At 38.0% G+C, this 62,915-nt stretch overlaps 1 protein-coding gene across 1 annotated transcript; it reads right to left on the minus strand.

The window, feature by feature from the left end:
• Positions 1-17,001: 17,001 nt before the first annotated feature.
• Positions 17,002-49,673, minus strand: TNFSF13B (TNF superfamily member 13b). Its single transcript, XM_080660717.1, has 6 exons — positions 49,302-49,673; positions 49,107-49,194; positions 33,728-33,784; positions 22,375-22,487; positions 22,137-22,287; positions 17,002-18,604 (listed from the first exon to the last, which is right to left on the minus strand). The coding sequence occupies exons 1-6, from the start codon at positions 49,650-49,652 to the stop codon at positions 18,492-18,494; spliced, it is 873 nt and encodes a 290-aa protein (XP_080516843.1). The 5' UTR covers positions 49,653-49,673; the 3' UTR covers positions 17,002-18,491.
• Positions 49,674-62,915: the final 13,242 nt, after the last annotated feature.

The following is a 62,915-nucleotide window of genomic DNA, read 5'->3' on the forward strand; positions in this document are numbered from 1 at the left end:
GTTTATGCAGTTCCTGGGAAGAAAAGCTTTCTATTATTAGCCTCCAAAGAAATTGAGAAGCAGGTATTATCATTGTACCCCCTCTAGTGGTAATAATTACAGGAAATGAAGCAGTCTTTTGTGTTAAAAATTAAGGACCAGGATTCTATTGAAGCCACATTTTCCCATACCTTCAACTGTTCCCTGTTATAAATTAAGCCTTCTGTCTTTGAATATTTTCATCAAATTTTCAGATATTTATCAATACTCTCAATTTCTTTTTTTATATTTTTCTAATTAATTTATCACTGTTTAATAGATTAAAAGAGAAAAAGAAAATGATACCCCCTCTAAAGAACACATCACAATATTAACTACCCAGAGATGATTACTATAAAGACTTCACAATTCTCAGTGTGTAGGCATCTGAGGTTTTCTATATTTTTGTTATTGCAAAGAGAGCAAAGTAAGAATGAGGGAATGTAAATTTTAAAAAAGGTAAGTTAGGAAGGAGTAAAGTAGAAATCCCTCCCCCAAGTCCTTAATAGCACTTAGACATTTTAAGAAATAATTTTAAGAAGCCCTATACTTAAAAAACAAACACCCTTGAAAGAATATTCATTTTCATTATTCTGTTGCTCATCTTACTTTCAATCCCATCACACAGTAAGCTGGATTGCTTTGGCTAAATTGCTTTCAGCCTAATCAAAAGCTATTTCTTAACACAGTGCTCTGTGTAGCTCCTACCAATTAATTGGAGTGATCTTCAAGGTTCTTTTTCATCAGAGAGATTGTCTTTAGGCATAAATCAATCATTTGCTTGGAGTAAGTTTGAGAGAAAAAAATCAGGATTAAGAAAGAGTTACCAAACTGCAGGATATTCCCAGTGTTCTGCTGCTTGTTTAGAAAGTATAAGCCTTTATCAGAACCGAAACAAACAGTAAACCACTTAATACAGAGACTAGTAATAATGAAATGTTACTGACCCCAAATCTAACTTCCAATATTAGAAAATTATATCAAAGACATCCTCCACTGAGATGAGGGAAGGGGCTCAATAAAAGGAAAGTGATGATTTATTTAAGCTAATGATGAGCTATAATGACTGAAAATTATTTCTCCTTGGGTTTTTTTCCCCCCTGGGACTTTGTGTAGTAAAGACTTAGTCTACTTTAGTAGAGGCAAAACAGAGACTTCTGCAAGCTAGGTTCTCCCACTCTCATTCTACCAGTCAACTCCCATCATTATCTGAAATCTCCAAAGGAGATGATACATGAGCAGAAGAGGGAAAAATAACCCAAGTTATTTTTATCCTAAACTTCTTCATTTAAACAAGTACACAGTTATGTTACTTTACCTATTAGCCTTTTTCTATGACATTTGAACTCAAGAACGGAGATAGAAGAAACAACTGTCATTATTAAATTTATATGATCATGATATTAGAAAATGAATAACATTTTTTTAAATTGAAGTTACAATCTCTCACAATCTCTCACAAAGATTATTTATCCCTAAGGAATAAAAAACAATGTGACCTTTACCTTAAGTATTTCTTATCTGAATTATGACTTACCCAGAGTCAATGAATTATTAGCTTATTGATAAGAAGTGCTACTGAACTGCTGTGTTGACAGTGGGGATTGTGTATGCAGGGAACAAATGGTACTACTTCAATTCTTTGTGAACATTTCAATTCTATTTACTTGAGATGTAAAAAAATGTTTTATTTCTCTCAATAAAACCTTACTTAATGCATAATGAAAGAGCCCCCATCTCTTTACAAACTGGCACAATATAGCGAAAGAAGTTGATATAGGGCAGGAAAGTCAAAATTACACAGCTTTCCATATTTTCTTAAGTTGGGGTTTATGAGAGCTTCATTCCTTTAATAATTAATTTCCTCAATCAAGAAACAAAAGTGTATACCTTTTATGAGCAAAACACTGTGCTAAAGCAATGGAGATAGAATGGTGAGTAAGATGGAGACAGACTTTGCCCTGATCAGCATCAACAGAGTCACACACAGGATGTAGATAATTATCAGACCACCATGGGCAGGAACAGATCTACATGTTTTATAAACTCATTTCTGATTCTTACATCAACTCTGTACAGATTACTGCCCCTGTTCTACAGATCAAGAGACAGACTTATGAGAGCCTATTTAGATGTGCTCAGGAACGCATACCTGATACTGACACAGTTGGCATTCCAACCAGTCCTATTGGACTCCAGGCCTCCTACTCCTGTCATAATACCAGCCTGCTTTTCTAGGTAGTGCGATAAGATACATAAAATCTGTAAAAATAAAGTTCGGAGTCATTTCAGAAGAAGGCTTAAGCAACTCCAAATGGAGAGAAAGATGCAAAAGCTTCACGGCAAAAAACCATGAATTTCTAGGTAAATAGACATTCTTATATTCAACTTTTAATTAAACAGAGCAAAATAGCAGTGATTCCATCCTGATTGCCCTTTTAGATACATATGCGCACTGCTCCACAATTATTAGTTCATAGCTTGTAAGTTCAAAGTAGAGAGCGTGGGTGAAGATTTACAATAGGTTTTTCTCAGTGTAAAATGTGTGTGGTCTCAGAAATACTAAAGATGCCCTGGGTTGTCTCATTGTTTTGATCTGGTGCATTAATTTAAAAGAAAGTTTATAATTTGGAGCTCCAAGATAAATATGAATAACTCAATTATTAAAATTATGATATATCTTAAATATTAGTAGCACAGTCATTAAAAGTCTAGTGTTTTATGGTATATTTTAATACAATTCACAATACAGATAAATTCATTTATTCCTATTGATGTGTGCCTAGTCCAGTTCAAACAAAAGTAAGAGAAATTCAACGAGGCTGCCTCTAGTTCAAGGTCTATTAAACTTAATTCATTATTAAACTCAAAAGCTAATTAGAAATAAAAAGGAAGAGGGACATAGATGCATTCTCTACCATGAATTGAATTCGTTTGGTTCAAGAAACAAATGTGAAGGTTATGACCATTGCAGCCTGAATGGAGTTTCATATCAGGAGCTTCAACAGTAGTTGCAAGTATTCAATTTAAAGAAAACATTTTGTCAAAGGGAAGACAATGAGGCTGCGGGCAGCTGAGTGCCTCCCAGACTCCTGTGCGGCTCCCAGGCCAGAGAGTGAGGGTGTTTGATGTGCGGTGGGGGTGTCAGGGCTGGTGGAGGAAGGACCAACCTGCCCTCCCACAACTTCTACACGGTGAATAATGCTATAAATGGTCATTAAATCATTTATTAAAACCAATCTTATTGCTTTTATTAAACTATTTGAAAATAGAAACACTAAGTCCTTTAACAAAGAGGGTCATTGGGACTCTAAATTTTTACACTGAGTTGATGAGAGAAGATGATTGAAAAAGCAATGGAATCCATACCCTCCCTCACCTGTGTTGCACGAGGAAGGGTGGAGAGTGAGAGTGAAGGAGAGAGAAAGAGAAAAGACCCACTGCTAGCAATAGAAATCAGGTAGTGCCTGGGGCAGGCTGCTTTTAGACAGCAAAACATATCTGAGCACAGACTGAGGAAAGGGCCAAGGAGGATGAGACCCTTTAGCCATGAATGGGGCACACTCTTCGTGCAGTCAGTAAACACTTCTATCCTACAAGAAAATAAAGCCTCTCAGGCACAAGGTCCCTTTTCCTCTCTCTTCTTGCCTTCTGCATCCTCTATCTTTATATTATTCTCGCCTGCCATCTGATGAAGGCTATCTAAAGCCATCTCCTTGCATTCATACTGGATCCCCAACTTCCCAGGGTCTCCAGTTTCCACCATCACTTGCCTCTTCTTCAAACCTACCCAGGGTATTGGCTGGTGTGCCTGCCCCGGGTGCCCCTCCAGCTACTGTCCTCCTTCCCTGTCATCACCAAATTGCTTGAAAAACCGTACTTTGTCATTAAACTGCTTACATAATATGCCTTATGGGGATGTAAAAAACATCCAAACCTGTAGAGAATTTTTATGAATTTAAGCCAAATTGACAAACAAATGCCACAGCACAAGAGCGTGAATGCTCCCCAGAATAAGTTTTGCAGTTTCTTTTATGTGTTTCCATTTAAGGAGAGATGTAAGGAGGTACACGGAGGTGGGAGAGCCAAATTGGGGATTGGATTACAGGATGGTTAAGAAGTTTATGTGTTCTCTTGAGGGTATTTTCACTTCTGAAAAGAAACACTTCCAAGGTGTATTAACCTAGATGCATGGAAACAATAGACAGGGCTTGACAAAGTTTCCAGGTTTGTAAACCATTTAGTTCAACTCATCAGGCATCAACTTCCATCCATTGGAACAGAGTAGAAATTGTGATATTGCAAAAACTTCCTTTAGAAATTGAATAAGGTTTGAAGAAACACTAAAAGTGCCTGGTTGGTCTTTTCACATTCTTCTGGTTCTTGGTTTTATCATTTTTAGTATTTCTCTATCCATGTAATTGCATTTAAGAGTAGTGTAAAAAAAAAAAAAAAAAAAAAAAAAAAGAGTAGTGTAGCCATTCACTTTAGTTGTTCTCGTGCTTCCCTCTAGTGGTTATAGATATGCACAACATCTCAGCAAGACAAAGGTGGGACATTGATTGCTACATTGTTCACGCTGAACATTTTGTGTGTTTGCTTCCACATTAATATAGCATATGCAGTTAAGTAATATAATTAATAGAAAAACATATGATTTGGAAATGCATTAATTGGGAACTTGGAAAACACAACCATTTCAGATGATCATGTATCTCTGGTTTGATGTGATGAGAAGGGCACTCCATTTCTTTGCTGTTCTTCCCAGAGGCATAATAACTCCATTCTGGCCATGAGAAAAGTACCAGGCAAACCCAGGCTGGGGGCATTTTACAAATCACCTGCTCAATTCTCCTCAGAAATGCCAGGGCCATAGAAACAAGAAACTGTCATAGAAAAGAGGAGGAGACGTGACAACTAAATGCAATGAGGTAGCCTGAATTGGATCCTAGAAAACAAAAAGAAGTAGTGGGAAATCCTACAAAATCCTAATACGGTATAGAGTTCAGTCAATAATAGTGTACCAGTTTTCTCTGTGGGGTTGTGACAATGTAACGTAAGTAATGTAGGATGTTAACAACAAGGGAAGCTGGATGAGGGATACACAGAACTCTGATCTTTGTAACCTATTGTAAATCTAAGTCTATTCTAAAATAAAAAGAGCCCTTGAAATATTTTCTCAGAAACAGAGGGATTTTTTTTTTCTTCTTTTTCATCTTCCTCTAAGCCTCTCCCTTTCCTTCTTGGGAATATAATTTCAAGTTTCTAATGATTCAAATTAAATTCTGTAACTTTCTGCACAAATCTTCAAAATGTATTTTCTTAAAAACATTCCATTTGGAACAACCAAGATGGCAGCATAGGTAAACACCTGTACTTGCTGCCTCTCACAACCACATCAAAACTACAACTAAAAGACAAAACAAATATCATCCAGAACTGCGGGAAAGCTGGCTGAGTGGAAGTTCTACAACTAGAAGGAAAGAAAAAAGAGCATTGAGACAGGTAGGAGGTGCGGAGGTGCAGAGGCGTGCGCAAAATGGGCTGGCAACTGGGTGCGCTTGTATCGGATACAAGCTCCCGATTGCGCTGAACTCCAGTTCCAGGTGAGACTCCAGGGACCCAGGCTCATACAGGGAGAAACTGGACTCTCTGGCATCGAGCCGGAACGCAAGGGCGGCTTTCACTTAGCAGTGCTCGCAGCGATCATTGTTTCTGCATGGGGGCGAGGGACACGGAGACACGGGGACCTCCCTGGTACAGGGCTTATTGGCAGTCATTGCTGTTTGCTCTGCCCTGGTGATTCCTTGAGACCCGCCCCCCTCAATTTACAACCCCACCCAAGCTGTGCGCAGTGGCTTTTGCATATGAATGGCCTGTCCTTTTGCAACCTAAAACCTAACAAACTGCAGCTGGGTGAGAGAGCTCCAAAGCTTCCAAAAGAAGGCCTGGCAGCAGCAGCCTGCCTTGCTTCACATCTGGGCACTTCCAAACCCCATACAAAGAGGAGGAATCTGCAGATCTCCCTGTAGCTCCTGCTGGGTGGCCTCAGGCAGTGACTGACTTTGCACCTCCTTGGAGATCCAAGAGCCAATGTACCCAGTGGTCAGTGTGAGACCATACCAGATGACAACTCTTCACATCCATAAGCTACACACTCAAGGGGCAGACTCAGTGAGCACCAAAGCCCCACTGAAGCAAGTCCTGCCCCATAAGGGTGTCTCCTGCACAGCAGCTCTTCCATTGTAGACACAGCTGGTCCTCACAGCCAATTGGCCTGGAGGTCAATTTCTCCCAGTGATACCAACAGCAATCAAGGCTTAACTATAACAAGACTGTGCACACAGCCCACAAAGGGGTACACCAAGAGTGTCCACCTCCAGTAACTGGGGAGGCTGAGCCACTGGGCCCTATAGGACACCTAGCAACAAAGCCAGTCTATCAACATAGGGAAGCAACCAAAATGCAGAGACAAAGAAACAGGTCACAAATGAAAGAAGTGGAGGAAAGCAAACTACTGGACATAGAGTTCAAAACCATGGTTAAAAGGTTACTCAAGAATCTTCTAGAAACCTCCAAGGAACTTAGTGAGACCTTCAAGGATCTTAGTGAGAATGCCAACAAAATGGAAAAGGGCCCGTCAGAAATTAAGCATACGCTGACTGAAATAAAGAATAATATACAGAGATCTAACAGCAGACTAGAGGATCCCAAGAATAAAGTCAAAGATTTGAAATATGAGGAAGCAAAAAACACCCAACTGGAAGAGCAAAAAGAAAAAAGAATCCAAAAATATGAAGATAGTGTAAGGAGCCTCTGGGACAACTTCAAACGTACCAACATCCGAATTATGGGGGTGCCAGAAGAAGAGAGAGAGAGCAAAGATATTGAAAAGCTATGTGAAGAAATAATGACAGAAAACTTCCCCCACCTGGTGAAAGAAATAGACTTACAAGTCAAGGAAGAGCACAGAACCCCATACAAGAGGAATCCTAAGAGGACCACACCAAGGCACATCATAATTAAAATGCCAAGGGCAAAAGACAAAGAGAGAATCTTAAAAGCAGCAAGAGAAAAACAGTTAGTTACCTACAAGGGAGTACCCATACGACTGTCAGCTGATTTCTCAACAGAAACTATGCAGGCCAGACGGGAGTGGCAAGCAATATTTAAAGTAATGAATAGCAAGAACCTACCCAGCAAAGCTATCATTCAGAATTGAAGGTCAGATAAAGAGCTTCACAGATAATAAAAAGCTAAAGGAGTTCATCACCACCAAACCAGTATTATATGAAATGCTGAAAGGTATTCTTTAAGAAGAAGAAGAGGAGGAGGAGGAGGAGGAAGAAGAAGAAGAGGAAGAAGAAGAAGAAGAAGAAGAAGAAGAAGAAGAAGAAGAAGAAGAAGAAGAAGAAGAAGAAGAAGAAAAAGGTAAAGATAAAAATTATGAACAACAAAGTGACAACAAATACATATCTATCAACAAGTGAATCTAAAAATCAAGTGAATAAAAAATCTGATGAACAGAATAAACTGGTGAATTTAATAGAATCAGGGGCATAGAAAGAGAGTGGACTGACAATTCTCCGGGGGAAGGGGGTGTGGGGGATGTGGGAAGAGATTGGGCAAAAACCTTACACCTATGGACAAGGACAGTCGGCGGGGGGGGGGGGGGGGGGGGGAGGGCAGGGGTAAGGGCATGGGGTGGGGTGGGAACCGGGTGGAGGACAGCTATGGCGGGGGCGGGGGGGAGAAGAGCAACTGTAATAATCTGAACACTAAAGATTTATATTTTTAAAAAAAACATTCAATTTTACATTTTAAATGGGTGATTTGTACCTTAATAAGGCTATTAAAAAGGAAAAAAAAGAAAATCTGTAATCTCTATCCATTGATTCTAATTTTATCCTCCAACATGTTATAGCTCTTTAAATATTGAAAATATCAATCCCTTCTTGCCTTCTTCTTCCTCTTCCTCTCTATTGTTAAAATTTATTTGGGGGAGGAGGCGTCTTTCTTTTTTAATTTATTCCACTTGTATAGAAACTTCTAGTTTCTTTACACTTCATTATTTGGCAGTTTCCTTATTTTTCACTCTCAGGTCATGTATTGGGAAACTCAGTCTCTCACCACAGGCGGGTGAACAACCTTTTCTCCTTCAAATTGTAAGAGAAAGTTTATTTGGAAAGTTGCAGAGTAACTTACTCAGAAGTGAGCCAGCTGGTCTGTGAGGACTCAGGCAATGAGTTACAGAGGCAGAGGAAGGGCCCTTGGAGCTTAGGAAAGGGAAAGGCAAAGGTACCCTGCCTGTGGGGGGGGGGGGGGCATAGAGGGGCGGTGGGGGGGGGAGGCACCTTAGTGCTCCCAAGAGGGAGAGCCTGCTGCGACCAACCCTTCTTGAGACAGATGTGGACTCCTCGCTCCCCGAGTTAACACTCAGGCAACAGCTAGAAATCCAATGACTTATGAGTTCCATAAATGAAAATGAGCTGCCCCAACTCATTCAAATGGCTGAACATAACCTCCCGGTGATGCATCCACTCTGCTAATGTGGGTTAAAGGGAATGTACGCTAAGTGCTAAATTTCCTCTCTTGACTTGTGTGAAGACAGATCCCTCAATGCACAGACCACATCCTCACTCCCTACGAACCCTGATTTCAACACTGAAGCAGCCTGTCTTCTCTGGAGAGCTTCCCTCCCAGGCTGGATGGCAACCTTTCAAGGTGATAGAGGCGATTTCTCAGCAGGCAGGATGCTGTTTAGAAATGTCTAGTTCATTTAAACTGCGGTTTTGGACTCTAATCTGGCAGCCCTGTCAACTCTGAGGTTTACACTTAAGAAAATAAATTAATCAATTTGTCTTAACATCCAAGGGAGCCAGACTGCCATGTATTATGCAATAGACTTATCTGAAATGCAAATAAAAATGTGGCTGTGGTTTTGTTCCCAAGTGACTCTCCCCACACAGTTCTGTTCATACTGAGTGTGGCTCCTATTCCACTAGGTGATCAGGGACCCCGGCTCTATGCTCTCTCCCTTGAAACTCCTCAGGAGGATGAATTGTTTCTCAGCACTTGCAGTGGTTCTCAACCTTTCTAATGCCACGACCCACAGGTTGAGAACCGCTGCTGTAGAGCCTAAAACCATCGGAAAACACAGATATTTACATTACGATTCATAACAGTCGCAAAATTACAGTTATGAAGAAGTAACGAAAATAATTTTATGGTTGGGGGTCACCGCAACATGAGGAACTGTACTAAAGGGTCGCGGCATTAAAAAGGTTGAGAACCACTGACTTAGAGGGAGGCTGGGCAAAACCCTTCCCCCCTTCTACCCTCCTTGCTCCCAGCTTAGCCCTGCAGGCAGGTCTTATATGGAAACCCCTTGGCCCAGGAAAGAGTCTTCCCTGTGGACATTTTCTTTCTCATCAAATTCCCTCTTATGTGGTTCTCTTGCTACCGCCATCTGATCTCCTGAATCTGGTTCCCTCTCACTACTATCTGGTTAAATTTAGGATGACCTTCTGTTTCCATACTGAAGTTTTTGGCCCACCTGTCTCCTAAGTCTTGGAAATACTTAGCTTCCAGGGTGGGGTGTAATAAGAGATGTTTGTTTTCTTTTTCATTTGCATTGCTGAGTAGAGGGAAGGACCTGAAGAAGGGCCAGAAATGTTCCTAAACCCAAGAGGCCACTTCCTTTTCTCTTCTCTTTTCTCTTCTTTCTCTTCTCTTCTCTCTTCTCTTCCTCTCTCTCTCTCTCTCTCTCTCTCTCTCTCTCTCTCTCTCTCTCTCTCTCTCTCTCTTCTGATCTATTAAAGATATCTTAAAACTAAACAACCAAACCAGGTATTCCTTAGTTTCCTGACAATTTAGCTTTCATTTCCTTTGCAAAAATAAAACCAAAGAGTGCATGTCTCTTTCCTTCTCTTGAATTCCAATTCAAATCCCCATTCTGATGTGTGTGCCCTGAGGATGTGGGTACACATGTCTTTTAAGCAAAAACATTTAGCACTTAGAATGTGCCAGGCACTATATCCGTTCATTTATTTCTCATAGCAACTCCATGAGTTTACCAGTACTGTTACCTTCATCCCCCAAATCATAAAACTAGTGCTAGTAAACAACTGAACTGGGATTTGAATTCCAGGGGTGTGGCCCTAGAGATGTGCTCTTAACTACCATTCTCCACATCTTCTCTCTAATATCTTCAAGCAGGGACACTTCATCATTTGTGGGGCCCAGTGCAAAATAAAAATGCAGGAACCCTTGTTGGAAAACTATTATGAACTTCAAGATGGCAATAGCAGGGGATTAAACTAAAAATGGGGCCTTCCAGAGAGTGTGTGGGGCCCTATGCTACTACTTAGGTGGCATATCCAAGAGGCCAGTTCTGTCTCCAAATACTCCTTTCTAATAATGTGTGTGTGTGTGTGCGTGTGTGTGTCTGGCTATAATGGCTATCAAGGACAGGGGGTAATGGGCAATTATTATTCACATTCAAGACCATGTTGTATCAAAGGTACCGTCCTAATTTTGATTTTAGTTCTGTAAAATGCTAACATTTGGGGGATAAAAGTAAAGGGTATAAGCGATGTCCTTGTACTCCTTCTTCCCTATATTTTTATAAGCTTTAAATTATTTCAATATGAAAAGTCAGAAGTTCAAAAACATGTAAAGCAGGGTGAATCTGTCACTTCAATGGAAAAGAATTCCCTCCCTTCTCTTGTACCTATTTCTTCCTGTTGTTTGTCCATTCGTCACCATCATCTAATGTTGAATGATGACAGTAAACAAGCTGAATCTCTTCTATGGCCTCTGATAACCAGAGAGTGGGGTCAGGGCCTCAATGTGACAGAAGATCACTGACAATGAGCTTGCACTCAGTGCTCACATCATGGTCATCGCAGAATCCTGTCCAGATGGAATTTTGCCACTTCATAATCAGCGCCAGGGGAGAATATTTGGCCTGCTATTGGTTTTTATAACCTTTAAAAGCACACACAATAGAATTAGTTTTATAAAAACATTCTCATAAAATATATCTACCACTATCTGCCCTGACCGGTTTGGCTCAGTGGATAGAGCGTCAGCCTGCGGACTGGAGGGTCCCAGGTTCGGTTCCAGTCAAGGGCATGTACTTTGGTTGCGGGCACATCCCTAGTAGTGGGTATGCAGGAGGCAGCTGATCGATGTTCCTCTCTCATCGATGTTTCTAACTTTCTATCCCTCTCCCTTCCTCTCTGTAAAAAATCAATAAAATATATTTAAAAATATATATGTATATATATCTACCACTATCAATACCAGCCTAAAGGTAACGTTGTTACCATCATAACCAGCTAGCTAATATTAAAATTAGAAAAGGAGCAAAAGGGAGGCCAGACATTAGAAGCATGGTCATCAGGGCAGCTTCACCAGGAAGCTGCAACTTCACGCCCCACAGGGAACCATCGGTCCATTCGCTGCAAATCACCGGGGAAGGGACCCAACAAAGGGGATGATGGGCACATGCGTAGAGAAGGGGCGGTGAGATAGGGAAGGTATCTGCCTGTCAGTCTAACCTGGGAAAAATATAATTAGCCACAGGGGTGGAGCCACTGCAAGCATGTGAAATCCTGAAGGATTCATTGGATAAGCCCCCACTTAAAATCCCCCAAACAAAGAATTCTCTCTCTTGCCACTTACACTCCGGTTTCTCTTTGCTCCATGACCTGCACTTGCTGTGTGCCTCCATAGCCATGTAACCTTAGAAGCCATATGGCCCATGGCCATGCGGACTGCAGCTGGGAACATATGGAACAAAAACTCTGGGCAATGGCTTTGATCCTAGCTCTGCTGAAGACAAATGGATCTTTTTCCATGGCAGGATGGAGCGAGACAGGACCTTGGAAACTAAGGGGTTTAATTCCACAGAAAGATAACTTTCCACAGCACCTCATTCTCCCATGGGGGGCTCAGGAAATATTTATTCCCAAGACACTCCAAGGAGCCCACTTCCATCAGTAACAGGTGGGGACACAGAGAGACCCCACCAAAAACAATGATACTACCAATGTTTTCCTCTAAATGGTCTAAAATGGATTTCATTATTTTATTCATTTATTTGTGAAAAATTGCTACTTTTGTGGAGCTGGAAATGTTAAACAAAGAATTTAATCAACTTGCCCTGCAGCATACCAGATAGATCATTGTTTCTATATTGTTGATCTCATTTGTTTAGTCCTTGAAAATGACAAATTAATCGGCCACTGGGTGATCCAAATTGACAGGTCAGTGTCATAACACCATCTCAAACATTTCTTCATCACACAGAGCTACTCACTCAATCTCAGCACATTAGTTCCTATCTTTGTGATTAGTTTTAAATACACTGCACAGTTGCAGTAGGACCTACAAAAACATACAAGATAAAACAAAAAACAAATGCCTAAAATATTTTCACATGCCCAAAATTGTAGAGAAAAAAGTATCATATATTCTAAATATATAATTCTAAGTATTGGTAAGGGCCATAAGATCCTACATAATAAAAAGCTAATATGCAAATTGACCAAACGGTGGAATGACTGGTCGCTATGATGCGCACTGACCACCAGAGGGAGTACCGCTCAGCCAGAAGCCAGCCTTACAGCTGGTGAGCACAGCAGTGGTGGTGGGGGCCTCTCCCGCCTCCGTGGCAGTGCTAAGGATGTCTGACTGCTGGCGTAGGCCCTCTCCCCAGGGAAGCAGGCCTAGGCCGGCAGTTAGACATCCCCCAAGGGCTCCTGGACTGCGAGAGGGCACAGGCCAGGCTCAGGGGATACTCCCCTCCCCCGAGTGCACAAATTTTGTGCACCAGGCCTCTAGTTGTAAAATAAATCTAAATAATCAACAATTTTTTTCTCATACTGTATTGTTAATATATTTCTATAATTTTATTATGTTTATTTTTAAAATAATCTTAAACACAATGTCATTTAATTATTTTTTAAATAACAAAAGGCTTAGTCAACTTGGAAAATGCCAATGGTGAAGATGAGAAAATCAAAGACAACCTCAAACGAAGCTTAAAAGAAAATTGCACTCCCTTCTGATGGTCTGGACATGGCTTCACAGGGACAGCCCATGTTTGGAGGTGTTCCGGCCCCATGCCAGCCCTTCACTCCTGTGCCTGGCCCAAAGAAGAGGAACCTGGAGAAGCTACTCTGACGTGAGCAAGGCTAGAGATCTTAGATTCCCTTTTAATCATAATTAATTTGTAAAAGTTAATCAAATTTATTTTATATAGTTTTTATTGTTGATTTATTACAGATGTCCCTCATTTTCCCTCACTTTAGCCCCCTCCGCCCAGCCCCTATCCCCCTTCCCCAGGCCTTCACCACTCTTTTGTTCGTGTCCATGGGTTATGCATATTCTATATAATAAAAGAGTAATATGCAAATTAACCATCACTCCTCTACACCCACAAGCCACGCCCACCAGCCATGCCCACCAGCCAATCAGGAGCGAATATGCAAATAAACCCAACCAAGATGGCTACGGCCACAGAGAGCAGGAGGGAGGCTTGGGTTTCCCTGGCAATGGAGGAAGCCAAGCTTTCCGCCTGCCCTTGCCGGCCTAGGCCTCCACTCAAGGCTACAAAGTTTCAATGATAGAAGATACATAAACCCAAACAGAAATGGCAGCAGCCACGGAGCTGGAAAGAGCAGGAGGCTAGGGTTGCCCCCGGCGATGGAGGAAGCCAAGCTTTCCGCACACCCTGGCCGGCCCAGGCCTCCACTTAAGGCTACAAAGTTTCAATTATAGAAGATACATAAATCCCCCCAAAAATGGCTGCCGCCACAGAGTAAGCAGAAGGCTTGGCTCCACTCCAGGCTACAAAGTTTCAATTGTAGAAAATAAATAAACCCCAGATACCAGGGGCTCCGCTTGGATCGCCAGGGGGTGTGGCCGGCCTGCAAACCACCACAGGCCCCTCGCCCAGGCCGCCCCACACCCCAAGGGAACCCCCACCCTGATCCAGGACACCCTTCAGGGCAAACCAGCTGGCTCCCACCCATGCACCAGGCCTCTATCCTATCTAATAAAAGAGTAATATGCAGATTGACCATCACTCCAACACACAAGATGGCTGCCCCCATGTGGTCAAAGATCCGGCTCCCATGTGGACACAAGATGGCCACCACAAAATGGCCAGTAAGGAAGGGCAGTTGGGATGGACCAAGCCTGTAAGGGAGGGCAGTTGTGGGTGATCAAGTCTGCAGGGGAGGGCAGTTAGGGGTGACCAAGCTGGCAGAGGAGGGAAGTTGGGGGCGACCACGCCTGCAGGGAAAGGCAGTTGGGAGGGACCCAGGCCTGCAGGGGAGAGCAGTTGGGGGGGACTAGGTCTGCAGGGGAGGGCAGTTAGGGGTGACCAGGCCTGCAGCGGAGGGCAGTTGGGGGGGACCAGGCCTGCAGGGGAGGGCAGTTAGGGGTGACCAGGCCTGCAGGGGAGGGCAGTTAGGGGCAAACAGGCTGGCAGGGGAGCAGTTAGGCATCAATCAGGCTGGCAGGGGAGTGGTTAGGGGGTGATCAGGCTGGCAGGCAGAAGCGGTTAGGGGCAATCAGGAAGGCAGGCAGGTGAGCAGTTGGGAGCCAGCAGTCCTGGATTGTGAGAGGGATGTCCGACTACCCATTCCTGGGATCGGGCCTAAACAGGCAGTCAGACATTCCTCGAAGGGTCCCAGATTGGAGAGGGTGCAGGCTGGGCTGAGGGACATCCCCCTCCCCCGTGCACGAATTTCGTGCACTGGGCCTCTAGTGGGTATATAACTTCTTTGGTTTATGTCTTCTCACCCCCATGCCCACATTGAGGTATGTCAGTCTGTTCCATGCCATGCTTCAGGTTTTATTTTGTTGGTCAATTCATTTTGTTCATTAGATTCCACAAAGAAGTGAGATCATGTGATATTTGTCTTTCTCTGATTGGCTTATTTCACTTAGCATAATAGTCTTCAGGTCTATCCATAATGTCCCAAAGAGTAAGAGATCCTTCTTTTTCATAGGTGCATAGTATTCCATTGTGTAAATGTACCAAAGCTTTTTTATCCATTCATCTACTGATGGCACTTGGGCTGTTTCCCAATCTTAGTTATTGCAGAAAACAAAAAGAGAGAGAGAGAGAGAGAGAGAGAGAGCGAGCCCACCTGGCCAATTAATGAGAGTGTCAATAAAGACAGATCCTGTGGTGAAACTCTCCTTCTAGTAACAGTTCAAGAAGTGAGAAGTATTCCATCATTAAAGCAGCTCATACTTATTGTAGAACACTTAGAGAAGGCAGAGAAAGGAAATTAAAACTGTTCCATCACTCTAAGATAACCCCTGCACTCAAAGATGATCACCATTCCTTTCGTGTTTGCTTTTCTTTAGTCCTTTATTTTTATGCTGATATATTTTTGTTTTACCAAAAATGGGATCATACTCTACATGCTGTTATAACCTACTTTTTCCACTTGACTCTCTTGATCATCTTCCAGGTCTTGGAATAGAGTTCTAGGACATAATTTTAATGGCTGCATAGCATTGCATTATGTAGGCATACCTTAATCTACACAGCCAGACACTTACTGAAGTTGTTTCTCTTTTTTGTTAGGGTGTGAGGGGCTACTTTTAAAATCATGTTGTGACAAATATCCTCAAAAAGGTGGGGGGGAGTAAATAAAATTTATACAAATTTACAAGATTAATTTTACAAAGTGAATGTGCATGCAGTTAATCTGGAGTAAGCAATATTTTATAACTCCCAGGCTCTTAGCATAGGGCCAGACAGATAACAGGCACTATTTTATAATTCATAATTCAAATCACAAAAGAATTTATGAAATTTTATCAATAAATTGCTGCATCCATAACAAACCACACTGGGAGGGAGGACCTTCTCTTACACAATGACTTAGAGGGTGGAGCTGATTTCTCCAGAGGCCACTGAGGGCTGCACATTATTTCCCTCTGGGTGCTGTGCTAACTGGCTTAGTTCCCACACAAGGGAACAATTTAATACCCTTAAGTAGTTGTTCATCGTCACAACTCCTGATTTCAGATTTTAGACATGAGTGTCTGGACTGGACCCATACACTTAAACCTTAGAAATGTTCTGTTGTAGGTAATCCTAGTATCACATCTTTTTTTTTTTTTTTTTTTTCCTAAAATATGTTGGGGGAAGGGTAGAGCAGTGGGAACTCTGGCAGCTGCTGCTGTGGTGGGAGCCCCGAACACCCCTGATCTTAATTCTATTTCCTGACATCTAAATAAACTTTCACTCAACCAAAGTCTAATATTCCTCACATGTCACATACGAGGAAGACAGGGTTCATATTTTAACAACGGTTTAAACCGAAAGTAAAATAAGATTTAAGAATATTTTATGTGGCTGAATTTACACCTGCAGACAAAATATGCTTGGTCATTTATAAAGAATAATGGTGCAAGGTGCAGATTTTAATAGCTTAGTGTGCAAGCTTATTATAATGCAGGATTATCTTTTCAAGCTTATTCTTGAAGAAATATGTAATTTATATCCTTTCTTTATATAATACTAATGTGTACAAATCCTTTTTTAATTTAAATATATTTTATTGATTTTTTACAGAGAGGAAGGGAGAGGGATAGAGAGTTAGAAACATCGATGAGAGAAACATTGATCAGCTGCCTCCTGCACACCTCCTAGTGGGGATGTGCCTGCAACCAAGGTACATACCCTTGACCAGAATCGAACCTGGGATCCTTCAGTCTGCAGGCTGACACTCTATCCACTGAGCCAAACTGACTAGTGCTACAAATCCTTTTGGAAATATGTAAAATATTCATGATTTCAAATACTTTATTGTCATGCCCTAACACATGTTACTTTATAATGTTTTACAAGTATGTACCTAATTTTAAAAATGGCATTTAGTAGTTATATGGAAAGTAACTAAAAGAGGAGTGGTATTAGACAAACTCAATCAAAAAGTGAGGCAAAAGACTTGGAACGTTTTTATTTGGCAATCCAAGGTAGCAGCAACACTAAGAAAATTCCTAACCTCCTCCAGGTATCAAAACTCCTACCCTACCTATCCCTTCCTTTTAATTATTACATTGTAAAACAAAATAATTGCAAAATAGATTTTGTTTTAACCAAAAAGTCAAAATTATATTTAAACAAAGTTTAAGTTTATATACAAAAATACAAATCATTCCTTTTGTTTTGAAAATTATACCTTTAAAATTGTTTTCATACGGACAGGAAAATTTAGTGCTGACCAGGGTCTATTCTTCCAGCTACTGATTAAACTAATGAAAGAAACTGTTTAATGAAGTGAAAGCTCTTTAAACTGATGACATTTAAAAAACAACAACAAGCAAAACAAAGGAGAAATACTAGTAGATGTAATAAATGTAAGTATTATAGCATTCTCAAATGTGATTCTTTATAAAATGAAAATCAGGTGATATCTTCTGGCATATGGTAACTTTATAAACAGCATATAGCACACAGCATACTTCAGGATGCCAAGAAGTTGAATTAAACCTCACCTTCAGTAAAGCTAATAACATGACTGTTTTTAAAGGCTGGGACATGTGAACGACAATAGCAGTGGTTTAAAACAGAATAGGAAATAAAAGAAATTTATATTACATTATTACAAATGTATTCATTAATTTCTAGTGAAGATTTTGTTTTTATATAAGAACAATTATAGTTATTTTTTAATTAATGATTATATGCATGAATTAAAATTATCCTACATTAAGTTTCTGAATATTAGCTACAAACAACATACATAAGTGCAGACACATGAGTTATTCCCCTTCTATGAAACCTGTTGGGGAGTGTTCCATTGGGTAATATATAATATCAGAGAGAAAAACTGCAAACTTGAAATAAGCCAAAAAGGACTTAAATAGTACTATATCTTCACTTGTTTAATATAATGTTTAAATTTAGGCTTTAATTACTTTTACATAGGAAATGCAAAATTTCTGTGTATTTTTTCTTTTTACTTTCTCCGAGGTTAACTGAAAAGGAGAGGGGTGTATTTTACATAAAAATAGAGGATGAATTCTGAGATTTCCCCCAAATGTCTTACTGTCCTATGGAAATGGGCACTTGTTTCATAGTAAAAAAATGGAATACCATTTTTGAACAAATCATTACGGCCCTTTCAAACCCTGAGCTTCCTCTAAGACAAGAGCTATGACTAAATTGTTTGACATGGCATTATAGTGAAAAAGTCTTTCTAATTCTATCTTTCCTTAAATGAGCTCTACTTCTTGTAATTCACATGACACTCTTTGGCTGTGGTTGTCTGTTAAATTTCCTGTCCGGTCTAGTTTCAGCAAACCAAAACAAATAGCTCACAGAAAAGGCTATGGTAACTATTTTTTTTCCTTTTGGTATTTCCAGTTAAGTGCTTTCTCCTTAGAGATACACAGAAAGGGAGGAAATTAGCCACAAACAAGGTGTAAGTAGGTCACAGAAGTTTCAATGCACCAAAAAAAGTGCCATCTCCATCCTGTGATATTTTAGCATCTCCGCGTGGTATTGCAAGTAGAAGTTCATCTCCTTCTTCCAGCTTTGCAATGCCTGGAAAAGAATGGTTTACAAGACCTTTAAGTGGTTGTCCAATGGGAAAGAAAATAAAAGGAATATCAAATAAAACAATTTTGTTTTGGAAAAAGGTTAATGTAGGCATTTACACTTCAAATTACAACAATGGACTTCTAAACCAGTTACTATTCTACTAGCCTAAAGAAAGTTAAAAGAAATGAACAGAAGGAGTTCTAGCAGATGTAAATGTATTTACGACTTACTGTTTATAAAATGGAGAATCTAAACAGGAACCAAATGTTAAAGTTTAAGAAAAAAAAATGTTAAGTAAATCATAGCACATCCATTGATGGAATATTATATAGTTAAAAAATGTTTTTGCTTTATTTTATTGAAATGATAAACTTTTTATAATAATTTTAAATAAAAATACACAACTGTATTTACTTTTAAATGTACATATAAAATATATAGATCATTAAAAAGTATAAAACAAAATACTATTCATTAGCAAAGCACATATATTACATAGTTTTTCTCTAGAGGAAAGATTATGGGATAAGGAGTAATTTGGATTACTTTTTATAGCCTTTTATTTTTTATGTTTCCTTTAATAACCGTATCTGTCTTTATAACCAAAAACAACAAAATAATTACCCTCTTAAAACTAACCACTAAATCTGTATGTGCCTAATTACAAAGACATATTTTGTGATTCAGGAATAAAAAACACAATTCAGGAACTACACTCAGTATTTCAGGTAATTTCTGACCCCATTAAAAAATATCTATATGGCCATAACCAGCTTGGCTCAGTGGATAGAGCGTCAGCCTGCAGACTGAAGGGTCCCGGGTTCTATTCTAGTCAAGGGCACAAGCCCGGGTTTTGGGCTCACCCCCAGTAGGAGGCAGTCAATCAGTGATTCTCTCTCATCATTGATGTTTCTATTTCTCCCTTCCTCTCTGAAATCAATAAAAATACATTAAAAAATATCTCTATGAAAGAAAAGAAAGAGGAGAGCAAGAGAAGAAAAAGAAGCTAACAAAATAGTATCTGAATTGTCAATACTTTCAATTAACATTTTAAAAAGTAATTGCATCATTTCATTAACATACAGTGAAAATGTACTCTCATGAACATATCTGTGTTAACATCTCTTATGGAACCCAAAGTATCCAATTTCTTTGGGCAACAGTTAATCGGTGTTTATATACTGAACACTCATGATGTACCAGACACTTTTCTAGACATACATAGTATGTGTGACAAATTTTTTTGTTTTTTGTCTCCAAAGAACTTATGTTTTTTAATGGACCAAGACAGACAACAAACAAAAAAACATAGTTTTAGGTACCGTTAGGGTAATGTGTATATTTTCTAAGACTGGCAAAGCATTTAATGACTAAATAGTTTTAAAAAGACTGGAACTTTTTGTTGAGGAGATTAGTCATTATCATAGAGATTAAAGATAATCTAATATTTTGACAAAGGCTATAGATCACAAAGCATTAAGTAATATTAACTCTTAAATAAAATGGGAATGACCCTCCCCCACCAAAACGTTTTGTTTTTTATTTTTCTGTAGGAAATTGTCAAAAGTTTTCTAAAGTAGAGAGAATAATATAAACTCCATGTACTCAGTATTTAGTTTCAATGATTGTTAACCCATTCTCAATCTTGTTTCATCTATAATTTGAAGCAAATTCTAGACATCATATCATTTGAATGCTTCTGCATGCATCTACACAACTTATCCATAAAAACTGACTACTTTTAAGGTAGAATCTATTTAAAATTCTGACACTAAGTTATTGGCTATTTCAATTCTTTGCACTTACAGCAATCTAACCTTTTCTACAATAAACATATTTAATTTATAAATGGAATAATGAATAAGAATCTGCTTTGTGTACAAAAGAGGTTCTTTGGTATTATGTTGGGTCCCTCAAAAGGACCAGTTTAACTTTTTTTCAGGTTACTATGGAAGCACTTTGGACATTTACACAGTTATGTATAGTTTTTAATGTTTCGGAACACAGGTGCCCTAGAACAGATAAATATTACAAACCTGAATTTTCCTACAGAATGGTTTTATTTAATACTAAGCTATTAGCATGGAGAAATATCTTCAGGGTCAAGTTATTTATTCTTAAAAAGCAAGGCACCTAGGAAATCTGTCAAGAAAGTAAATATGAGATCAGCAGCTTATTAGAAAATCTGAAAGTTTGCTGTAAAGCTGTAACTACTAATGGATATAAATAAATAGCAGGATGGCATAGCCTCATTTAATAGAATTTTGCAACACCAAAATACTCGTCACTGCTGGGTGCAGGGAAGCTTTCCTTTTTTTTTTTTTTCTTTTAATGAAAATTAGGGGTTTCCAATGTAACAAATTTCCTCATCGCCCTGTTAAAGCTGTTTGTGGCTGCAGACCCAGTGACATCATCCCTGTTATCACATGCTGTTTCCCTTTCTTTCTGATTCATTGTGCATTTGTTAGGAAAGGCCTTTGAAATATGCCACTTCAAGTTGAGCAGCCAGTCTCCAACCCTGTGTTTCCTACTGCTATGCATGGCAACTGCTACTGAAGACATTCCTCAGGGTTCCAAACGGATTTGTCAAACTCACCAGAGAAGAATGAATGAGTAAGGCAGATATTCTTTTTTTCTAATACCAGCCTTGATTCATTTAGAATTACCTCCCCAAACAAAATAAAGGCCATGTTGTCAATACAGCCCCAACAGACCTAAAATGAACAAAGCCTACGCTTTCTCTTTTCTCTCCGTATCTTTACTGCCCTGAGTTGAGATGCAGGCTCACTGCCACGCTTTCACATCCCCAAGTCACCTGTCTGGGATCTGTTACACCAGATGTCACCTGTATGAAAGTGAGAGAAGCCACTGGGCACCTTGACCTGGTGCTCACATCAGCCAAGGGGGATGTCTTCCATAGCAAGTAAAGAAGAGTTTCTGGTAGCTCACACTCTGCAATCAACCTGGCTGGTTTAAACCAAGTTCTGGAACTTGGTCGCTGTGCAACCTAAGACAATGTGGGTCTTAGATTCCACCTCCCTGAAACAGGAGGGTTAAGTGAACAACCATAAAGTGCAGACCAGGGTGCCTGGCACATGGTAATCATTCTCTTATTCTTCTACTAGAGGCCCGATCCACGAAATTCGAGCAAGAGTAGGCCTTCCTTCTCCCGGCTGCCAGCACCAGTTTCCCTCTGGCACCCAGGACCCAGACTTCCCTCACAGCCCCCACTTCGTCTGGAAGGTCATCCGGTCTAATTAGCATATTACACTTTCATTATTACAGATTATTATCACTGTTGTTATTACAGGGTGAAGAAAATACAGCTTAGAATGGTTCTCAGTGTTGATTGCTATGAAGTTACTGCCCTTTTTATATGTATATGAAATTATTATGTGTATAAAAATGATAAAACTATTAGTAATGATTTTATCTGCCTCAATTAAAACAGTCCAGCTTATCACTCAAGATAATCAAAACCACACAGTATATCGAGGAGCGTCTTTCTGTCTATTTACAGAGAACTATTATTTACCAGCTGAATAACAGGAATTATTGGGTAGTGTTTCAGGCATGTTTTGAATACATCTGAACAAAGTCACCAGACTCAATTCATCCCCAAAGACATGGACTTTTTTCCTCTGTATTAGGTGTCCCATGGCAAACGTGCTATCGGTGTATAAAACCTGAGAAACAAACCAAAGAGCTTTGTCAGAGGTGAGCACAAAATGGGAGGCATTGTACAGCAACAGCAGAATGAGGGTGGAACCTACCTGACCATATATAAAAAAGTAACCAGTTTCTTTAACTAATATTTTATTTTCTCTTTCTTCAAGGGCTCTTCCTCTTTTAAAGCTGAGAAGCCAGGGAACAAATGTGTAATCTCCTACAATGAAGAGAACAATTTATAAGACAGGAAATGGAGAAAAGCAGTTCTTCACCTCTGCCTAATTACTAAACTAAGTCTGAGACATAGAGGAGAATTTTATCTTAAAAAAAAAAAAAGAAGAAGACAAATCACAGTACTCCACTGGTTTCTCCGCTGTTATTTACATATTAACCCAGACAACTACCAGATACAGGAACTTGAGACCAAACCCTTCATTTGTAATGTCTGCTTTTTTTCTCATTCTTCTGAATTCCAGCAATTTTTCCTAATAAAGGCTGGATGGGAAAGGTTGAGGCAAAGGGTGCACAAAGTGTCTCCGAATAACACACTAAGATAGATAGTTCTCAGTTTTCCTTCCGTTCCCAGAGCAGACACAGTAAGTTTGTGAGAGTTTAGCAAAGGTTATCAGGAGAAAGCAAACCCCTCTTTTCAGTGAAATAATGTTAGATCCACTGTGTAAATGGATTGGTTCCTTTCAAGGTGAAGAATGCAGATGGTCTGGTCACCATGATGAAGAGGAAGTGAAGTCCGTAGATGTCCATGTAGCAATCATGGATCCAGAATTTTTGTTGTTCGACTTTGCGTTGAGTTTAGCACCAGGTCAGCGACTTAACAACAGTTCTAAGAACTGAGACACCGGATGTGCACAGGCCCCATCTACTCAGTGGCCTCCCTACTCCATTTTAAGTGACTCTGAGCAATGCTTATTGCATTTTATTTTTCCATTACCACTTACTGGAAATATTCCTATTAAAGAGAGTACATGTTTATTTGTTTTTATGTGCTGTCTGTATTTCTCCCCACTGCACACACATGCATATACATCCACATACACACATGGATTCTACTCCATAAGGCCAAGGCTATGGTTCTGCTATGGTCATAGCTTTAAACCCAAATGTTAAGAGTAAAGCTTAGCACATAGTATGCACTCAGTAAATATGTGCTGTTGAATAAATATCAAATCCTTAAAGAAAACAGACTAAACAGTAAATTAAAAGCTAGAATATACACTTAAGCATAAATATTATAACGTGTTTCTACATCTTAAAACTTAGATTTTTAGCATGCTAGTTAGACTAAGTACTGTGATTTAAAGTAAATTTCATCACTGCCTTTGTGAATTATGTTGGTATAAAATAAATAAGAGACTTCCACTATCAACATGAGTCTGAAAATACATCTCTCCTTCTTTACCTCCTGTAAATCATATGAAAGAAACAGATCTGTGTTCTACAAAATAACTGCAAGCAATGCCAAAAGCAAATGAGATCACACTGAGGGATGAGTGTAGAAGTAAAGAGAAGAAGAATAAAAAATGGTGAGAGGGTCTGGGAGTGCAAACCTCACAAAGAGCCAACAAAAATCAACTCCCTAAAGGTGAACAACCCCTCATTTACATACAGAAATCTCTTACAGACAGACAACCCAGGAAATTTCAATGTCAGCTAAAACACTTGGGAAATTAGGAAGGGGCAAAGCTCATTTAAATGAAAGGGAAAAAAAGTTTCTGAAGGGGGAAAAGAAGGTTTTGCACAAAACAAAATAAGATGGATATTAAAAAAAAAAAGGTTAAGAAAAATGTACAACAATAGAATATAGAAAAGAGGTAGGAATTACCAGCTTTTATTTAATTGGAACCTTGGAATTTTGACAAAACAAACAACAAAATGTCAAACAGGGGAACCATCTAGACTAGAGCTACTACAGACTGAAAGGGAACATCATGTGCCAGGAAAAATTGGTTCCAAATAGTTTTATTAGTTTATTATTGCTGCTGTACCAAATTATCACAAATATACTGACTTGCAACAACACACATTTATTATCTCGCAATTCTAAACATCAGAAGTCTCACTGGGCAAAATCAAGGTGTTGGCAAGTCTGTGTTTTTTTTTCAGGATTTTGGAAAACACATCCTTGCCTTTCGAGCTCTGCAGTCTGCCTGTGTTCTTTGGCTCATGGTCTCTTCCATCTTTCCAGGCAGCAAGTACCTCAATCTGAAATCTGCTTTCATTACGACATTGCTTTCTCTGGACTCTGACCCTGCTAATCCCTTTTTTAAAAGGATCTTTGTATTTGCTCTGGGCCTATGCCAATAAACCAGACTAATCTCTCCTAATTCCTTTTCTTAATCACACTTCCAAAGATCCCTTTGACCTGTAAGGTAATATACTCACAAGTTTTGGGGATTAGGATGTGAATATTTACTCTATCTACCACAATAGGCAATTCTGTGATATATATTAAAATAAGTATTACATTTTTAAGGTAAGTAAGTAATTCTTTGTATAACCAGACGGGAAAGTCAAACCACTTATGAGAACAAAAATTTCTCTTACTATAGTTTTCTTCAAAGTACAAAAGACAGTTCAGAAATTTCTACAAGACACTCAAGTAAAGAAAGGTTAAACTGAGAATGTTATATCTAGCCATCTGTCCTAAAAGTATAAAAACGAAAAAGAAACAGCTTTATCAATGCAAATACTTAGTGACCATTGTTCTCATGAGCTCATTTTGAGTAAAATAGAAGAGAATTACATTCAGTAAACAAGACATGAATGAGGAGACCACAGCAAAAGGACTTGCAATAAGTATTGAATATATTAATTTGTAAAACAAAGACAAAAACACATAAAGAGAACTGTTTGACAAAAAGGAATAAAATAGTTTAATGTCATGACAATATAGAAATTAAATAATTAACAAATTTAGAGAAGTGGAAGAGGAAAAATATTGGTAGTGAAATTATCAATTGTCTCATTTGTACCAGCTGGGGTTTAAAGAATATAAATTAAAGTTGACAGATAAAGTAATAATAACATAAAACTTTAATAGTAAATAGATAAAAATTAAGAAATATAATATTGCTATCCAAAAAATGTATGGTGAACAGGAGGATAGAGAAATAAAGAGGAATCATATTAATTTGATCATAGACAATCAACAGATATTGTCTAAAAATATAATTATAGATGTCAGAATGATGTCATGAAAAATGGCAGAGTAGAAAGCTCAGAAAATAAGTGTCTTTACTGAAGCAGCAATTAAGCTGACAAAAACTCATAAAATCAACATTTTTGGATGTATGAAATATGTATGTAAAATCTGTATGTATGCAAAAATCTTAATAGTACCAAGGGCATTAATGAAGAGGGAGGGAAAAGCCATTAAGTTTCAGTAAGAAAGTATTGTAGTATTTTTTGCTTACTCATTTACCATCTTCCAGCTTGGCAACAATATGGAAATAGGGGCCTGAGTCCCAGGTGGCACCTTGCTGGTTCCAGGAAGTGAAATACTTACTTTATTCTCAAAACATTAAGGATATACATTTTGACCCATCTTGGGGCTTCCTTCAGATGGATGCAGCTCCTCAGGCTGTTGTCAATTAAAAACTTTGAAGACATATACTACCTGTAGCTACCTGGAGCAAGAGACAGCAGATTGGACAGTCAGCAGACTGACAAAAAGCCTGAGAAGGAGGAAGATACTTAAAGGAATAAGGGTTTTCACACCCTATCCCATATGTCAAAGAATGCAATGTGCATGCCCAGAGCCAGATCCATGCTCAGAAAAGACGTGAAAAAAATCCTAAGCCACCTTAGTTGATCTTCAGTCTCTACACAGTGGAAGGGGAAGTCTAAGGCAGAGTTGCTGGCAGCTGGACTACATGCTAAAGGAGTGCCCCAGCTCAGAGCCAATCTGCTAAGAAAAGGGGAATGTTTTTTATTATTGTTGCTGTTCCTGGTATTTAAGTGAACCTCTGTCAGGATTAGGATTAGAGATTTAAAAAATAAATCTCTGACATATTTTTTTGGGATAAGGGAAACAAAAAAAAATAAACAAATGAAACCACATCACATCAAAATGTTTTTGCACAGCAAGGAAAACCACCGACAAAACAAAAAGACAGCCTACTGAATGGGAGAAGATATTCACTAATGATACATAAGATAAGGGATTAATATCCAAAATTTATGAAGAACTCAGACAACTTAACACCAGAAAAACAAACAACCCAAGTGAAAATTGGGCAGAAGACATGAACAGACCTTTTCCAAAGAATACATACAGATGTCCAATAGATAAATGAAAAGTTGTTCAAAATCATTAACCATCAGAGAAATTCACATCAAAACCAAAATGAGATACCACCTCATACCTGTCATCAATAAATCAACAAACATCAGTGTTCATGAGAATGTGGAGAAAAGGGAACCCTAGTGCACTATTGATGGGAAAGCAGATTGGTACAACTACTATGGAAAACAGTGTGGAGGTTCTTTAAAAAATTAAAAATGGAACTGCCTTATATCTGAATATATCTGAATATATTAAGATATAGTATATCTGAAGATATATATATATCTGAAGAAACCCAAAATACTAATTTGAAAGAATATATGCATCCCCATGTTCATTGCAGCATTATTTACAATAGCCAAGAGATGGAAGCAACCCTGATGCCCATCAATAGATGAGCGGATAAAAATGTGGATACATATACACAACGGAATACTACTTGGCAATAAAGAAGAAGGAAATTTTGCAAGACCTAGAGGGCATTATGCTAAGTGAAATAAGTCAGACAGAGAAAGAAAAATACCATATGATTTCACTTATATGTGGAATCTAATGAACAAAATAAACAAACAATAAAAACAGACTCACAGGTACAGAGAACAGACTGATGGCTGAAAGAGGGGAAGTGGGTTGCAGGGCTGGGTGAAAACGGCAAAGGGGTTAAGAAGTAGAAATTGATAGTTACAGAATAGTCACAGATATGTAAATTACATAGGAAATATAGTCAATTAAATAGTGCTAACTATGCATAGTACCAAGTGGGTTCTTGAAATATTCGGGGACCACTCTATAAAGCACATGATTGTCTAACCACTATGCTGTACATCTAAAATTAATATAGAATAATATTGAATGTAATAGAAAAGTTAAAAACTTGTAAAAATTTTATGATTTTAAGTAAAAAATTCAAATAAATTTCATGCTTTTTAACTTAGATACTTCTATACAAATATTTAAAAGAAATATATTGTTTCACATATCTGCCCTGGCCACTGTTTATCAGTGGTTAGAGCATTGGCCCATGCACTGAAGGGTTGTGGATTTGATGTCTGGTCAAGGGCATGTACCTCAGTCACAGGTTTGACCCCTAGCCCTGGTTAGTAATGTCTCTCTCACATTGATGTTTCTCTCTCTCTCTTTCCCTCCCTCTCCATCCCTCCCACTCTCCCTAAAAAGAAATGGTGAAAATATCCTCGGGTAAGGATTAACAAAAAACACAAACAAAAAAAATGTACATATCATACTAACCTTTTTAAAATATATTTTATTGATTTTTTACAGAGAGGAAGGGAGAGGGATAGAAAGTTAGAAACATCAATGAGAGAGAAACATCGATCAGCTGCCTCCTGCACACCCCCCACTGGGGATATGCCCACAACCAAGGTACATGCCCTTGACCGGGATCGAACCTGGGACCTTCAGTCCGCAAGCCAACGCTCTATCCACCGAGGCAAACCAGTTTCAGCCATACTAATCTTTTTAAATGTGCTTTTCGATCAATATTAAAATATATGTTGATATATGCCCTAATTAGTCTTCACTAATAAATAATATTCTATGGGGAAAAAAATTAGGCTGACCACAGAGGTAACAAAACAAAACAAAACAAAAGACTTCAGTGACCACACAGAATAAGAAATATAGTCTTGGCAAAAATATTTTTGAAAAATCAATAAACCAATGGACAACGGCAGCCCACAACAATCAACAGCAAACCTGTGGGATGGGAAAACATATAATTTCTAGACTTACTACATTATAATATTTAAATTGTTCAATCTTCAAAGAAAAATACAAAACATATAAACAAACAGAAAATTACGGATCACTCACAGGAAAAAAAAAAAAGAAATTTTCAGAAACCATTCCCAAAGAAGCCCAGACATTGAACTTAACAGAAAAAAGACTTTACACCTTTTAAATATGCTTAAAGAGCTAAAGGAAATCATGGAAAAGGAACTGAAGAAAACCGGGAGAATTTTGTTTGAATAAATAGACACTATCAGTAAAGAGATAAAAATTAATTTTGAAAAGGGAACCAAATAGAACTTGTGGAGCTGAAGAATAAAATAGCTGGGGGGAAAAGTTACTGGGGAGTTTACACAGCAGATAGAACACACAAAAGACAGAATCACCCTAGCTGGCTTGGCTCAGTGGATAGAGCATCAGCCTGCAGACCGGGTTCGATTCTGGTCAAGGGCACATGGCCGGGTTGTGGGCTGGATCCCAGTAGGAGGCATGCAGGAGGCAGTCGATCAATGATTCTCTCTCATCATTGATGTTTCAATCTCTCCCTCTCTCTTCCTCTCTGAGATAAATAAAAATACATTGAAAATAAAAGACAGAATCAGCAATAGGGAAGACAGAACAATTGAAATTATCCAGTCTGAGGAGCAAAAAGAAAAAGGAAGTAAAGAGAGCATAAGAGACCTGTAGGACACCATCAATCACACTAATATATGAATTAAGAGAGTTCCAGAAGGAGAAGAGAAAGGCACACAAAGAATATTTGAAGAAATAATTGCCAAACTCTTCCCACTCTGAAGAAGAATAAATCTATATATCCAAGAAACTCAATGACTTCCAAGAAGGATAAACTCAAAAAGATCCATATCAAGACATATTAAAATGAATCAGTTCGGAGACAAAGACAGGATAGAATCTTGAAAGCAGCAAGAGAGAAGCAACTCCTCAAGTACAAGGGATGCCTAATAATAACAGCTGACTTCCCACTTGAAACTATGTAGGCGAAAGGCAGTAGGATTACATATTTAAAGTTCTGAATGAGGAATGATGTCAGCAAGACATGGCAAAGTAGAAAGCCTTATAAATTACCCCTCCTCAGAAACAATGATTTAACAATATTATTAGAACCAAAATACCTTGAAGAGAAATTCAGAATCCAGCTACGAAGTAGAAGTATCCTAAAGGAGCACAAAGTGTACTCACATCAGTCCTTCCCCTTAACAGGTTTAGCTCAGCACCAAGAAGACTGCCTCAGCCCATGATTCCCTCCTGTGGAGGGGTGGGGAGCCTGCCTTCTATGGAGCTGGTTTCTATCTTGCCTCATACCAAACACGGATAAAGCAAAAGAGTTTGGTCCCTGATACTGTTAGAAATAAAGAAAAGGGGAGAACATCCCCTTATAGCCAACATTTTATGCGTGATTGAAGAAAAGCAGAGAACTGATGCTTTTCCTTCAGTGGAGAAGAAAGGAAGCAAAGGGGGTCTTGTCCCTAGCCTTAGAATGGCTATTACCAAGCCCTACTAAACAAGAAACGTTTCCCAGTCAAAATCAATCCAGAAAGACTGGAAGAGGTAGCTGTGTCTTCAAATGTAAAGATAACAAAGCAAATCTACAAGGTAATGAGTTGTAAATCACTTTCACTCTAGTGTAAAAGTTAAACGACAAAGTATTAAAAAGAACTATGACTACAGTAATTTAAAAGTTACACGATATAAAAAGATGTAAACTATCACATCAATAACATAAAGTGTGGGGGAGCAGGAAGTAAAAGTTTAGAGTGGCTGAATGGGTTAAAAAAATCCAACCATGTGCTGCCTACAAAAGACTCACTTTAACTTTAAGGAAACAGAGAGTCTTAAATTGAAGGGTTAGAAAACAATATTCTATGTAAATAGTAAACAAAAGAGAGAAGTGGCTATTCTTATATCAGACCAAATGGATAGTCAAAAACTGTCAAAAGAGACAAAGAAAGTCATTATATGATAATCATCAAGAGGATATAACAAATATATATATATTTATATCGCACATTGGAGACTCTAAATGTGTAAAGACAATATTAAGAGCTCTTAAAGAGGAAGTAAACAATAATAATTGTAAGAGTACAATTCAATACCCCATTTTAAAAATAGATACATCATCCAAAATAAAATTAGTACAGAAATAGAATACTTGAACAACACTACAGATTAAGTAAACTTAACAGATATACAGAATATTCTATTCTACAGTACCAAAATACACAGTTTTCTTAAGTACACAGGAAAATTCTCCAGGATAGATGAAATGTTAGGGTGCAAACGAAGTCCCAAAAGTTTGAAAAGACTGAAATCATATTAGGTATCTTTTCCAACCACAACAGCATGAAACTAGAAATCAATAACAGGAGGAAAACTAGAACATTCACAAATGCATGGATGTTAAACAACACATTCCTGAACAACCAGTGGGTCAAAAAACAAATCTAAAGGTAAATAAATCCCTGGCCAGGTGGCTCAGTTGGTTGGAGCATCATCCATTACATCAAAACGTAAATGAAGAAATATCTTGTGACAAATAAAAATGGAAACAACATATCAAAATTTATGGGGCACAGTAGAGCAATATTACTGAAACATACATGCATACTTACATTTACATACTGTCCAATGCTTGCTGGCATCACAAAGCCAACCCATGGGTCCAAAGGGCAAAGCACCCAGATGTGCACCCTGGATCGGTGGAGCGCAGCCACCACACCAAGAAAATCATAACACTGAGCAGTTCATACTCACAGTGGAGTAGCAGCTGTATTTTTCTGTGTAGTTTATAGCATTTTTTTTTTTTTTGGCCAAATGTCCAAATCTTTTCCAAGTCATATTTTTAAAAATTTTATCTTTGGACCTTAGGGTCTTTTGCTGGCTTAATTTTAATTCTTAGGAAACAGTTTGCTGCCTATTAAAAGTTGGAAACATAGGCCTTTGGAAAATGCAGAGTCATAAATAATAATATAATTTCAATAGTTTAATATTTGTGTTAAAATATTAAAATAACTGAAGTTACATAGAAAAATACACATGCAAGATAGCATTCCGGGGAATCATTACAAAGGCCAATCCAAATTCATTATCTGGACTTGTTTCCCCATTCCTGGCTCCAGCTCAATTTCCTGACACTCTTTAACTCCCTTTTATGAGTCACAACCCAAACATTCCCTTGCCCCTTGACTGCTTTATGTTTCTCAAGAGCATTTAATTTTATGAATAGCATTTCATCTTGTTCATTTCTTTTTTTTGTTTGTTTTTCCTTCATCAGAAGGTAAATTCTATGAAAGTAAGGAACCATATGCATTTTAGTCACTCTTAAGTGCCAGTGCCCACACAGTAATTGTAACATTGTATATTCTTAACCATTATATGTAAAATATAAAGCAATAATTTCACATTGAAGGTGGTGTTTACTTATTTATACATATTATATATTTATTTTATTAAATATATACATATTATCCTATCTAATAAAAGAGTAATATGCAAATTGACCATCACACCAAGACACAAGATGGCCACCCCCATGTGGCTAAAGATGGCTGCCCCCATGTGGACACAAGATGGCCACCACAGAATGGCTGGCAGGGGAGGGCAGTTGTGGGCAGTTGGGGGAGACCAGGCCTGCAGGGGAGGACAGTTGGGCGGGGGGACCCAGGCCTGCAGGGGAGGGCAGTTGGTGGGGATTAGGCCAGCAGAGAGGGCAGTTAGGGGTGACCGGGCTGGCAGAGGAGGGCAGTTGGGGGAGACTAGGTCTGAAGAGGAGGGCAGTTGTGGGCAGTTGGGGGAGACAAGGCCAGCAGGGGAGGGCAGTTGTGGGGGGACCAGGCCTGCAGGGGAGGACAGTTGGGTGGGGGGACCCAGGCCTGTAGGGGAGGGAAGTTGGGGGTGTCAGGCCTGCAGGGGAGGGGAGTTAGGGGTGACCAGGCCAGCAGGCGAGGACATTTAGGGGTGACCGGGCCAGCAGGGAAGGGCAGTTGAGTGCGACCAAGCCTGCAGGGGAGGGCAGTTAGAGGTGACCAGGCCTGCAGGGGAGGGCAGTTAGGGGCAATTGGGCCAGCTGGGGAGCAGTTAGGTGTCGATCAGGCTGGCAGTGGAGTGGTTAGGGGGTGATGAGGCTGGCAGGCAGAAGCGGTTAGGGGCAATCATACAAAGGCGGGTGAGTGGTTGGGAGCCAGCAGTCTTGGATTGTGAGAGGGATGTCTGACCGCCCGTTTAGGTCAGATCCTGGTGGGTCGGACATCCCTCGAGGGGTCCCAGATTGGAGAGGGTGCAGGCTGGGCTGAGGGACCCCCCCCCCCCCCCAGTGCATGAATTTCGTGCACCAGGCCTCGAATATATATATATATATATATATATATATATATATATATGTATATGTATATGTATATATATGTGTATATATGTGTATATATGTGTATATATGTGTATATATGTATATATGTATATATGTATATATGTATATATTTATTTAAAAATTAATTAGTGTAAGACATTTATGATATGTTTGGTTTTATCTTTTTCCTACTATGATTTCTACAATCTAATATAAAAGGATAATTAATGATCTTGTGGCATTATAAAAGACAAAATGGTCCTATATAATAAAAGGGTAATATGCAAATTGACCCTAACGGCAGAACAACAGGGAACAACCAGTCGCTATGATGCGCACTGACCACCAGCAGACAGATGCTCAATGCAGGAGCTGCCACCTGGTGGTCAGTGTGATCCCACAGGGGGTGCTCTGCTCAGCCACAAGGTGGGCTGATGGCTGTGAGCGCAGCAGTGGAGGCGGGAGCCTCTCCCACCTCCTAGGCAGCCCTAAGGACGTCCAACTGCAGCTTAGGCCTGCTCCCGGGCGGGGGGGGGGGGGCTGGGCTGGGCCTAAGCTGTCAGTCCGACATCCCCCAAGGGCTCCTGGGCTGCCAGAGGGATAGCTGACTATCAGTTTAGGCCCGATCCCCAGGGGAGCAGCCCTAAGCTGGCAGGTGGACATCCCCTGAGGGGTCCCAGACTGCGAGAGGGTGCAGGCCAGGCTGAGGGACCCCCCAAAGTGCACAAATTTTCATGCACTGGGCCTCTAGTTTCTAAATAATAAAAAATTGAATTTGTTGTAATATTAATTTTGTTTTATCATATGCTATTTAAAATTTCTAAGTATTAGTGTCTCTAAGATAATTCTGTTTTAAAATATATATATATCTATTCCCTAATTATTTTTAATAAATTTGTTTATTATTTTACATCTGTCTATAAGAAGTTTGAAGTAGAGAGTTGATTTGACCTGAAATTTGAATACAGTCTTTAGACTTGAAACTTAGAACTAATTGGACTATACTGAATTCTAATTGGAAAAATTATTGGGACTATTTTATTACCTTTTCGTATAGTAGGCATGTCACTGTCTGCAATCAGTTGCAAGCAGTCTTGAATGACTGAAAAGCAAAAATGTATCATTTTAGTTACTTGAATAGAAACAGTAAGTAAACTAAGATAACTTAGAACATAAAGCTACAAACTCATTCTCCAGTAACACCAAATCTATTATACTTTCTACAGTTTGTATATTATTCCTAAAATTACTTTATGAAATTTGTCCATGGTTTTTTACTATAAGTTGTACTTGAAATATAATTTGTAAATATAATTTATAAATAAAATTCATGTTTTAGAAAAACTCTATATGCTGTGGAAATACAGTAAGTATATCATCTTTGCTAACATTTATTAAGAAGACACAAATCCAACCTCACAAAAATCCTAAAAATTATGTGCTGAAAGGTAAGTCTTGTAGAGTGTAAACAACTTGCTGAGGACCTGAGGTGGAAACCACATCTGTTTCACTCTGGAGCCAAAGTCAGGCTTTTGCTAAAATATTTGGACCAAAAAGAGAAGAGCTAGAACATCTTTTAAAAATAAAATGGAAGCATTTCCCTAAGACTGCTTAATCAGTAAAGTTTCTGGGGAGCATCAATGCATATCACGTATTACATGTACAGTAGAATATTGCAGAGAATATTCAAGGGAATAAAAAACTATTCTGTTAAATAAAGACAAAAGCCGTCAGGTAAAAGCAAAGCAAGTAGACTGTAGGAAAAGAAATCAAAATAGTAAATATATCTGAAATATATAAACCTAAGTGTGCCTATTATAAATTAAGAAACTATTAGTTTATATTTTTATTATCTAGCAAGTATTTTACTCAGCATTGAATACTTTAAAACATGTTTCTCATTGTATAGATTTTAAGAGCTTGACACAAGAATTTCTGCTTCAGTTGATTAACTGAAAAATTTATATTTAAAGCATAGAATAACAGATATAATAATTATATGATAGTCTGAGGCTGTGCAAATGCATTGGCCTAAAAAGAATTCCATTAAAGAGACTTATCGCATAAGAAAATCTGTTAAGAACTTTCCCTTGGCATTTAAAGGTGAAATATAATGTCAAAAACTGCAATTCCTTTATAACCAGGAAACTTTTCTAACACATTTTTATGTTAATCTGATCAATTCGATAGGAACAGCATGTTTGGCCTGCTTTGTGATTGTTTCCTACATTTGTAAAACAAGGGTAGTCATGTCTGTGCCATAAGGAAAATGTGACTCAGTGCAGTTACTATGGCAGATCCTCTGCCACGAAAATATGTAAAAGCATCGTAACAAGCAGAACAGTCGTAAGGAGGCTTTGAATTTAGAAGTAACAAAACATCCAAAGCAGCCAAAGTCTGAAGGTCACACAGTATCAAAGGTCACACTATATAGCCACATTAAACCTCTTTTAGATGTGTTTCTATTTTTCTAACAAATACTTAAGAAATTACTACTCACAAGGCACCCTGATTACTTTTGTGAGGGAGGCAAGGGTCAGTCAGAGCACCTAAAGCTCTACTCTTTCCTCCACAGAGAGAAAAGAAGAGGATGTTGACAAAAGTCAAATTTCCAAATTCCCATCTTTCTTTTGTCGTTATGTGTACATGCATATTATAAAGATTAAATGAGATAATACACATGAAACATTTAGTATATAATAATTGCAAAATCACTCTTGGCTAGTAGTAGTAGTAGTAGTAGTAGTAGTAGTAGTAGTAGTAGTAATAGTAGTAGTAGTAGTGTTAGCATTATTGTTCCTGAAACAACATTGCACCCAGCAAACTGGGAACATAATGAAGGACAGTATGAGAGCATGAAGACCAAGTGAAGCTGATAAAAAAGAGACTGAAGAAATACTATAATACATTACTTCCTATTTCAATGCACCCTTCCCCTGACTGCTTCCCCAAAACTCCTGTAAGAGAGTTTTATGCAACGAGTGATGCTTCAACACTACCAAATTGATATGAAATTTTTAATTTTAACTGAATTTTAATCCCCGCAGCCTAAAACTTGGCTACAACCTATATTTTGAAATACAAGGATCTATTCCATCATGTAGTAGCAAAAATCTACATCTTAGAAGAAAAGATGCTATGGAAAGAAAAGTTTACTTCAAGAAATACCCTTCAGAAAAGAAAACAGGATCTACCTATCACAATAAACTGATGAATAAAATAGAACCAGAGACATGGAAACATGGAACAGGCTGAGGAATCTCTGAAGGAAGGGGAGAGGGAGGTGGGAAGAGATCAACCAAAGGATTTATATGCATGTCTGCATTGCCCATAAACACAGACAACAGGGTGATGAAGGCCTGAGGTGGGAACCTGGTGGTGGGGGACAATGGAAATTGAAAGTGGGAGACAATCTACTTTCAACAATAAAGATAAAAAAATAAAAATTAATGTTCCTAAAAAAAAAAAACACACACACAAAAGAAAATGGGATATAAAAGTGACAGTTCAATAGTAGTGTTTGAACCATACTAGTACTCACTGAAGCTAGGGCTATTCATTATTTATTATTATTATTATTCCAGAGGAAGTCACTGGGCTTTTCAAGGAGTTTTGTTGAAAAATAAGATTTCCGCCCTAGCCAGTTTGGCTTGGTGGATAGAGTGTCGACCTGTGGACTGAAGGGTCCCAGGTTCGATTCCGGTCAGGGGCACATGCCAGGGTTGCAGGCTCGATCCCAGTAGGGGGCATGCAGGAGGCAGGCAATCAATGATTCCCTCTCATCATTGATGTTTCTATCTCTCTCTCCCTCTTCCTTCCTCTGTGAAATCAATAAAAATATATTTTTTTTAAAAAAAGAAAAATAAGATTTCCTCATTAGATGTTGCTCAGGTCCCATCAACCCCATCAGTGTTACATATCTCTTCACATTTCAACTTTTCCTTCTTAGGAAATTTGGTATCTACTATCCATTTATCTCCAGTTCAGACTTTTAGGACTCTCTATTTCAATGTAGATTTTATCTTAACTATAGATTATTGCTCACAAAAAGTGGGCAAAAAATGAGCATAGTATTTTCTGGTATCTCCCAATAGCATAGATATGCAACCACAAAAGTTTTTATTGTAAAACACAATTTTAATAACAATTACAATAGGTAATTGATTGTGCTTGGCTTTCATGTCTTTCATATATCATCCTCTCTAATATAATTGAAGGGAATTATATAAGAATTTGAGAATTTATCTAAGCAAGATAATAGCATACATTAAAACTTTTTGTGTCTGATAGGGACACATATTTCTAAATATGTATTTATTATATACATATAATAATGTGGGAAACATAGATAATTATTCTTAAGTACATTTTGACATCATAAGAAAATTTACTCTTGGAAATATTAAACTTTGTGTAAAATATTCCGTTTTACACAAAGTTTAATGTTTCTAAAGTAAACATTTCTAAAACAAAATAATAAATTGATGACAAAAATAGATTACAAGAAAGAATCCCTAAAATAAGAACTTTCCCAACAAAATAATTTGTTAGTCAACATTTGATATAATAAAATCTAACCAACTTCACAATTATAATAGCATTTAAATACTTTCTATTCAAAAACATTTTGAGTTTGAAATCTGCCTTCTTAAGTGTAATATTCAAATACCATTTAATCAGGGAAAGGGACTTGAAAGCTTATGGGATTGCTAATATTTGTTGTATTACTTTCTAATTCTTCATCGTTCTTCTCACTCATTTGGCTAGAAAATTTTAAGTAGAAGAAATCCCTTAAAGAGCTAAACATTGACCTAATGCTAGACATAGATTTATGAAGAAATTGAAGACAGAATTGCTTTGGGATAAAAATTTCTACTGGAATGGAAATACAACAATTTAGGTGTGTAAAACTGGATTATAAAGTTTTATTTGATCTATGATAAACAGTTTGCTTCGGTGGCTACTTATGAAACCAGTAAGAGTTGAGAGAGTTTTAAAAGAATTTCTAGAGAACTAGATTGAGAAGTATGTACTTGACCTACTATAAAACAGGAAAAAACGATCAGGAATTATTCATCTTGGGAGAAACCAGCCTGATACATGTTGGTCATACATGTGTCTATGGGCATAGAATGAGTTGCCATAAAGGGAGACAACAGCAAGCCAAGTTTCAGCTGTTGACTGGTAATAAATATATGAGGATAATTTGGTCTAAAATGCAATTGTACAAATGAAGTATCCAAGATATATTGTGAAAAAAATTAAAAGTTTGTGACTAATGACTATATGTATTTGAAGGAGAATTAAAAACTATAAAGAAACAAAACTGTTAAAAAAACAAAAACAAACAAAAAACATACAAGCTTTCAATTCTGGGGAATTCAGAGAGATGGTAGTATTATAACGGCCCTGGGGAAGTGAAAAAGGGGAGCTGTTTTATTGAAGGCTGGAAAGGATTTAATAAAATAAAACAGAAATAACTACAGCTGATAGGAGTAGAGAAAAATATTTAAATTAAAGATTTTTTCTGTGTGTATGTATAGACAGTTTTAAGCATTAATTAGGCATTGTCATGTACCACTCACAATATAATTATATTCTATGCTTAAGGCAATGTAGGATATGTAAAATGGTAGCTCTTTACATAGCCTCATAGACACTAAGAGTAAAAAACCCTGAAAAACAAATATTTTCATCTAATGCTGTTTTGTTTTACAATTGATCAAATATCTTAATTTGAAATTATTAATTTTATAGTTGAGTCATCATTGCCACAGGTATGTTTTTTTCTTTTGCCATGACTTCTTTGCATTGTTTTAAAATATTTCTCAATTAATTATGTATACTCAGAACTCACTGGATATCAGTAACTTGCCAGTGAAAAACAATATGCAAAGATGTCTGAAAGTCAAGGAAGTTAAAACCAAATATAGAAATAGGCCTGAATGTCTCTAGAAAGGTAATAATAAATTGCACAAGTGGCTGTTACATCTTCAACTTCTGGATATTTCTGTCTGGATACCATAGTGATTAATCAAGTTCGACATGTCCCAAATCTATTTCTTTATCTTCCTCATACACTCACCTCTTACTCCTCTTTTTTTCTTTTAATGGATATATAACTATCCTCTGAGTTGTCCAAGGTAGAAACTTTATACACATGCCTAATTCTTTCCTCCGCAATCTTGAAATTCAATAAGCAAATTTTAATGGCTTGAATTTTTAACTTTTGTTCAATTTAGATTTTATATCTCATTCAACAATTTTACTGAGCACTACATTTATGTCATGTGTTGTGCTAGGGATACCAAAAAAAAAAAATGTAAAACAATTTCTACCCTCATAAAATTTACAATCTATTGGGAAGAACAGGCATGAATCAATATAATAAAAACAGAACTAAAGTTGCAAATGTGTGTGAGAGAGAGAATACTCAGACATTTGATCCAATCAGGGAGGCCTCTCTGAATGATGGCACTTTAATTAAAATCAGAATTAAGGGAATAGGATCTTTCCAGACAAAATTAATAGTCATGAGTCTATAGAAAGGCTGATTGATGTTGGAAGGACACAGCAAGTATACGTGAAGGAGAGAGAGACAGAGAGAGAGAAAGAGAGTGAGAGAGAGAGAGAGAGAAAGAGAGAGAATGATGAAAATGGGAAGACCAGGAGCAGGGTACCGCATGTTCACATTTTTACCCTTATGGTTCTTACAAATTACATGTGCTTACTAAGTTGTGCCTCTTGTGTTTTCTACAAATCCTAGTCCATCATTTGCATTTTCTCTAAAATTATCTTTCTAAACCTAAATTTTATCTTGTTCTTCTAATATTTATAATTTCTCCAGTGGCCATTCTTGAACATAAAAACGAAGTCTACTTTCACAGCCTCATGAACTATACTCACCTATCCAGACATAAACACAGTTTCAGAAAAGGAGGTCATCTTTATGCACCCATGACCGTGTATCTGCCATTCCTCTGCATAAATAGTCCTCAGCTTTTCATCTGGTGAAAGCCCCTTCATCCTTCAGGGCTCAGGTCAAATATTAACTCTTTCCCTGATCCCACTACACTTTGAACATATATTTCACTATACATACTAATGGTTTCTTTAACTGTCTCTCTCCCTAGAGCCATGAGTCACCTGATATTAAGGATCATCATTTACAAATTTGTAATGTCTGGATTAGAGCAGACGGAAACAGAAATCTGTGAAACAATTTATAAAAGAAAATAGTCATCGTAACCTTTCCAAATAATTCTTTAAAAACCCATCCTTACTTCATAATGCATTAAATAAATTAGTGCTTTAGGGAAAATAGGTTCTATAAAAAAAACTATTTCCATAATATCTGGACCCTCCAACAATAAATCTTTGGGCCTATGTTATATTGGAAACATTTTCCATAACAAATAATTCTCAATAATAAAGTATTTAATCTTCATCTATAGAATTCTAGCATGCTATTATATTTTTAAAGTAAATGGTTATGTACTTTTTGCCTGATTTCTTACTGATTATTCCCCTGACACACTCTACAGCAGCAGTTAGAAGGGGAAAAGGATGAGTTGATGTGTGACTTCAAAACTAATGCCAGAAGCTATCACGAGGCAGTTATTTTCAATTTCCCCTATCTCAAACAGTCTAGCCATAGGAGGAAGAGAAGGAGGAGAGAAAAGCCCGAACTTGTAAAAACTCTTCAATCAATCAGCTCTTGCAAAAATCTTAAAAAATTTAGAAGAGTTAAGGGATAACGTCAAGGTGTTGGCATGTGTTATGCCTCTTCCACCTACTAAAATAAGGCCTCTTTTATACTTTTTCTATTTCCTGTTTTATTACTGTTCTCATACTCTAGGATACAGTCTTCTCTTGCCCAAATCTACTGAGTCTTCCAAACCCAGCTCAACCCTTCTCCACCAAGGAGTAGGTAATCTTTTAGTCTATAATCATCATCACTAACATCCTATGATTCCATAACTATATGTCTCTCTCACTGCCAATAATATTAGCAAAAGTCTGGGTATCCAAGGAGTCAGTAATTTTTCTCAAATCTGGTATCTTACTTGAACAGTAAGCATATACAGCTTGCATAATTGTAAAAACTCAGAATTTATAGTCAATAGATAATGAGTTGACTTCTCAAACCAATGAGCTGTTTAATCATGAGACTGACATAATTTTGAAATGTTTTCTTATCTAAATAATGAAAATAATATCTATTTCATAGTGTAAGAATCCATTGCTGTCATAATTTACATGTGCTTTATAAAAGCTAAAGAACTTATTGTTTATTATCTTAAATTTTACATTAATTTTATTTAATTCCTCTAACTAAATATTTAATTTGTTGAGAGGAGGAATTGATGCTGTCTGGGCCTCAATTATACCAAATTATACCATCTAAAATAAAGACAGTAATGACAACCTAACAGGATTATTGAGAGTGTAAAAGATATTACAGACCAACAAGGCATAACCCAGAGCTTAGTACACATGGAACAAACCAATAACTCAGTTTTTCTCTTCTCTTTTCTGTATATTCCAGAGTGCCTACCTCAGAGCTTGGCATAGTGGCTGTTCACTCTATTATGAGGAAAATATGTTTCTTCTCTAACTGTTTAGAAATGGGTATATCCTTTCAAAGAAAATCCCCACCACAACAAAGGGAAAGCTACCAATGTAGGTGTTTTTTTTTTTTTTTTAGTAGGACTTGACTTATAAAAATTATACTTAAACATTAAAACTAATACTATCCATTCTTACAAAATTAATAATGAGAACACATCCCTCAATATTAGGAAATTTATGTGTAAAATACCTACCCATGTCTGAATTTTTTTTAACTGAAAGCATAAAGAATTATTGAGCTTTCAAGAGAAGATAGACTTACCCTGGCCTCCCCATTTGAAATGGAAATATATCCTCTTTCCCTTTCCTTGCCCTTAACCCTGACCTAAAATTTTTACTTTCATAAAATATATATTTTTATTGATTTCATAGAGGAAGGGAGAAGGAGGGAGGGATATAAAATCAATGATAAGAGAGAATCATCGATCAGCTGCCTCCTGCACACTCCATGCTGGGGATCGAGCTTGCAACCCGGCATGTGCTTTGACCAGGAATCAAACCATGACCTCCTGGTTCATAAGTCAATGCTTAACCACTGAGCCACGCCGGCGGGCTAATATTTTCACTTTTTCAATGTATTTGTCATTTTCTAGTATTATAATTTACTCATTAATTATTTTTATTGATTATTTTCTGTGTTTATCTGTTTTGTTTTCCAATCAATACCCAACAACCAGAAAAATTCTTGGAAACTAGCAGTCTTGCAGAATATGTGGAAGAGATGCAATATCACTCTTGGCTCCATTGATTTATTTGTTTCCTGGCTCTTCTGTTTCCAAAAACTTGACAAGAACAGGGTTCAAAGATTTGGTTGTCAGATCACTATTTTCATTTCAAATACTTTTTTGAAAATTGAACAGAAGCCTGATCTTGCAACACTGATAAAAGAGTCTGTCATTATTGAAGCAGGGGGTAAAAAATAACACTCACGGAAGAATCTGGCCAAAGATTACCATGACAGCAGCCAGCTGTTTCTGTTCTAGGAAGGAACACGCCCTTACTGGGTAAGAGGTTCCAGTTAGCCTAATTTTGATACAAACTGGATGGTTGAGTTCTACATTTTATGCTTTCAACATGTAAGTTACAGCTGAGCCAGAAATGTCAATGAAACAGACTGGACATTATAGACCCCTCAGACATCCCATGTTTCCTTGCAAAGGAAATGGACTATGAATTTCAAAAGAGAAGACTCAAAAATAGTATTGGTATTTTTTATTTTAGCAATTGAAAATGTTTACCCCAGATTAACAGCTAAATTACAATATTAGGTGTTAATTTCTATTCAAAACTCTGTTGAAAATGATAATACAATGTGGTCTCTTGGATGACTCCCGGGACATAAAAAGGATATTAGTGGGAAAACTGGTAAAATTCAAATAAAGTCTGGAGTTTCATTATTAGTTAAGTCCCAATGTTGGTTTCTTAGTTGTGACAAAAGTACTATGGTAATGTAAGATGTTCATTTTAGGGGACACTAGAGGAGGGATATATGGCAACTTCCTGTACTATCTTTGCAACTTTTCTATAATTCTAAAATAAGTACAAACTAAAAAAGTTTACTTAAAAATGAAGAAGCCCTGGCTGGTGTGGCTCATTCAGTTGGTTGGAGCGTCGTCCTGTATTCTGAAAGGTTGTGGGTTCAATTCCATACCTAGTTTGCAGGTTTGATCCCCAATCTGGGCAGGTATAGAAGGCAACCAATTGATATTCTCTCTTGCATTGATATTTCTCTCTCTCTCTTTCTTAAAATCAATAAGCATATCCTCAGGTGAGGATTAAAAAATAAAGAAAGAAAGAAGAAAAATAACAAAGCAGTTTGGTCAAAATCTTACAATAAATAGTTAGAAGATGAAATATGAGCACTCTTATTTTTATATTTCTTTGAATTGTTCATGTTTTCACCACTATTTTATTATTACAGTTCTGACAAGTACAATAAACATTATAAAAATAATGTATGTCTTTCTATAATTTAAAACACATGATTTCTAATAACTGTTAAATACCCTATCAAAAGGAGAAAATACAAAGGCCACCTGATTTTATTTAAAATTAATAAATAATGGGTTCAGTAGAAACCCATTTAAAGAATTCATTTTCTTCACAATGGGATACTATGCTGCCATAAAAAAGAAGGAATTACTACCATTTGTAGGCACCTGGATGGAATTAGAGAACATTATGCTAAGTGAAATAAGCCAGTCAATGAAAGAAAAATACCACATGATCTCACTCATTTGGGGATAATGAAAAACATTATAAACTGTTGAACAAAAAGATAGATACAGAGGCAGTAAAGCATCAAACAGACTGTCAAATTACAGCGGGAAGGTTAGGGAGAGGTGCGGGAAATAAGAGATCAACTGAAGGACTTATATGCATGCATATAAGAGTAACCAACGGATGCAAAACATTGGGAGGTGAGGGCATGTATGGGAGTGGGGTGGGGGGGGCAATGGTAAGATATGTACACATATAATACCTTAATAAAAAAATTTTAAAAAAAGAAATCATTTTCTTGCTAAAGATGCTTATCTTTAGGTTTTTAAAAATTAATAGATTTCTATAAATTTAATTTTATAATCAGTAAATATAATTAATGATAAAGGGAGGTGAGGGTTCAAAATATGGGTCATCATGATTCCATTTGTGAAGAAATTTTAATGAGTAATATTTTTAAAGGCAATCACTTTAAAAATTAAAATTAGGAATATCTCCAAATATACTTTATGGGATTTAAAAGTGAATTTTTGGTTAATATGAGCCATTTGGCAATTCTTTGATCCTGGATTTCCCCACATTTCTGCTGTTATACTATAATCAGAAATTATCTTATGAAACACATGAAACTTAGTAAGACTTTTATTTGAAATACAACATAATTAAGAAAAACAAACTGGAGCCAAAGTAGCAAATTTTAAAATTCAGTAAAAGCAGCATTTACTCCTGGGAGGACTGGAAGTAGTAGCAAGTGGGAGTGTGGGATGATGGTGGTTCCTTCATCTACTGCTGTCACTTTATGAATATTCATCAAGCTATATTCTTAAAATATGAACCCTTTATCATGTGTAAATAATACCTCAATGAAAAGGAAAAAAAATTAAATAAAACCATTAATCCATGAAATTTTAGTTAAAGAGGTTGCTGAATATAGGAGCTTCTCTATGACTTTTCCGTTCAAATTGTGTCTACTTGGTGCACCAAGAAGGTCTGAGACAAGTGGTTCCCAACTCTCCCATGACTCTAGCCTTGTGATCAGGCTATTCTTTGGTTAATTAGTTGCTTGAAACGGCAAGTTTAAAATTTAATAACTTGGTCTCTAAGTGAAACATGGAAAAATCCCACCAACAAAATAATTCCAAATCAACCTATCTCATTTCAAATTGAGGCCCAAATCCAACTACAAATATTAAAAGAATACTTACAGATGTAAGTGCCATGATGAGTATACAGAAGAAGAAAAAAAGGAGCCAGACTACATACCTTTCTCCTCTTTAGTTGTATGGATCGGACATATACAAATGAATAGGTAACAGTTTTCCTAGATGATATGTAATTCATAGCAAACACTGAGGTGGTACTAGGCTTGCTGCTGCTTGGGAGGGTGGGCTTTCTAGACTAACACACTAAAATATACTTATAAATTGTATATGCAAACCATAACATTGCAGTTGCTGATGAGATTTATGTTGGATTTATCAAAAATAAGAATAGGTAACATTCTGGTGTATTAGTTGGCAATATTTAGCTATGAACCTTTTTGACATAGTTAAAAAATAATGGCACATTGTCATTGAGAAGTATATGTAGAAAGCAGAGTTCTAGATAAAAAAATAAAAATAATATTACAATTCTGTTAACTATAAATCCATAAATATGTTGCTGTGGCTTACAAACAAGCATGAGATCAAATGCTATATCATTTATTTAAAATGATGTACATTTTTAACAGTTCAACAAGCTATTTGAAAATGCTTAGATTCCAGAACAGCAACAAAACCTTTTTAAATTAACTTTGAAAGAATAGTGAAGCCTACATTTAAAAACACATGTCTTATTGGGAAATTAAATTCAGTATTTAATAGAGATATTAAACATTACTGAATATATAAATTAAACAGTGTAAAAATTCATTTGTCTCCTCAATTTTAAATTCCAATAAAATATTAATGATCTGAAAGTGTATATAGAAAAGTGATAAATAAGAACAAAAGTGAACACTTTGAAAGTAAAAGGGACAACCAAAGGTTTTTGAGCCTTCCTGAAAACAAATCAGAACTAGAATGGAAACAAAAAAACGAGGAAAGCTGCATAGGCTCAATCTGCATAGAACTTTCTCAATCTGCAGAATATCCTACCAAATAACAACAAAATCAGAGTTTCAGACAATATTCTTGGGTATATACATTCATTTTAGAGTAATACTAAACAAAAGGACAGTGCCTATAACAACAGTCCCGCTGATTTCATTGACAACAAATAGCATATAGTACCTGTCACTAAGCCTCTTATCTTCAAACCTTTCATCTGAGATTATTAATGTTATGAGTATACAGAGAGAGATATAAAGATATATACTTTGTATATACATAAATACATGATATATCTATATACATATATACTATATACCACACATATATACTATATGCAGAGGTGGGTGAAGTAGATTTACAGTTGTGAGTACATGAAACATAGTTTATTATTTATTCTATTATTTTTCATACAACAACTATAAACCTATTTTTGCCCACTCCCATATACTATATTAAAGGTTTATAAAAATTGGAGGCAAAACATGATGACAACAATGATTATATCTGGACTGTGAAAACTGGGTAATTTTGATTCACTTGGTTAGAATTTTCTCTTATTCTCTAAGCTTTTAAAAAATTGCAAATTATTTGGGGATATTTTTTCATCAGTATATAATTTCTGGTGCCATAAAAACACATATATGTAAGAACATGCACATGGGAGGAGTTTTAAAATATTAATAGAGAATATTTTTGGGAGTAAAACTCAAGAGGTAATTGATTTCTTATTCTATTCTTTCCTTCTTAAGTCTGCTGAGCCTATGTCCTCTTTGCAATGGTAAAGTTAAGGTTTATTTTTAAAACTAATATGTAGAAGCAAGGGAATACTAGCACATAAGGTTAAAGATGACTGAGGCATCCTGATCCTGCTAGTAGTGAAGCTCATCTATATAATAAAAACCCAGTGGTTGTAATGCTGTAACGACCAAAGACCGGACACCAGGAGATACACTGATGGGTCCCGCGGCGGTGCCGGCTGGCAGGACTCTGCTCTGGGTCCCGCAGCGCCAGTGGGCAGGACTCTGGGGCCCATAGCTCGCGTGGTGAGGCAGGGCTCGTAGCTCGCATGGTGGCTTGCTGCAGCGGGCTACTCGCGCGCTGGGCCTCTAGTTACATTATAAAATTACTTAAAATGTTTTATTTAATACAGATAAACAGATTAGCAAATCAATGAAAAAGAGTCTCCAAATACATTCAGCTACATATGAGGAATTGAATATAATAAAGTAAGCTTTCCATCACAAACAAGTTAAAAAATATCATCTAATAAATTTGGTTGAGATATTTAGCAGCATTTGGAAGAAAAACATAGAAGAAAGGGAGAGTCAAAGCTAGTATGACATATTCTACCAAAGTAAATTCCAGAAAGATTAATAAGTTGAATAACAAACTAAAACACTAAGTTATTAAAAAAAAGTCAAAACAGCCCTAACCAGTTTGGCTCAATGGATAGAGCATCAGCCTGCAGACTGAAAGGTCCCAGGTTCGATTCTTGGTTGTGGGCACATCCCCAGTAGGAGGTGTGCAGGAGGCAGCTGATTGATGTTTCTCTCTCATCGATGTTTCTAACTCTCTATCTCTCTCCCTTCCTCTCTGTAAAAAAATCAATAAAATATATTTTAAAAAAAGTCAAAACAGCAGAGAATAGAGTAGACTATTTACGAGGTTGCTAACAAATGTTTTTAGCTTTGATGTATGAGAGAAAATCAAAAGAAAACATTTATCACATTAAAATATACAAATTCAAAATCTCTGTACAAGTTTTAAAAAGCAGCAAAATATGAAAATATTTACATCAAAATTTTGATACACAATATGTCTAATATAGAGTTTATTCAAAATTATAAAAAATAGAAGAGACAAATGAGAGAAGTTATAAATAACAATTAGCAGAAGATAAAATTAGAAATTATCAAAATATGTGGAAAGAATTTAATTCTTATTTGTAAGCAAGCAACAAATTAAATTTGAGATACTGTTTTACAGGTACTAAACAAGCCAAAATAAATTTTTAAAAATAAGATGCTATAAAACTGTGGAGAACTTGTACACTACATTATAATTGCATTTATAACTCATTTTGAAAACAATATGGCAAAATGTAGCAAGGGTGATAAAAATGTTTATCCTCTCTAGCTCAGACATTCCAGCTACAGAATTTATGTTGAACATATAATTCCTCATACACAAAAGAGATTTGCACAAAAATTTTGGTGTATTCCATTATAGTAAAAAAAAAGGGGGGGGGAATGATTGTTAAATAACTGCATAATGAATAAGGTAACATAGATGTGTGAGAATTACTCAGCAATTGGGAAAATGCTTAATATATAAAGATAAGTGAATAAAAAAATATACCATGTTATAAATCCTGTATTTTTTTTCAATTATGTAGAAAATGATGAAATGCAAAATATGAAAATAATTGATTTGTTAAGGTATAGTATAAATACACTTTGTAGTTTAAAAATATTTAAACCCAATTGGTTCTGATAATTGGCACACATATATGATAACCAGATAAAAATATGGTTTTATGAAATAAAAATATTTTTATAAATAAGACATTTAGTGAAAAACAAATTTACAGTCAAAGCATCGATTGTGTGTGTGTGTGTCTATGTCTTTCACACATTTCTCTTCAGAAGTACAAATATATATAAATAATTACACGTGTTCTGTTTTTCTCACAGCCACTGTGAAGATGAAAGGAAACAGTCGGTGTGACAATATTTATCCTAGGACATGCCTGCCTGGCACATTCTAGGTGCTCAAAAAATGTTCCTCACTACAAAGTCAAATAATGCCAAGGGTTTATTAAATTGTGCTATTAGTAAATGCGATGCAAATGTTCTTCATCTTTAAAATGAAGGAACTAAGACTGAGCATTTTAGGAGGCCCCACCAAATCTTAGGTTTCAGGAGTCTTTAAACTTCTGTGGAACAAGTGGAACATGAAGAAAGGTAGAAACCACGGATATGTATATATTACAGAAAAGCTTTAAAATCAGTGTGTCTGTGTGTATAAAATAAACTCTGTTAAGCACGAAACAAAATAAAGCACACACACCTGCTTCGTTTGATTTCACAACGTACCCTCAGGAAATGTTTGTCTTAAGCTGAAACTCCATGACCCAGGTAGACACACACCAATTCTACGCTAACATGAAATGCTTTTTTTCTGGAGTGATGGACAATGCTTCTGACACAGGAGTGAACTATTTGATGAGAAATATGTGCCCCCTTTTCCTCCTCAAATATTTCTATGCACAAAGTCTGCTCATTGGAGGACAGAACATGCTGTGCAGCCTATTAAACCTGCCAGTGCTCGGGCTTGCTGGAAAGCCACATCTGGTGTAGATGGTAAAGTTCGCAGTTCCTAGGTTATGTCCACCTCTTGCTCCCCCAAACCAGTGCTATCCTCCACACCTGTGGAGGCTGGGATCTCTGATCCCCAAAGGCTTCTGTGCCACAGACATACCTGTTTCTTCTGGACCCTGAATGGCACGCCTCTTCCTGATGCTCCGACTGAAGTTGCTTTCTTGTGCAGCTGGTGGTGCAAAGATCTCCTAAGAGCAGAAAAAACAGGTTATGGCAAAGATAACTGAGGAAGGAGAGGCAGCACCATGGGGAGGACTGTGCTTGGCCTCACTCAGCTCTGCTGCTTCGAACTTACTTTCAGTGCTGAGGTGGCAGCTGGAGCTTCCTGCACAGCTGCCCTGGGGGCTGCTGCTCCCGCCCGGGGAGGGCCTGGCAGCTGCTCAGCTTGGTGCTCCAGCAGTTCCTCCCGGAGGCTCTTCAGCTCCGCTTGCAGGGCAGCCACTCTGCAGAAGGACACCACCGTGAGGCAGCAGGACACCAGGGCCAGCAGCAAGGTCAAAGCCAGCAGCGAGCCATCTCTGGAGAAGCGGGCAGAGGGGCTTTCCTTCTGGGGGAGGATGGAGACATACTCCTTCAGTTTCATTTCTTCTCTTCTCTTAAGACCAGGAGAGAGGCGTGCCTGCTTCCCTTCTGTGGAGTCATTCATTTCACTCCTTGGACTTTGAAGGTTTGGGTCTTCAGAATAAGTGACCAAGAGAATGGGTCATTTCCTGTTATCTGTGTTTGTTGATGTCCTACATTGACTACAGAGGCCAGCTTGGCGCTTGCCCTCAGGAGAATTCTCCTGAATTTTCTTCTCCCCACACGGCTGCATCTCTGCCCCTACGTGCAATAGGTCTTCCTGGCATTTGCACTTCCAGCTGATTGCTCAATCGGTCTTCCTCATTTCACTTTCAGTTTTTGTAAGAATTTTAATGACATCTCAAAACATTCGGACACAAATGAGTCCCATAAATCTATTGATTTGATGGAACTTAGGGTTTGAGAGAACTTCTAAGCGACATGAGCGTTTAAGGAGCTCCCCCTTTGGCATGATGAGAGAACTGGGTCTGCTGGGGCCATGTGGCTTTGCAGGGAAGGGGGAAAAGAAAACTCAAGTTCCTGCTGGTGTAAGAAAAAGAATTAATGTGAAGGTCAGATAAGCAAAGTGCCCTAGTATTGAACTGTACTCAGCTGGAGAGTGATTTATTAACAGTTCTCGAGTAGAAAATAAAATGAAGTATCCTCAAGGGGGACACAGGAGTCCGCTGGGGAGCAATCTTTCTATTATTATGTTAGCAAAGTAATAAGAAGAATGTGACTCAAATTTGTAAGCCTGTTTAGATTAGATTTGAGGAGGGTTCTTTACAGGAGGGGGAATACATTTTAAAGGGAAGCCTGTGTCATCTTTTACCTCCCTGAGGAGGTGCCCACCTCTGCTGTTCCCATTTCTGGAGCTTCTAGTACCCCTGTTTTGAAGGAGAATTGGCCTTACTTCCAGCTCCCAATGCCTCAGTCCCACCATTCATTGCTCTTTCTCTATAGCACCTTATGCACTAGGCCACATTAGGCTGCCTCTGCCCCAATCTAACAGGTTTACCAAGTGACCTATTCAAACCAGGGTCACTTTAGCTTCAAATCTCTATTGTTAGGCTTGGTGTTGTTGTAAGGACACCCATACTGAGTTGTCTACCTGGACATTCTCTGGTTTCTGGTTGCTTTGTCCCCAACACCTACATATCCTGTAAGGAGCTCACACTTCAATAACTGAGTTACCAAGCACTTGCCAGGGCCTGGTGAGGCGCAACTGGGTGCGAAGATTGTGACGCATTAGCTCTATCTCACCACACATGTCTAGGTCACCTTCAAAAAGACAGTTACAAAAATAATTTCAGTGAAGGTAAGTAAGGGGTCAAGAGCCAGGGCGTAGAATGTGTAACCTCTCTGTTAAATGGCATGATAACTATCCCTGGAATTTGTAGTGAGGTTTACCAAAATGTAGAACAAACTACATTTAATACGCTTCCATTTTTATTTATTGCCATTGTCATGACATGAACTGTTTCTTTCATTCACCCATTCCATGAAGTAGGTTACATTACAAAGTCCCACAATAGAGCACTTGTAACCTCTGCAAGAGTTTCCCAAGCAAACAGCTGCTGAAGAGTAGGCACATCTTCACCTTTACCAAGTGCCCCTGAGCTACCCTCCCACGTTTCCTCATTGTCTCGCTAAGTGTGATTTCAGCAGACTCACTCATTTTTACCTACTGGGATTATTATTTTTCCCTTCGTGTCCACAAGTCCAAAGATCTTTTTAAATGACTTTACAAAAATAATAAATTATTTCAATCATTACCTTGGTCCTCCAAATGAGCTGTTCTCTAATCTCTTTCGTGGAAGTCTTCTACGAGAGCGTGTGCAAACTCTTTTGGTCAGACATCACACAATACAAGTCTTTTGTCACAGCTTTTATTTCCAAGTCTATCAGATAGTGTTCCAATTTTTAAAAAGCATTAGTTTGGGAATTACATTAAACCCTTCTGACCGAAAGATTACAGGTGTGTGTTAATATTACCCGAAACTGTAGAAATAAAAGAATTCAAGGCAGGGCTAGAAATCCTTTGCTCTCTCTCTTCTTTCACTCAGGACAGGTGTGTGTTAATATTACCCGAAACTGTAGAAATAAAAGAATTCAAGGCAGGGCTAGAAATCCTTTGCTCTCTCTCTTCTTTCACTCAGATTACAGGTGTGTGTTAATATTACCCGAAACTGTAGAAATAAAAGAATTCAAGGCAGGGCTAGAAATCCTTTGCTCTCTCTCTTCTTTCACTCAGGACACCTGCTCATAGCCACTGCGTCTTTCTGGGAGTCAACCTTCTTCCATTGATGAATGACCATTGGTCTCCATATTCTGTTGTAAATGTTCTGAAGAGAAAGGGAATAATTAATTGCTTTAGAGAATTCCCTCTGCCTTTGTTGCTTTGTTGGGCAGAGAACATCATTGCCGACCCTCTCAAGAGGGAACCACTGACCACCTTATGTGCAGGCCATTTTAGAACATGTAGCCCAACTTGGATCAAGCAGTGAGCAACTCTGAACACAGAGAGAGCTAGTGTTTCCTCCCCAAACGGCAGCACGGAGGCCTCCTCTGACCAGACATGGGGCAAGCAGACTGTGCCATTTGCATGTCCTCCATGATGATCACGCAGTTTCTCTGAAGACAGGTAGAAAACTAAGAGGCATTCATCTGCTTTTAAATTTCTTATTAGAAGAACAAGAGGAAGTTATTATTCCATAAATTAAAGATCTGTTTCCTGTGGAGGAAACGGTTTGACAATGATTCAACTGAAATTTGGTTAAACAAATAGCATGTTCATTTACTGAATAATACACCAAACCACAGGTTTATTCATGGGAGGAAAAGCTGCCACACCTGAGCCACAGAGTTCTCTGTCAGTATTTTGCTATTTTTCACCCACTTCTTTTTCTCAACTGGAATGTAAAGCATTCTCCTGTAACATAGCTATACAAAATTTAATTAACAAATTGAGATACCATGTTCCTTGTCCCATCCACTTAGGAGTGGGGTGGGAGGAATGTGTGAGGGTACATTTAAAAAGAATTTAAGTTATCCAAGGGACTAAACCACAGCAAAAAACAAACATCCACTCTTTGAATGCTTGCTTCTTATACCGACAACTTCACCAATATTTAAGAAGTTTAATAATAAACTTCTGGCTTAATAGTACTATGAAGAACTAGCGGTTTGGGGAAGTCCCTTGTAAACCCCTTTCTTTGAGGAAAAGATTGCCTTTCATAAGAGTTATATCACTAAAGCACAGAGACAGTTTTTCTAGATAAGCAGAAGTACCTGAAAACAAATCTGGGTAAAATGGCTTCTAAAGTACTCAGAATATTAAAAATAGTTTTATTAAAAAAAATCATGCTGTTGTCTGGTAGAAATAGATATGCAATCAGTGGTTATTATAGTTACAGTGAAACTTGATTTCAAAGGTTATAACCACTTGTATAACTTAACTGCAAAATAAGCATATGCTTTTAAAATTATACAACTGGTCATTTCCTGTAAAAAAAATAATGTCAGTGGCAAGGCTGATTTCTTTCTTAATAGACATATTAAAAAGAGAAGTGTGTATGCATTTGCTGGAGCTTAATTTTTGTCATTGTTGGAAAAAAATGCACTTTAGTAAGAACTTCATTTTCATTCGTGAATATGTTCTCAATTTGTTGTGCAGCTGCTTTCAAATTTAATGCTCTTGAATGTTAGTCTTTATTTAAATGTATTTTAAATAAATTTCTGTGTATCCAATGCTATTTTCAATTAGAGTGCAATTTAGTTGTGTCATTTCTTACCTTTATAATATTTACATAAGAATATTTTCATTAACATTAAGGTGAATATATGTCAGTCAATGCAATCATCTACCTATTTTATATACATGAATGAACAGCCTATAGAATACACATTGACACACAAGGACACTCATACTAGTATAAAACCTGGTTAGATTCCACCACCTCAAAGACTTTGGGAGAAATGATAAAGTAATCCTACCCATGCAGGAAATACTACTTATTAAATTCTCTTTACCTTTAGAAATTAATAAAACAGTTTTGAAACATATTTTTTGGCATTTCCTTTATTTACTTGAATTTATTGGGGTGACATTAGTTAATAAAATTATACAAGTTTCACATATACAATTCTATAATACATCATAATATTATATCATATGTTTTTACTGATTTATTTGAAATTTCATTTATTGAGAATGGAAGTAGTTAGGAGTTAGGAGTGCAGACTCTGAAGTCAGACATGTCTCTACACACAATTTTTTGTCACCATCTTAACAGATTATTTCCTGCTCAAGATCTAGAAACTGATTGTGTTTCAATATCCATCTTTGTATGATGCTGACCAATTGAATACTTCAATCTATTCATTGCAATGCAGTTCTAGTGATTCCATCCAATGGCTACTTATAGCTAAGAGTAAACAAATGAGAGGTGTTTAACAATCAGGTATTGTTATTTTTCCTTTTTGAAAAAGGTGACTGGATTTGTTCTGGGTTCACATAGAAGAGGAAGTTCCACTAAATACATCAATGTTAAAAGGGGGCTCATGAAAAAGAGTGCATCATTTTTTAAGAGAAACACAAGAAAACAACACTCTTCTTGTTTTATCACATATCTGCATATAACAACCTGTCCACCTACTGCTGCCAGTCTGAGGGTAAGAGAGCAAGATCATAGAAGAAATCTGGGTCTTTAATACCACCATTGTGCTGTTGACTTAATCATGTTGTCTTATTTGGAGCCAACTTCTTTGTTTTTTTAATCCTCACCTGAGGATCTGTTTTTATTGATTTTAGAGAGAGAGAAACATCAATGTGAGAGAGAAACATCAATCAGTTGCCTCCCATATGCATCATGACTGGAGATGGAACCCACAACCTAGGTATATGCCCTGACTAGGGATCAAACAAGCAACCTTGTGGTGTATAGATAACACTCCAAGCAACCAAGCCACCCGGTCAGGGCTGGGGACTTCTTATACTAAGTAATACTTTTTTCCTTATTCTTTAAGCCAAGTTGGTTAATGCACCCAAAGACATCCTAATTCTGCTAGATTGAGAATATTTATATTCCTACAACTAAAGAACTTTGCACACAACAGTTTTGAATGTTCTTTCATAATTTTTCCAAATGTCCTTTTAAAAAGTACAGTGTAAAAAGAAAAGGTCAGCATGCATTGCTAGAAAAACTAATTCATTTAAGAAAAGTCTTATTTTCAGTTCTATAGAGTTATTTTTTGATAACTTCAGTTATTTAGTAGTGTTAGGAAACTTAAGAAAACATCTTTAAAAGTGCTATTATGTGGAGATGTATTTAATGGACCTGCCTTTTCTATGAGGACCCAGATAAATTCAGTCCCTTCCTTCAAAAAGGAAAATACAAAATCAGACTTATGAGTCTCCTTGTAAGGAGTAAATCACCTCAAACAAAAGACAAACCAAGGGAGGACCAGGGTATTTTGAGGAAAATGCAATATAAGTGAATCTTTCTTCTTTGTCTTCCTACCAACTTTTTAAGTTATCTATCTTTCCTGAGATAAGCTGCAGGGAGCCAAGAGCCTAGAGACTAGCTAGATGTTAGTGAGACCTTGGTTCTAATTGGCCCTGGGCAGAGAAAAAGGATATGAGGCTTTTCCCCAAAAAGTAAGAATTTGCAGTATTGTATAAGAGACTGGAGTCTCAGTGGATCTTGGAATGAATGAGTAAGCAGAAATCTATGGGCTCCTGGGGTAGTTATCATGAGCCCCATATGAATTTGCCAACTTTCCTTGACCTCAGAGAGCCCACAAAGGAACTAGATGAGTAGAGTTCCTCCTTCTGTCCTTCAGACTGGGACAATATCCTCCTATCTAATAAAGAGCGAATATGCTAATTAACCATCACTCTGTCACAAAGATGGCTGCACCCACAGCTGAGGCCAAGTTCCCATAATGAGCCTTAACAAGCAATCAGCAGGGACCTGAGGCTACTACACCCTCCCTCACCCTGTGGGGCTTGACAGGGGACCTCAGGCCCATCCTCCAGCAGGGCTTGACAGGGGACCTCAAGGTGTGCTTCCTGTCCTGGTGCTGGGCTAGGGGACCTCAGGCTGCTCCCCTGGCCCCAGTGCCAGGCAGGGGGACCTCAGGCCATGCCCCCCACCAGGTGGGGCTTGACAGGGGACTTCAGGCTGTGCCCCCCACCCCAGCACCGAGCCAGGGGACCTGAGGATGCACCCCCTGCCTGGCGGGGCTTGACAGGGGACCTCAAGGTGCACCCCCAGTGCTGGGTTGGGGGAACTCAGGCTGCACCCCCCACCCAGGGGGGACCTGAGGCTGCACCCCCCTGCCTATGGGGCTTGACAGGGGACCTGAGGCTGTTCCCCCCTCCCAGTGCCAGGCTGGGGGACTTGAGGCTCCATGCACCCCCCTCCCACCCCTGCCTGGCAGGACTTGATGGGGCACCTCAGGCCATGCCCCCTACCCAGTGGGGCTTGACAGGGGATCTCAGGCCATCTCCCATACCTGGCGGGGCTTGACGGGGGACCTCAAGACACGCCCCCCCACCCCGGTCTGGGCTGGGGGACCTCAGGCCATGCTCCCCGTCCTGGCACCGGGCCAGGGGACCTGAGGCTACGTTTCCTGCCCAGCGGGGCTTGACAAGGGTGGGACTAGCCAGGTCTGGATCTAGCCCAAGGAGGGGTGGGGGCCCTCCAGGTCTGGGTCTCATGCAATTTTGAGGCACATGTGGGTAGGCAGGGACTTGACTTGGTCCCATGGTGTGCCCCAGACTCTGACAGGAGGAAGGTTTTCATATACATTTTACTAATTTTCTTTCATCTCTGACACTTCTATTATAGAGAAAGGGCAAATAGCAATATTAAATTATTTCCTCTAACTAATCCCCTTTTAATGTGCACGAATTTTGTGCACGGGGCCACTTGTAAGGGGAGAAGAGGAAAGGAAAGTCTCCTTGAATGCCTCATCAGTAAACTGCACGTTCCCCTGCAGGTACAAACCCTCTGGTGGGGGTTTGTGACTTTGCAATGTGACTGTAGCTCTGCCTATCAAAGGATTCCTCTATTTCCTTGCCCACTGAATCTGAGTTGACTTTGTGAGTTGCTTTGACCAGTAAGATATGGCAGATGTGACCCAGTTTCAGCTTTCACTCTCTTGGACTGCTTCCCTGAGACTATCATATAAGAAAGTCTGTCTAGCCTACTTGGGGATGAGAAGACACATGGAGAGGCACCAGAGTGTCCCAGCCAAGAGCCAGCATCTACTGCCAGATATGTGAGCGAGGCCTTCTTGAAGCTCCCAGCCCAGCCTGGCTGCCAGCGGCATGTACCACAAGAGTGAACTGAGGTGGAACTTGCAAAAGAACCACTCAGGAAATTCACAGAATCACAAAAATAATAAAACCATCACAGTTATAAGACACAAAATTAGGGTGGTTTATCACGTAGCAACAGATAACTGAAATATCCCACTCGCGATTATAATTTAATGAAAATAGAAATATTTACAAAAGTTGATAAAAGAGATTACTTGAAAATGTAAAGATACACAGGTAAAGTTTAAATCAAGGAGGTATGCAAAACTGAAGTTAGAAATAACTACAAAGTGATCAGAACAAAAACAATTTATACTAAAACAGCAAAAGTAATACTCATTCATAAAATTATAGTATTGAAAACAAAGCTATAGTCAAAATACAATGATATTCAAAAGAATCAAATGCTCATGTGAACTTAGAAAAAGAATAAAATAAGCCAAAATAATACAGAAAATGAAAAAAAAGAAAACTGATGAAGATAAGCATTGATGATTAATTGTTAGTTAGGATGTGAGCAAAGGACACATTTTCAAAAATGTAAAATAATAAAGTTATTTTTAAAAACAATCTGGCAATACCTAGTAACATTGAAAACATACACTTACTTCAAATCACCAATCTTACTGCTAAGAATCTACCCCTGCTGGAGAAAACAGTAAAAAAGAACATAAAATCTCACTTAAGATTAAATTCCAGCCCAGCTGGCATGGCTCAGTGGTTGAGCATAGACCTATGAACCAAGAGATCATGGTTTGATTCCCAGTCAGGGCACATGCCTGGGTTGTGGGCTCAATCCCCAATGTGGGGCATGTAGGAGGCAGCCAATCAGTGATTCTCTCTCGTCATTGCTCTTTTTATCTCTCTCTCCCTCTCTGAAGTCAATTAAATATATTTTTTAAAAAGATTAAATTCTATATGTTTAGTCCTCTATTGAGAACCAGTGACTACTTTCTTTTTTTCTGTGCTGCTCAAATATAAATCTAAAGACTTACTTGTTTGCAAATTGTTCTATTAGCAAGTCTTGTTGCTCAACAGAAGTATAATTTTATACAAAAATTTATAAAAGCTGTATTAGATAATTGTGGGCAGTCATAAAACATGTCTCACAGGTTAGTAAGAATTCATCAATTATACTTGTTAATTACTCCTGAATTTAATTTAAAATGAGTTTGCTGACTTTTGTCTATTCCTCTGTTAAACATAAGCTTGTTTGTTCTACTACTAGTGTGTTGTTGTTTTTTTTTTAAAAAAAGAGAGGGATCCCCAGAATTTTAAGCAAAAGCATAATCTGTTATCTCACAGCTACAGTTGTTTACATATTTTAAAGTGAATAATGAGTTTCAAATGGTTTAAAAAATTACACAATCCAGCCCCATGGTGGTGTTTCCACACTCAGCAAAAACAATCATGATGCAGTGCCCAAAATTCATGTGAAATTTTCATTATCCTTTATCAATTAACAATTAAGCAAAGATAACATGTCAAATCAAATAGCAGAGGTGTAAGATGGCAGCAGAATAGGTAGATAGATCTATTCTGAACTAAACTGGAAATAAAAATTGGGGAACAGTCACCGTGAATTACCCACTGAAGATTATCTGAAGAGACTTTTAACCAAGGACTGGCAAAGAAGGCCACCTCAAGACTGGTAGGAAGAGCTGAGACTTGAGGGGGGCTGGTCTCACTCCCAAGGGAGGCAGGCCAAAGAGGCAGGTCTAAGCTTCATGCCTCTTGGGAAACCTCCTGCAACTGAGATATCCTTACATAACCTTAGCATGTCATTTTTCTTGAGAGGTAAAGTGATTTTATACGTGCAAGCTACTGGAAATTATTCCACATAAAAGAATACATATATGATAGATCTAACCAATTGACAGAGGTGAAGCAAATATGGAGAAAAGCAGAAGCAAATTCTGAATCTAAACAACCAAAAACGAACGGTTATCAATTTTATTATTATTTCAACATCTGTGTATGTATAAAAATTTTGTAACTCCCCAAAAAGGAATAAAAGATTAATCCCTGTTTTTTCTATTTACAAGTTCTGTGGAAAGTAACTGTTGGAGGTGGCACCTCAGTCTTTTATCAATGTACTTATCAACCCATTTTCTAAAAAGTAAAATGATAACACTAAGTTGGTGTAAAAGAACAACTTTTTTATTTGGCCATTATTTGTTCTTATATCAATGCATCTGTGTTTGAGTTTTTGATGTGAGAATAACATAGTATATAGAAGCAAAATAAATAACAAAAATAGCATACAGGCAAGAAGGGAAAAACATAAATATAACATAAAAGTTCTTAAATTTTATGTAAGAGGTATAATAATATTTGAAAATAAACTGAAAGTTAAAAAGAATGTTGAGAGAACTTAAAGAAAGCCTCAAGATGAATATTTTTAAGATATTAATTCAACCCAAATTGGTAGTCCATCAATTTCTAGGCTTTTACAAGAAAGTAGCATTCTGGTTTCAGTACTTGCATGGATATCCAACTAATTAGGATAGTCAAAAAAATCTTGAAAAAAAACTGTTGCAAAAATAAATAAATAAATGTTGCAGATTTACACTAAATGATTTCAAAACTTTCTGGGGCATCGCCCCAGCGACAGGCCCCAGTGTCCCACGCGCCCTGGCTCACAGAGGGAGGGAGGGCGGGCAGGTGGGCCTCTGGCCAGAGGCCGGCCAGGGCGTGGGACACTGGCGTCATTGCAGGCCGGGCTGAGAGACCCCTGCCCCCCCAGTGCACAGATTTCATGCACCGGGCCTCTAGTACTATAATAAACTGTCTTGGTCTGCTCTTGGCCAATGGGTGGTAATAATTCCAAATCTAGCCCTGACCGGTTTGGCTCAGTGGATAGAGCGTCAGCCTGCGGACTAAAAGGTCCCAGGTTCGATTCCTGTCAAGGGCATGTACCTTGGTTGCAGGAACATCCCCAGTAGGAGGTGTGCAGGAGGCAGCTGATCGATATTTCTAACTCTCCCTTCCTCTCTGTAAAAAAAACAATAAAATATACTTTAAAAAATAATAATAATTCCAAATCTACAAATTTCAAAGTAACAGAAATTCTAAATGTGAATGCCATCATCTCCTTTTCTTACTCTTTTATCTTTATCATAAATACTAGAGTCCCAGTGCATGAAACTCATGCACTGGTAGGGTCCCTAGCGGCTGCTGGCTGCTGGCCAGGTACTTCCTCCCTTCCCCCGGCTGGCCCCGCCCCTTAGTCGAACTGCCGGATGAACTCCTGGTCAAGGGGACAATTTGCATACTGTGCTTTTATTATATAGGATGTTCATTTCTGTCATCTCTCAGTGTCCAGCAAAGGAAAAAAAGAAAATACAAAAATTAACATTGTCACCATTTTTATTGTCAACCTAGAGGAGTTGACATTAAGTAAATAAAGGTGTGGTAATCCAATTCTGATGAGGATTGTTGATGATGAGCTAAATTCATGAATAAATCTTACATAACAGAGAAGCAATAAATTAAAGTGTATAATGAGAACATGATTATAGGTTAAGATGGTTAATAAAAGTGTTTCAGAAAATGGTGCCTTATGCTAACTCCACTTAAAATATTTTTAAGAACTGCTAGACTTTTTCCCAAGTAGCTACTCCATTTCACATTCCCACCAGCAATGTGTTCAATATTTCTCCACATCCTCACTGATGCTTATTGTTGCCCATATTTTTAAAAAATATTTTTGTTGATTTCAGAGTGGAAGGGAGAGGGAGAAATAGATAGAAATATCAATGATGAGAAAGAATCTTTGATTGGCTGCCTCCTGCATGCCCCACACTGGGGATCAAGCCAGCAAACCAGGACATGTGCCCTGACCGTGAATTGATCTGTGACCTCCTGGTTCATAGGTCAATGATCAACAACTGAGCCACACCAGCTGGGCCGTGTATTTTATTATATGCACCCTAGTGGTGTGAATATCTCAATATAGTTTTTATTTGCATTTCCCTTATTACTAATGACATTGAGATCTTTTCTACATGCTTATTGGTCACCTGTATATCTTCTCTGAAGAATGTCTATTCAAATTCTTTGCCCATTTTTTTAAATCCTCACCTGGGGATATTTTTCCATTGATTTTTAGAAAGACTGGGAGAGAGAGGGAAAGACAGAGAGAAATATTGATGTGAGAGAAACACATCAACTGGTTGCCTTCTGCATGCACCCTGACCAGGGCCCAGGCCGGGGAGGAGCCTGCAACCGAGGTACATGCCCTTGACTGAATCGAACCCATGACCCTTTGTCCTCAGGCCTGTGTTCTATCCACTGAGCCAAACCGGCTAGGCTTTGCCCATTTTTAAATTGGGTTGTCTTTATATTGTTGAATTGTGTTCTTTTTATCTTCTAGAAATGAGACCCTTATCAGATATGTGATTTGCAAGTATTTTCTACCATACTGTAGGTTGCCTTTTTATTTTCTTGATAATGTTCTTTGAGGCACAATTTAAAATACACTTTGGCAAGCACAATTTATTTTTTCTTTTGTCGCTTGTGCTTTTGGTATCACACCTAAGAAATCATTACCTATTCCAAGGTCATAAAGATTGCAGCTATGTTTTCATCTAGGTCTTTGCTCCATTTTGTCCTAATTTTTATATGATGGATATAGGAATCCAAATCCATTCATGTGCATGTGGATATTCAGTTGATACATGCCATTTGTTGAAAAGACCATCCTTTCAATAATGAATTGTCTTGGCACTTTTGTCAACAATCAATTGACTGTAAATATATAGGTAATAGCTGTAACTTATAAACTAAGCTTAAGCTGAGCAAAGACACAAAATACTCTTTAAAAAGTCAAGCAAAGAGCACAGAGATCAGATGAGATCATTAAGTTTAGCAATAATTAGTTGAACTGGTGTAGGGTAAGACAAGAAGAACCGGAATGTCAGGAGAGCACATTAATGGAAGGCCAAAGAACCCCTTGCTGTGGGACATATATTATGGATGATAGTGATTATGTCCCAACTTTTTTTTTTTTTTAATCCACACCTGAGTATGTTTTTTCCATTGATTTTTAGAGTGGAAGGGAGGGGGGCATGAAGAGAAACATCGATGTGAGAGGAACTCATCAATTGGTTGTCTCCCACATGCACTACTACCAAGGCTGGGAATGGAACCTGAAACCAGGTAAATGTCCTTTACTGGGAATCGAACCCATGACCCTTTCATGTGTGGGCTGATGCTCTACCACTGAGCAACATATGCCAGGGCTCAACTTTTATTTCTTCGTTATATTTTTTCCCTATGTACCTGTGAGTCCCTTAAAAAAACTATCATTTATCCTTGTTATTTTTAAACCATTGAGATGTCACAGGCACTTAAGTTAATGTGACTTATTGGCATTTTCATGACCCTTAATCCCAGGACATACACTTTGAGGTATGTGGAGAGTGGCTACAGCATTCGGACAGGTTCAAGCCTCGGACTGACTTGTGGCAAAGCCACATACAAGTCCCAGCTTGGAGGGCAAAGCCCTCCCAGCACAATTATAGCCAAAAGAATATGGTTGTAAGCTTGACCTTATAGTCCAGCCCTGCAGTCCTAGGTAGCTAAGGGATGTGAGCTGCAGGGGGTACAGCAAGTGCTGCCAAAACAAAGCTTGATAGAGTTCAGAGAATGGCAAAAACAGGAAAGAAGCATATTTGAAATTCGCAAGAACATTGTAAAATCTTGCCCTTGTTTTGGTTTGTTTGATCTGACTATAAAATAAAGCTTTGGCTTACAGGCTGTGTCACTGTTTCCTTATCCAGGCACAGTGATCCTACCTGGCCCCAACTGTATTCTCTTGTCTGTTTTCTTTAGTCCTTTACCGCCCCTCCTCAGGTACACCCCTGGCCATACTGGATGTGGTTCAGAGGTATGAGATCAAGGATCCTCTATAGAGATATGCTAAGGTTTAGATCCCCCAAGTGGCATATGTCCTGAATAATTATTGTCCCCCCTTTAATACCGAACAGTAATTTAATCACATGGGTAACTTCTGATCTT

Source organism: Plecotus auritus (genome assembly GCF_963455305.1).
Source record: "Plecotus auritus genome assembly, chromosome: 3".
NCBI lineage: Eukaryota > Metazoa > Chordata > Mammalia > Chiroptera > Vespertilionidae > Plecotus > Plecotus auritus.

Bases quoted from the DNA above. Each gene is read 5' to 3' on its own strand.
- TNFSF13B (XM_080660717.1), bottom strand. From the start codon at position 49,652: ATGAATGACTCCACAGAAGGGAAGCAGGCACGCCTCTCTCCTGGTCTT. The intron at 49,195-49,301 runs GTAAGTTCGAAG...TTCTGCTCTTAG, and splicing joins CTGCCACCTCAGCACTGAAA to GAGATCTTTGCACCACCAGC. The intron at 22,288-22,374 runs GTAGGTTCCACC...TTTGTTTCTCAG, and splicing joins ACTTTTTTATATATGGTCAG to GTTTTATACACCGATAGCAC.